General features: G+C 46.3%; 2 protein-coding genes and 1 pseudogene across 5 annotated transcripts; 1 reads left to right on the top strand and 2 right to left on the bottom strand.

Annotated features, from left to right (window-relative positions):
- Positions 1-16,815: 16,815 nt before the first annotated feature.
- Positions 16,816-28,131, top strand: LOC120837978 (protein RRNAD1). Of its 3 annotated transcripts, none has more exons than XM_040207663.3 (9): positions 16,816-16,996; positions 17,501-17,566; positions 19,010-19,234; positions 22,077-22,179; positions 22,353-22,502; positions 23,068-23,190; positions 24,465-24,668; positions 26,403-26,510; positions 27,117-28,131. In XM_040207663.3, exons 1-9 carry the CDS (start codon positions 16,886-16,888, stop codon positions 27,131-27,133), a joined length of 1,107 nt encoding a protein of 368 aa, XP_040063597.1. In that variant the 5' UTR covers positions 16,816-16,885; the 3' UTR covers positions 27,134-28,131. The 3 variants fall into 3 exon arrangements, with proteins under 3 accessions (XP_040063597.1, XP_042145126.1, XP_042145129.1); XM_042289192.1 differs by having other exon boundaries at positions 24,465-24,624; positions 27,117-27,202; XM_042289195.1 differs by lacking the exon at positions 19,010-19,234 and having other exon boundaries at positions 27,117-27,202.
- On the bottom strand, positions 26,736-49,719 carry LOC121837081 (annotated as a pseudogene). Its single transcript, XR_006078104.1, has 8 exons — positions 49,686-49,719; positions 42,185-42,337; positions 39,066-39,156; positions 37,494-37,725; positions 36,833-36,862; positions 33,599-33,737; positions 32,043-32,109; positions 26,736-27,900 (listed from the first exon to the last, which is right to left on the bottom strand). The product of XR_006078104.1 is annotated as a chromatin target of PRMT1 protein-like (transcript).
- On the bottom strand, positions 49,582-69,855 carry LOC8031791 (ribosomal RNA processing protein 1 homolog A). The gene is made up of 10 exons (XM_002407268.4): positions 69,656-69,855; positions 69,335-69,414; positions 69,054-69,197; positions 66,723-66,917; positions 65,944-66,008; positions 63,912-64,122; positions 62,361-62,458; positions 56,382-57,729; positions 56,207-56,300; positions 49,582-51,013 (listed from the first exon to the last, which is right to left on the bottom strand). Exons 1-10 carry the CDS (start codon positions 69,777-69,779, stop codon positions 50,859-50,861), a joined length of 2,514 nt encoding a protein of 837 aa, XP_002407312.3. The 5' UTR covers positions 69,780-69,855; the 3' UTR covers positions 49,582-50,858.
- Between the last annotated feature and the right edge of the window lie 1,643 nt (positions 69,856-71,498).

Below are 71,498 nucleotides of genomic sequence, written 5' to 3'. Positions count from 1 at the left end.
ATGTGCATCGGTGGCATATAATGGAGAGTTCTAGCAAACCGGAGAACCGGTCCCGGTTTGGTACCCGGTAGCCGACCGGTGCCACTGCGCGTGCGCAGAGGTGGAGATTAAAATCGGCTGGCTGCAAGTGCACCGACCAGGGCCGTACCCAGAAAAAAATTTCGGGGGGGGGCGGGGGGGCCAAACCCCCCCATGGTTACGGCCCTGTCCACCTTCAATGCCTTTCAGAGTCTGCCGGAAACTTGTGGAAATTCAATCCGCTGCTTTTCTTGTACACTTCGGTGCATTTAACGGCAACACAGCTTCGCGGCATGCTGAAATGCTATGACGCCCATGAGAAACGTGCGCGCTTTTGCCCACACCCCCCGGCTCCGGCGCGATCGCAGCGCCGCCGCAGCTCCGTGACGTCAAGCCCGCGTGTCGGTGTACCTACCGAAACGCGCGCGCGCTTCAGGATCTCGGAGGCCATGACTGGATGTGCTCAGATGAGGACGGTCATGGTGGTGTCATGCCTATTTTTTTTTTCAATTAAATTTTTAGATGAGGTAGCAAAAACTGTTCACACAACGGGACAGACCTTACTTGTGCAAGATACTCCCTTGTATTCGTGAGAAAAATCGCATTCCACATAAAATGAAACAACGATTTTCAACTGCGCGATGACGCACCTTTGAAAGCCGGAGGAATAAATAATGCATATTTCTACACCGTCATTTTTTTTACGACCAGATTTAGTGAAAGTTAACTTATATGAGCATATATTTCAAGCGAAATGAAATGCCAAACTTGACTTCTTGAGCAAATCTTACATAGTGAGGCATTTTTCGGCGAATTTTTAAGTCGCTTTATATTATATTCCAAAGCTGAAACTTTTTGTGTCGAGTGTTTCATGCTTTGTATATTTTTAGGAAATTAAATAGCGTTGAAAATGTTTTCTGCATTGCGTCCGAAAATTTCGTCAAAATCGAAAATTCAAAATTTTGCGATCTGTGTGCGGTAATTAAAAAAAAAAAATAAGCATTCTTGATTTCGTTTAACTCACGCGAGGAAATCGAGGGATTGGCGTTCAAAAATAATTAATGCTATGAAGATGTGTTGGACCACGGGGCAACCGCAGTTGTCCGTGGGAGAGGCTATGTGCGAAAGTCGAAAGAAAAAGGTGTGAGGAGGCCGCGGCCACCCCAAATCCAAATACTCGTAAAGTATTTGCCAAAGCGATCATTATTTTTGAGCGAAGTAGGCAAAACCACCGAGGGGATTTTGTCACCGGGTTCTTCATACTCCACTCTTTATACATTATTGCAATTTAAAAAAAAAAAGAAATGCTTTTGAAAACAGGTAAAAAAAAGTGAAAGCTGCTTAAAACTCCCTGTAACGCCGAATTAGAGCGCAGCTCTTGAGGAGTAGGAGGGAAGGGCACTGGGGGGGGGGTTAAACTAACCAGGGGGGGTCACATGACCTTGGGGGGTCACGTGACCTTGGGGGTCACGTGACCCCCAATGCCGATGATGTCATCACTGACGTCACTGATGACGTCATCAGTGACGCTGACGATGCGGGTACCGATGACGTCATTAGTGACGTCACTGATGACTTCACCAGTGATGATGACGATGACGATGCGAATGTCGGTGACGTCATCAGTGACGTCACTGATGACGTCATCAGTGATGATGACGAACACGATGCGGATGTCGGTAACGTCATCAGTGATGATGACGATGACGATGCGGATGCCGGTGACGTCATCAGTGATGATGACGATGACGATGTGGATGCCGGTGACGTCATCAGTGATGATGACGATGACGATGTGGATGCCGGTTACGACATCAGTGACGTCACTGATGACGTCATCAGTGATGATGACGATGACGATGCGGATGTCGGTAACGTCATCAGTGATGATGGCGATGACGATGCGGATGCCGGTGACGTCATCAGTGATGATGACGATGACGATGTGGATGCCGGTGACGTCATCAGTGATGATGACGATGACGATGTGGATGCCGGTGACGTCATCAGTGATGATGACGTCATCAGTGATGATGACGATGACGATGTGGATGCCGGTGACGTCATCAGTGACGATGACGTCATTGGGGGTCACGCGACATCGGCGGGGGTCACGTGACCTCGGGGGAGTCACGTGCCCCCCACGAGGTCACGTGACCCCGGTGGGGGGCTCGCGCGGTGCATTATGGGACATTTCCCATGATGCACCGGGGTCACGTGACCTCGGGGGATCACGTGCCCCCACGAGGTCACGTGACCCCGGTGGGGGGCTCGCGCGCTGCATTATGGGACATTTCCCATGATGCACCGCGCGGTTACGCCGACGCCGACGCCGACGCCAACGCCGACGCCGACGCCGCTCAAGCAGGAAACGGGCCCCTAAGAGCTGCGCTCTAAAAAGCCGTTTACAACTCCCTGTAACGCCGAATTAGAGCGCAGCTCTTGAGGAGGAGGAGGGAAGGGTACTGGGGGGTGGGTCAAGTGACCTCGGGGGGCGGGGGGGTCACGTGACCTTGGGGGTCACGTGACCTTGTGGGAGTCACGTGACCTTGGGGCGTCAAGTGACGTCGGGGGGTCACGTGACCTGGGGCCACGTGACGATACCGATGACGTCATCAGTAACGTCACTGATGACGTCATCAGTGATGATGATGACGATGCGGATGCCGGTGACGTCATCTGTGACGTCACTGATGACGTCATCAGTGATGATTACGATGACGATGCGGATGCCGGTGACGTCATCAGTGACGTCACTGATGACGTCATTAGTGTCTATGACGTCAACGGGGGTCACGTGACCTCGGGGGTATCCCCAGGTCACGTGACCCCAGGGGGGGTCACTTGACCTGGGTAACCATCGTGACCCTCGAGAGGGTAACCCTAGTAACCCTTGTGAGGGCAACTCTCGTGACCCTCGTGAGGGTAACTCTCGTGACCCTCGTCAGGGTAACTCTCGTGACCCTCGTCAGGGTAACTCTCGTGACCCTCGTGAGGGTAACTCTCATAACCCTCGTGACCCTCGTGAGGGTAACCCTCGTGAAGGTTACCCTCACGAGGGTTACTAACCTTCGTAACCCTCGTGAGGGTTACGAGGGTAAGTAACCCTCGTGAGGGTAACTCTCATAACCCTCGTGACCCTCGTGAGGGTAACCCTCGTGAAGGTTACCCTCGTAACCCTCAAAAGGGTTACCTTCACGAGGGTTACCCTCACGAGGGTTACTAACCCTCGTAACCCTCGCGAGGGTTACAAGGGTAAGTAACCCTCGTGAGGGTAACCTTCGTGAAGGTAACCCTTTTGAGGGTAACTAACCCTCGTAACCCTCGTGAGGGTTACGAGGGTAAGTAACCCTCGTGGCCCTCGTGATCCTCGTGAGGGTAACCCTCATGAGATTAACCCTCGTAACCCTCGTAACCCTCACGAGGGTTACGAGGGTTGCGGTTACGCCGACGCCGACGCCGACGGCGACGGCGACGCCAACGGCGACGGCGACGCCGACGGCGACGCCGACGCCGCTCAAGCCGGGAACGGGCCCCTAAGAGTTGCGCCCTAAAAGTGAAAGCCGTTTACAACTTCCTGTAACGCCGAATTAGAGCGCAGCTCTTGAGGAGGAGGAGGGAAGGGTACTGGGGGGGTCACGTGACGATGCCGATGACGTCATCAGTAACGATGACGATGCGGATACCGATGACGTCATCAGTGACGTCACTGATGACGTCATCAGTGATGATGACAATGACGATGCGGATGCCGGTGACGTCATCAATGATGATGACGATGCGGATGCCGGTGACGTCATCAGTGACGTCACTGATGACGTCATCAGCGATGATGACGATGACGATGTGGATGCCGGTGACGTCATCAGTGATGATGACGATGCGGATGCCGGTGACGTCATCAGTGACGTCACTGATGACTTCATTAGTGATTATGACAATGACGATGCGGATGCCGGTGACCTCATCAGTGATGATGACGATGCGGATGCCGGTGACGTCATAAGTGACGTCACTGATGACGTCATCGGGGGTCACGTGACCCCGGGGTTCACGTGACCCTGGGTGTCACGTGACCTTGGGGAGTCACGTGACCTTGGGGTCACGTGACCTTGGGTTGACCTTGGGGGTCAAGTGACCTTGGGATGACCTCGGTTACGCCGACGCCGACGGCGACGCCGCTCAAGCCGGGAACGGGCCCCTAAGAGCTGCGCTCTAAAAGAGCGGGCGATTGACGAGGGGCGTTTAAAGGGACAATGAAGGCAATTTCGGATGTCTTTTAGGCGATTGAACTGGTTTCCAGGCACGTCTCAGGCCACGTTGCCCAAATTTCAGCAGAAACCGGCGCTTGTGTGCAGCACAATTCAATTAAACAGTCGCGGTAAGAATCGTACCGGGATCGACTGGGGCGACGCCCCAAGAGTTGCGGGAGAAGCCAGGAGATGCGGAGCTCACGTGACCGATGCGGGGCCAAGGAGCGCGACGTCACAAGAGACGCGTCAGCGATTGGTTGCAACGAGAAACGTGCCCTCGGTCACGTTTTAGTTCGCGATTTTTAGAAATACTCTTCTAATTTCCACTTGAATAACCATCAAAAGTATAAATCGGATCGGAAATGATTACTAAACCGTAAATAAAGCAGCTTCATTGTTTTTTTTTTTCTTTGCTACGCTCGACGCGAAACCGGCAATGAGCAACTATGGGCCAACACAATAAAATTAAAAAAGAACACGGTACTCGAAAGATTTTGCAAAATGGTAGCTGTAGATGGCTGTTCTAACTAGGGGTGTCGCGAACTTTTGTCGAACCAGATTTTTTGGTCGAACTTCCGGGGTTCGACTGAGTCGAACCGGTTCGACGAACCTTCGAACTTTTCACCAGATTCGACCGGTTCGACTTTATGGACAGTGTGGCCAGACCTTATTACAAGCATCTCTAGGTTTGGAGAATTGTTTTTTTTTATGCAAGGGGTTATTTTATTTTGTGAACAGCTGCAATTAAAAGAAACTAATTCTAATCACTGAAGAAGTTAATAACTTAATATTTAGTACTGTATTGACTGAAATAGCCAATCAGCGCTGCACTTAATTCATCACTTAGCCATTACCATCCAATCCGAAGCCAACTGGCCAGCTTGTCGCGCATGCGCACACGAGTCGAACCTCAATACAAGGTTCGTCGAACTTTCCACTAAAAGTTCGAAAAAGTCGAACCTGGTCGAACTCGAACCGCGACCGGTTCGCGACACCCCTAGTTGTAACGGTCGACTGAAGACCAGTATTCGTTCCGGCGACGCTAGTTTTCACGTGTGGGTAGCTGTTCGTGTTCTTCGACGACAAAAAGGGGACGTCTGCGGAGGAACCGGATCCCCATAGAGATCATACATACTAACTCTAGAGGAAAAGGTCCGCCATTTTCCCATGCATTCTGGCTGCCGCAAGCGGCGGAGTATGCAGGCAGACCCTCGGGGTCCCACATGGTTACCAGCTGCCTTCGATTTCACAAATATATCATCAGAGCAGTGTCATGAACTTCAACAATCCACGAACTTACCGGTGGAAAGATATTCGCGTTCCTTTCGAAGCTTTCTTTTTGCATAGCGCGCACATGTACGGCCTCGAGTCAACGCTAAACTAAACCAGATACCCGGCTTCGCCGGTGGGGCGCGGGGGGGCGCGGTTGAGGAATACGAAACCGCGCAACCACCAGATTTCGGAGATTTTGACAGAAGGGAAGTTAATGCAGCGTAATGACTATATTGCTTTTTATAAACTTTAGAATAGCTCAGAATTTAGTTTACAACGTTAAATTATCACTGTCTATATAAAGCTGAGAGTTTTCAGTCTTCGCGTTTACCATTGCCACTGTCGTCCTTCAGCTGGCAACCTCGGTTTCTTTCTCTCGTGTTCTGTCGCTCTCTTTCGCGATCGTTCACTCGGGACCCAGGATGTCGGCGCACGGGATTTGCTAAAGAAAGCTTTCGACTCGGTCACCCACGAAGCAGTCATACGAGACCTAAAGGAGGCGTACCCGGGCAAGCGGATGCTGAATATTATTAAGAGCTTCCTCTGCAACCGAACCTTCGAAGTCCGCTCCGGGCGCGATGAACCGAAGCAGTTCTCAAGTTGCGTTGGAGTGCCACAGGGGGCCATCCTGTCCCCACTCCTTTTCAACGTAGTCATGACCGGAGTTGCCCGCAAGCTTGAACTCATCCATGGCGTACGGTTCACGCTGCACGCCGACGACATTACCATTTGGACAGAAGCAGACGATCACGAGGACACCGAATCGGCAGTCGCAGCACTCCAGGCGGCGCTGGCGGCGCTGCACGACTACTTGAAAGATACAGGAATGGAGATATCTGTGCAGAAGACGCAATACATTCTCCTGGGAGGCTCTTGGGCGGAACAAGCCAAGGTTGCTCTCACCATTGGAGGCGCGTCCCTGAAGCGATCAGACACAGGCTGGGTACGCATCCTTGGTATACCCATCTCCGAGCGTGGTGGTGCAGCCGAATGGTTAAAGCAATTGACGCCCACTTGGAAAAAGATAGTGCACATCATTAAACGAATTTCAACTAAATTTGGAGGCGCCACCTCCGAAATCGCGCGCACCCTCGTGTACGCAGTCCTTGTGTCTCGGGCCACGTACGGAGCTGTGTGCTTCCAACTGACAAAGACCCAAGTCGAAAAACTGGAGACCCTCTACCGAGCCGCCCTTCGGGTGATCACCGGCTTGCCTCGCCACACCCGAGTGGAAGAACTATATCGCTACGGAAGACTTCCACCCCTACGGTTCATTATACAAGATTGCCGCGAGGGAACCCAGGACCGCCGTCTCCTCACTCTTCAGGGGCAGCGCCTCCTTCTCTCAGACGACCCCACCATGGCTGCCATTTTAGACGAGGTTCCACCGCACGTGCCGCCGTGGATGGACTTCCCCGTCACGAACGGCAGACCACTCAGCCGGAAGACCAACGCCCAACGCTATGGGCCGCAGCGCGCCACTATCGCCCACGCACTCAACGAGCCCTCAACGGACCCCACGGAGATGCGGCTTTTTACGGACGCATCCTGGAATCCGAACACTCAGATCGCTGCCGTTGTGGCGAGAACCGAAGACGGCTATCATCGCCTACAAAATTACCACCTAAACGAGACACCCTCCACCACCGAAATGGAGCTCCGGGCGCTTCAAGTCGGTGTAAATTGGATTCTCACAGACCACCGAATTGTGAACGAGCAAACCGAGACGGTCACGATCTGCACTGACAGTTCCACAGCTATCCACGCCTTAATCGGTCCTCCCAGAGTCGGAGCCACGGAGTACGCCATAAAAAGCGGCTGCAACATAATAAAAGCACAAAAAGACGTCGCAGTGAAAATCCAGTGGGTGCCTGGGCACTCCGGTCAAGCGGACAACGAGGCCGCGCACGACCTGGCGAGCGAGGCTTGCACTTCTCGCCACTCGCAGGGAGTGCCGATCTACCGTCCATCGCTTGACCACAGCCCGGAGGAAGAACGACGACGACGGAAGCAAATTCGGAAAAACCGGTTGAAAGATCATGTACCACCCCTCGAGAATCCGTTGCCTAAAGGTCTACCTCGGGGGGCCCAAGTGCTTGTTGTTAAAGCGCGAACGGGCTTCGCTATCACAGAAGACATGGTGGCAAGGTGGCGGTACAACCAACTGTGCAATCAAGAAGGCGATCCCCCACCACCTCCAATCACACGTTGCAGCAGCTGCTCCGCAGATCAAGCACCGACCATCAGACATCTCATCTGGGAATGTGACGGACTAAAAGACGTCAGAGAGAAGCACCGACCACCAGGTGTGACCTCCTACGAGGGGTGGGTTACTCCGGTACAGGACCAAAAAACGACCTTGCTCGCACTGTGGAGCTTCGCTTGTGAAGCCTCCATAGTGCGCCGCACCTAACTCGTAACACCCCTTTAGCCCCTTCCCAAACAGGCCAAGTGCCACCCTTTTTCGGAATAAATTTGTTACTACTACTACTACTCCTCCTCACCCACCTTTACCCCCCTGCCGGATCCCGGAACGGCGGGATCGCTGCCGCTTTCCCCTCCGTGTCTCCCCCGCGTCCGTCCTTCGGCATGCGGGCCGCTCGTTGCCGGCTGGGCGGTCTCCGTCGGGTGATGGCAGTGGCCGCCACACACGTACTTCCGTTCCGTTGGTGTTCGGTCACTGAACGGAAGCTCGAACTCGCTCGCGAGAGCGGCATTCGTCCATCTTGACAGAGTCGGCGCAACGACCGCGCCACCGCGCTGCTATAACCCACCGCGGTAACCAGAGTCTCGATTTCCTAAATACTACCGATACCGACTATTCACACTTGACGTCACTCCCTACGTCCCCTCCGTTTTCGGAGGCCCAGAAACACTGATCTCTACACTAGGGGGCTGGATGGCGCATCGAGCACGCTGGCATGAAGCCACCGGAAGCGAGCAGCCTTGTCCCGGAAGTGAGTCGCGGTCTGCTCTTCGCGCGTGGTTTCTAGGCTGCTGGCGCTTGTAGTTTCCATCCTTTCCAACCTTTTAAAGACGCCAGCATGCCAGCATGCTCTGCGGTAAACTGCACGAGTAGGCCGGAGAAGACCTCAGGCAAGACGTTTCACCTGTAAGTATGTATTTCGTTGATCTCAGTGTTACGCGGCCAAGTGGCACGCAGTTTCAGTTCTAGCTCGGGTTGATCAAAGCAAGAACCGGCGCTGCCACATGGCTCCTTCATGCAGGTTTCCGCGCTGTCAGCCGAAACTGTACCAGCAATGGGTCGTAAACTTAAAAAGGGACAAGTGGAAACCATCTCCCGGCAGCAGACTTTGCAGCGACCACTTCGATGATTCGTGCTTCGACCGAACAGGAGCCAGAACCCGGCTGCGAAGCGGCGCAGTCCCGACGCTCTTCAACTTCCCAGAACACCTGCAAAAGGTAGGACTGCCTTTTTCAGGCGGTAAACGAGCAGTAGCGTGGATACCGTTCTAGTTGTGCCGTGCATGATGTACGCGCGATTGGGTGCAAGTTCAGGTCGTCGCATCTTGCTTGGGCGAGGCAGTTCGTATTGACGTTTGTCTTGCAAAACTACGTGCGTTTTAACTTTTCCCAACGCACAGGTGAAATTCTGTTCCTCAGCAAACAACTTCAAGGCTATAATTGATGACACACTGCTAATGTGCCTGCAGATGCCTTGTGGCTAAGTGCGCATAACAGCAGGACCAGCAGGCAGCGCATGTAGGAACTGAAAAGCGAACTGGCATTTTTGGGAAAAGGAACAACAGAAATTTTGATCAAGCAATAAGTTAAATTCACTGAACCAGTGGAAGTGACATAGCAGCAATAGTTCCGCCTTGATTGATGTAATGTATAATCACAAACTTTTCCGGTAATGTCTCAGCAAGTTCTCGAAGATGATAAGATCCAATATTGCTGGCTTATTAAAAGGCATATAAATATCTGGGACTATAGATGCCATTTGTAGCATGTGCTAATAGCTAATGATTAAATATTATATATATGCTAATATTTTTGCAATGTCTTGCATTTACAGTGAGGATTAATTTTTCTAACAGAACATGTTTATTACATGCTTATTTCAGAAAACTGCGACAAGGAAGCCACCAAAGCTGAGAACTCCGAACCTGGATGCGACACTACTTGACGGGGAAGCCAGCGGCTCGCCGAGTACACCACAAAAGGCCTCAAATGATGTAAGCTTACTTTTGAGCAAACTGCCTCAATGCAGAGACACCGTAAGTAGTAGACAAGAAAGGCTTTCATGCTGTATAGTTTTCTTTTGCTGCAAAGAGAGATTAAGCATCAAGGAGGAGTGGGGGAAGCAGCATTTAGATACCAAATCCTTTTGCTAACATTTTAAGTGGTTGCAATGCACAGTCCAGTTATGTATTACACTTGCATAATATTAATCTATCAAATGCATTGTTTTCAGGTTGCCGAGCACAACTATGCTGTCAAGGACACTCCAAAAACCCTGAAAAGGAAGCTTGATGCCTGTGCAACTGCTGCAACCAATGCCAAGAAAAAGCTCAAGCTCAGTCAGCAACGAGAACGTCGACTGAAGAGGAGAGTAGAAACATTTAGTGAAATTATCGAAGACCTAAGAAAGAAACAGCTAATTTCAGAAGATGCTAGTGCAATGCTTGAGAGATGTTTCTCAGGAGTCTCCCTAGCAGTGATGCAGCGTTTGCTCAAACAAACTCCGGTCGGAAGTGACAAGCTGGTTAAGCTAAACCGAGAGAAATACTCGCCTGCACTACGTATGTTTGCGCTCACGCTGCAGTTTTATTCAACTAAAGCGTACAACTATGTAAGAGAGACTTTTGAATGTGCCTTGCCACATCCATCAACGTTGACCAAGTGGTACAGTTCTCTAAATGGAGAACCTGGTTTTACAGGTGAAGCTATGGATGCCATCCGGGCAAAAGCCAACGAAGTGAAGCAGAAAAACAAGGAGCTTCTTTGCAACCTTGTCGTTGACGAGATGGCGATCAGAAAACACATAGAATGGGATGGAAAAAAGTGCAGGGGCTATGTTGACATTGGTAACGAGCTTGATGATGACAGCAATGATGTCGCTACTGAAGCCCTCGTTTTTATGCTTGTATCACTGGATGCGCACTGGAAGATCCCCTGCGGATATTTTCTGATCAATGGACTTTCAGGAAAGGAACGCACAAACATAGTCAAACTGTGTCTGACAAAATTGCATGATGCAGGAGCATGTGTAACATCGCTGACATGTGACGGACTCCGTTGTAACTTTACAATGCTCAAGAATTTGGGGGCTTCACTTGAAGACAGATCGAATATGGTGACATCATTCCATCACCCTGTCACAGACGGGAGGGTATACTGTTTCCTGGATGCATGTCACATGATAAAGCTGGTGCGGAATGCTCTCTCTTCACTGAAGTGGCTCAGAGATTCAACCGGCTCATTGGTAGAATGGAACTACATCCGACAACTGTATGAGCTCCAGGAGAAAGAAGGTCTGCATGCTGCAACGAAGCTCCGTGCTGCACACATTGACTGGCAGAAGCAAAAAATGAAGGTTAATCTTGCTGCCCAGACCTTGAGCTCTAGTGTTGCAGATGCCATAGAGTTCTGCCGGGAAGATCTGAAACTCCCACAATTCAAGGGTTTGGAAGCAACTGTGAAATTCATCCGGCTCTTTGATCGACTCTTTGATTGCTTAAACTCGCGTAACCCCCTCGCTAAGGGATTCAAGGCTCCTCTCCGACCTGGCAGCAGAGGCACTTGGATTTCTTTTCTTGAGAAAGCCAAGGATTACATAAGAGCACTCACTGATGCTGCAGAAAGACCTATCTTCGACACACCAAGGCAAACTGCTTTTCTTGGTTTCCTGATCACCATTGAAAGCACAATCGGCCTTGCATCCTCCCTCCTTTTTGGTGAAACCCCACCACTGCGCTACCTCCTGACCTACAAGCTTTCGCAGGACCACATTGAGCTTTTCTTTGGTGCCGTTCGTTCCAAGGGAGGCTGGAACAATAACCCTACGGTGCGTCAGTTCATAGCAGCGTACAAGCGACTGGTTGTCCACAATGAGGTAAAAGGTGGCGTGGGAAACTGTGCTTTACTAGATAAAACACGGATTTTGTATGTGAGCAGTCAGTTCTGCGCTCCTGATGAACTGGACATGACTACAGCAAAGCAAAATGATACAGAAGACCTTGTGCAAAGCGTAGACCTCCCTGACGAGAGTGAAATGGAAGGTGAACTTGAAAATCTTCCTCTGCTGTCACCCTACTTGGGAGATGTTGTAGGCTACATCGCAGGGTTTGTTGGCCGAATGGTTGAAAAAAAGATACCTTGCTCAACGTGTCGCTCAGCATCTAAGGCTGAGGCGTGCTCGTCAGCACTTCTGAACAGAAAAAATTCTGGTGGCCTGACCAAGCCATCGCCTCCCACAACATACATCTGTCAGCTGGCGGAACGGGTAGTTCGACAGCAGGAGAAGGTGGATGGTGGCAGTTTTCCCAAGAAAGGGATGACTGCCGACACTCTGACAGCCAGAGTTATGAGGGAGCTTTCGGGGCAATTAAACATGCTCTATCCAGAGCTACATGAGCACATGTTCCAATCCGCAGTCGATTCAAATCATTTTGTTCGCCTCGTGAAATGTGTCATTGGACGCTACATAAAGATAAGGATGCACCATGCTGCAGAAAGAGCAACTATGAAGATCGCTGGTCCGAACATGCGTAAGCGCTTGACCAAACTGATTCTTTTCAACCACCAGTAAAAACCAAGCTGTCTGAAACTTGCTGACAAGCGTGTCAGTTCTGCACAAAATAAAGTTTTTTTTTTTTTTTTTTTTTTTTTTTAAACCAGAATTTTATTTATTTTTACATTTAGCATGCCCCCAGGGCCAGCAACCAGGTAATGGCCTTTGATGGGGCTCTTATATGGTGTCATTTCTAGTAATAGTATTATGGCCAGAGAATGCTAAACCTAAATCAACATTTATTTTTACAGTACTAAGGAAATCAGTTAAAATGATTGAGAAAGCTATTATACTTTATAATAATTGCAGGCTGCAGCATATGCTGCTCCCCACGCGAGGTTGCAGACTGGTTCCCTGTCTCTAAAAGCAGTTAAAGCTACTGGATACCGCGCAGACCACTTTACTGACAAAGTTGTTTTCTACGTTACGGGTGCGTGCAGCGACTTACGCCCGCGACTTGCCCGGACATTCCTACGAGTAGCTGGCACGCGGCGTACGAAGCCCAGATACCTCGGTTGCATATCTACGCAACTGTCAGGTCCGAGCCAGCCCTTAGAGCCTTTAGGTATAGGCCCTGCTCATGAATGTAATCGTGCATGGCATTTCCTTCTAGCACATCTAAGAACATCACTTCATGGTGACTATACTTCGCGCGCGCACATTCAGTTACTGACATTACAGTTACTGACGTTACGGGTTAGCCGTAAACCCGATATAGAAGGGCGGAACCCGTATAGTCTGATGTTACTAGCTGAGGAGCGGTCAATTCTTCTCTACTCTCCGGAGGCCAAAAAAGGCTGCGCAACACTGCCCCATTACGCTACCGTATACCGTACCCTCTGTCGACAGCCAAAAAAACAGCGGTGACAATAGACCCTTTCCGAAATTCAGTCTGGCCACTTTGATCACTATCATCATCTGTGGAACGGCATCTGTGCCCTACGAATGGCGGCCTTCTAGTGACTGATAAAAGAAGACGTTGAAGATGCTCCTAAGCGGATATTGCGAGGCCTGTACGTTCGGGGGTCAGTACGAAGCGAAGTAGGGCTGGAACACAAGAGCTACGTAAGCGTTTATTTCTAATTGCTCAGATTCAGTCAATCTGTCGTGGCACACAATCGGCTTTAAAGCACTTTGGTGTATAGAATTTTCTCGAGGCATCTCAGTGGGTTGGAGCTTTGTTCTCAATGCACGTTCTTGGTCACCATCGACCTGAAAGTGATCGAGAAAGAACTCACACTGAACAATTCCTCGTGTGCCGTCGACTTGCGAAAGTGACGGTGCCGATACAAGTTCATTTCCGCCATTGATAGGGCAAAACCTAAACTGCTTTACGAACCACCAGATGGCACTGAATTTCTGAAAGGGTCTATTGTTTAAAATCATGGTAGCGCTTTTAGACCAGGACGAAGAAGAGACAAGACACACACGAGCGCTCGTGTGTGTCTTGTCTCTTATTCGTCTTCGTCTAAAAGCGCTACCATGATTTTGACATCCCAATACCAACTAGCCCAGCGTTCAGCTTTGACAATAGACTACTTCCATAAAGCCCTGCATGCAACACGGCGCGCGTTGCACTCTGGGAACTAGTTGGCCAGGGAAGAGGGTGGCATGGTTTCGGTTTCGATTGACACGTATACAAGAGATGGTTTTCTGGTCCCGAGAGCGTCATTTGTGGTCTCTAAACTAATTTAAATGGCCAGGCCTCGAAGCTTTAGCACAAGCCTGAGACGTATAGCTTGTCTTAACACATGCTTGTTGTATTTTTGTACTTGAGCCTTCCTGTTAGCGTTCCAATCGAGGTATGTGGACGAGCCTGTGCTGGGAATCTCGACGCTGCGAAGCTCGGGGATCTTGCTTGTATACAAATCAGCAAGCTGTAGCAACCAATAAGTATGCATATATCGAGCTCGCGCCTTTACATTAGTGTTGTTGATCAGGAAGTTTGTTTGTTTCGTGCGTCCATAGACGAAATATTACTTTTTGCAATTACTGTATTTCTTAATATGCCTGAGTGTGCGAGGTAAAACTCGGAGGCGCCATTGAAAAGCTCAATTTTGACACACTTCTTATCTCTTATCTGTACTGACCCGCGGCACTGCACGAAGTGAAGTCCCCACCCGCTTGCATTCCATTAATATTCAACATGCGTATGCACATAAAGTTATCCTGCAATCATATAGGCAAATTCGCACACACAGACCGTTTTGAAAAAGCGAAAGTCGAGCACTTGTGTGAAGAATGTCGCACCGTTCCACAGAAGTGCGTCGGACGGGCATGAACCCCCATGCGCACCGCATAGGGGTTCATGCCCGTCCGGCGCACGGTGCGACATTCTTCACACAAGTGCTCGAACGAATTCAAAGCGCGTTTGACGGTTGCTAATAGACATAATATTTGTTCTGTGTTTGTTTTTTTCCTGCCTGAGTATGCCGAGATAATTTCAGACACACCGTTCAGGCGCAGATCTTGGGCGTCAGTAAAAGCTCGTCCAAAAAGGCTTAGCGAGGAGTAGGGGACGCTTGTTAGGGCCTGCGTCGTAGCTAGCCGATCTCAGCGTTTGCGAGAAATAAATCTTCTACCAGCGTAAAATTCGAGTGGGAGATATATGATGACACGAGGAAGACATCATAGTAACTTTTGTGCAGTAGTGAGGTCGAATTTATTGCGTTTCCTTAAAAGCTCATGCGTAAGCGCTGGGCGCAACTTTGATACCCCGTGAGGATGCGGCTTTCTTTTCGCCCGATGAAGTAACAAGAAACGGACGTTTGGCAAACAAAATATGTATAAGGCTCCTGATGAACAAATTTCAGTTCTAGTTCAGTGGTACTAGACGGGATTATTGAAATTGAGCTCAAACATGCACTCGTAGGGTGAGGTGACTAAGCCACGTCTTACTACGTTCGCATACGCACGCACAATATCCGGTGTTTCGGGAACCAAGGAAAGTGCCCCGGTCTTCGTCTTGTATCGCTCGAGAAGGAGTCTATTGTACGTTCGTGAAAAGTCAGATAATCGAAAACGCAAGCAGCGCGTTCGGTCGCGGAGTGATAGCATGAGGTGAAGCTGCTCAGTCGAAACCGAAACTGAGTGGCCAACTAGTTCCCAGAGCGCACTGCGTGGTATTTCGCCGCGATGGGGCGCGTCGGTTTTGGAAGTAGTCCATTGTTTCTTTGCAATTATTCAAACTTTCCTTCATTAGATTTAGATATTTTACATTCAAGTGTCCTATTCTAACAGTACGATGCTAAAAATCACAATTAGACCTCAAGAAATCGCGGGCAAAAACAGCGACTTCATATGTTCAGAAGCTCAGAGAAGTGTAGCAGACGCTCGACTTCCGGGACAAGTACCAGAACTTCCGGTGGCTTCATGCGCGCCCGGCTCGAAGAGCGGCTAAGCGCCATCCAGCCCCCTATAATAGAGATCAGTGCCCAGAAACGAGACTGGAGATGGTTCAGTTTCGGTTTCTTTGCTTCTTTCGTCGGCACATAAATATGCATCATAAATGTCTACAAAAAATTGGGCGGCATGCCATGTTCCCAAGAAGCATTAAAACACCATTCAAAAAAATTAAATAAAATCGTCTTCATTGTCCCTTTAACGCGCGGAGCATGGCACGGGGCATTTGACACGGGGCTTTTGACATCGTGTTTCGTGCACCACCCCTTTTGATTACCTTCCAGCTCCCAAACTCCAAACTTCGGCGAGTTTGTGGCGGCAAACTAGGCGAGAGACGTCAGAATAGTACAACGAATATTTCTTTTTCAGGCATTGAGGCATTCAGGACGTTAAAATAAAAGCTCAATTAATTTGACACTGGCCGTCAAAATAGTTACTGCCAACTTCCGGAAGCTTTGGCTGCGGCCAGGGGGGTAAAGGTGGGTGAGGAGTGGCAGATCCCGTGCGCCGACACCCGGGGTCCCGATTGAAAGGTCACGAAAGAGAGCGACAGAACACGAGAGAAAGAAAGCAACGTTGCCAGCTAAAGGACGACAGTCGCAATGGTAAACGCGAAGACTGAAAACTCTCAGCAATATAAACAGTGATAATTTAACGTTGTAAACTAAATTCTGAGCCATTCTAACGCTTATAAAACGCAATATAGTCATTACGCTGCATTAACTTCCCTTTTATTGAAATCTCGGAAATCTGGTGGTTGCAATGTTTCGTATTCCTCAACCGCGCCCACCCGCGCCCCACCGGCGGAGCCGGGTACCTGGTTTAGGTTAGCGTTGACGCGAGGCCGTACATCTGCGCGCTATGCAAAAAGAAAGCTTCGAAAGAAACACGAATATCTTTCTACCGGTAAGTTCGTGGATGGTTAAAGTTCATGAAACTGCTTTGATTGTATAATTATATTCGTGAAATCGAAGGCAGTTGGTAACCATGTGTGGGACCCCGAGGGTCTGCCTGCATGCTCCGCCGCTTGCGGCAGCCAGAATGCATGGGAAAATGTCGGACGTCGGCAAGTGGACGTCGGACCTTTTCCTCTAGAGTGGTTAGTATGTATGATCTCTATGGCTGCGGCGGCTGCAGCAGATCGTGAGCGCGCGAATAATGTTTAAACAGATGCACTGGCCAAATGGACAACCTTCGTGAATATGTGAAGTTTCTAGACAAGTTTTCATGGATCTACAATGTACACATGACACGGCTACTGTTGGATGGCACACTGGAAAGGATTCCTTTGGAGGTACGGTTGGCGTGGGATTTAAAAAGAGATTTAAAAATGTCCGCGTGCACATTGATGTGAATGGTTGGTATTCCCGTTGGTAGTACCAAATTTTGTAGTACGTTTGGTTGGTACCGTGTCCACTGCCTTTAGCCACTGATGACTGATCTGCAAAGAAAGCTCATTGATGCTAGCCTCACTACCACGCTGTGTAGCCCTGATCATGTTCCCTGTTGAAACCACGACCGACTTAGTTGAAACGTATTCAGAATTTCAGATACGGACTTTCACTCGTCCAGCACGTAATTGCGTTTTTCTAGGATATTAAGCAATTCAAGAGTGACTTGCACCCGGGGAGGTCTCGCTCGGTTGTCTGCCTCTGCTATAAAGATGCATAACAGATTAAGTTGTTCTCGCCTCTGCCGCATATGCTGTCATAGCAAGCGACATATTTTGCGAAGTCACGCTTTACAAGATTACAGCAGCCTTGGCTGCGCCTTTATTTTTTATTATTTTTTCGTGCAGTGGATTCACCACATCAGTGCACTGTCCACGCAAGAGCTTGGAGAGGTTCCATATGGGCTCATAAAGGCAAGTTCTGCTACTGCGCATTTGCAATGAATTCAGCAAACCTAAATGTTTGGTAAGTTCACTACGGTACTGTATAAAATGAACGGCCTTGAAGGCTGGTTCACCTATTTGCATCTGACTGTGTTCAACGTTACCAGAATTAGGTTGGAAAACTGCCATAGAGCCTGCATTGAAAAAGTGGCTCCGATCCGTACTCGAGAGCCGAACTAAAGGCAATTGCAACACCGCCATTTCTCCTGCGGCGGCGGCTACCACTCCGGGAACTGCGTGGCTGCACGCATTGGTTCAGGTCGAGTCACGCATGCTCTGGTGGCGCCATCTCAAACTGCCATTTTACAGTACCTATATAAATCAACTTTCATGTTTTGACTCATCGCTATATAAAGGGTGGTGCTGTTGTCGTATCCAGTTCGGTCTCTGTGGACGCGAGCGGTTTGGGCTAGAAGGGCGAGTTTCCCAACTGAGTGTTCTAGTAAAATTGACTTTGTTTGAGTGTGGTGCATTCTCTCATAACTGCTGAAAACTGAAGCCCTTAGATAAAATTCATGTCTTGCATTTCTTACAAGTACCAACAACCATTGTTATGCCAACACGCGAGAAACGTGCCACAAGCGAGTACAATGCCACCCGTTGCTTCCAAGGGCTGCACGGGGCACGCGCCTCAAGCTCTGGTGCACGCGTCACTATACTTGTAGAACAAATACAAACACATCAATGGGCTTTACCTCAACGAAAGAACACACGGTACGGGCTACCCCACCATCTGTGGGGTAGCCCTGAAATTGCATATAACTAGCCCGGAGGTTTCGGAGTACTTGCGAGATCCAATCTGCCCACCATCTGTGAGAAATGGTCAGTTATAACATTGTCAGAATTATTTCAAGTGCACAGCGCATGCGCACTGGGTGTGTGTAGAACTTTTGCACAGGCGAAGTTCGATGCCTCAAGCTGCTCGGGGGACCCAAAGCGTTGGGGCCCCCTATTCTAGAACTCTCTAATGATGCGTAAAAGGTTAAAAAAATATTGACACCAATCGAAAGAATTCTAGAGTGTGTGCCAGCAAGTTGGGCAGTTGAAAGGAAATGTGACGCACTTGAGTACAACCGCAGAGGCAGGAAACTTCTGGAGGTGACTGAGGCCACCAGAGGTGAAGCCAAAAGTGTGGAGGGACATGCCCCCAGTGATGACCAAAACCAAGAGAGGCTAGAGTGCCAAGTGAGCACCTCTCCTTTTCATCCAATGGCGTTTCTTGGTTTTGCTCTTCGTTGGGGGCGTGTCCCTCCAAACTAATGGCTTCGCCTCTGATGGCCTCATGTTGCCTCCAGAGGCATTCTACCTCCATGGGTACAACAAAAAAGCTCAAACGTGTGCACCTGCCCTTAGCCTTACAGCGTCTGCTGCCCCAAACAATGTTTTGCCCAAACTGCCACCCTGCCCATGCAGGAAGACTGGCCGACCACACTGCGCGAGTTTGTGCGCCAGGCGGTGGAGCTGGGTGAGGTGCGATTTCGACCACTGGGGCCGTCTGTACCCATGGAACTACCGGGGTTGCTGAGCAGGGGCATGACCCCGCAGAAGCAGCGGGAGGTGCCGGGACTGGCTGCCCTGGTGGCGGACGTCTGCAGGCAGGCACGGTGCACCAGCGTGCTGGACGTCGGTTCTGGCCTAGTGCGTGGCATTGGCACAGTCGCACGTGCAGTTGGTTTTCTGGCATTTGTAAGATTGAGTCAAATTCGTACGGCAGAAGCTTCGCACCCTGACGCCCGAGAGAGACAGGGAGTCCGCCCTTGTTCGAAAGTCTCAACGTGGTTCATTGTTTGAGGAGTGCACGTTACCGCAATATACCAAGCGAGCACTTATGCCAAAGTTGTAGGCAGTCGGAATGAATAGGGTTGGGCACTCATTAGGCCCAAGAGCAGCAAAGCGAAAGCGTGTGGTAGCGCAGGCCCTCGTTTGATCCAATGGAACTGTATAGGAGTGGGATAGAGGCACTGTGGAACCCCTCATTTATAAAGCGGCCGTACCACTCTTACTAAGCATTCTTTGGACCAGCGCTCTAGCGTCAAGCTTCGCTGCTTTGTGCTGGAGCACGCACATAACGCCTCACCACTTTGCGTCGGCTTCTTGGAGATGCAGGTGACACAAAGAAGCATCCCGGTTAACTCGGCGGGCTTGGAAGTTTGCTGGGGTGGGTGCTCGATATGTGCTTTGCCTATATTTCAGATGTTTCAAAAGTAGGGTCCCAGCACTTGTTGCGACATAGGCGTATGCTTGGTATCTTGCGGTATGTGTAAAATGTAATTGCATAAAAAAAACATCATTACGTGAAAAATAAAAAAAAATTGCATGAAATACATATAGTTATAGATCATAAAAAGAATTATATGAAGTACACAATATGCATGGAAAATAATTTTATGAAATGGGCATTGAACAGGAAAATAATTGCATCAAGTACACATTACCATAAAAACTCGAGCAAGTGCCCGCTCAAAATTTGGAGATAATCACGTAAAACTGGGGGATGGGCGCTCCTTAGGTCAACAATATGTAAAGATATGTCCTTTGTGTATTTCCCCAATGTTACAGAATTGAGGGTTTGGCACTTATTGTAGGATGGGCGGCTGCTCGGTATTTTATGGTATAGTGCAGGGGTGGCCAGGTTAACCCGACCTAAGAGCCGCAAACAAAACCACAAAACTTCCAAGAGCCGCAAACTTTTGTTCAGAGAAATAACCGAAAATTGAACTAGTTTAAATCTGTCCAAGCCAAAAGCAGTCCAACTGTACGTAACACAGCAGTAGCACAAGACTACCAAACCGCAACATGTCTTTCAATTTAAAACGCATTTCATTTATCTTTTGGGGGAAGTGCGGGGGGTAGGGGAGGGAGCCGCGAGCCGCACTTTAACACACGAAGAGCCGCATGCGGCTCAGGAGCCGCAGCTTGGCCACCTCTGGTATAGTGCATAAAAAGACATTCCATGAAAATGCACTACAGTAGTAATGTGCCGGGCAAAGAACTATACACAAAGTTTTTCTGAAACTGAATGTGCTTTGATGATGTATGCGGTTGCCTATAGAGGACCACATCTTTGGCATGAGTGACAGAGTGAGTACCTATTAGACTAAACGAAGGTCGTTGTATGCCCTGTCACTGTGCCACATCTATAGTCTCATGGGGCCAAGTTCAGAGTCAAATTCTTAGCAGTTTTTTAGGGTTTCATTAGTGCTGTGGTTGTTAAAAATATACTAGATTATTTTTTTCCTAGTTTCTGACTTTTGAGGGAAAATATCACATAGCAATGTGCATGTACACTGTGACCACCCTGAGGACAGAGCTTGGTTTCGAAAACCACCATACTTAAGAGAGTGTGCCTGTCTCCTACCCAACCTGCTAATATACATATAGTGACACAGAATTAATCCAGTGGATCAGCATCATCAATTTTACAAAACAAATGGGGATCTCATCAAAGAAGCTGAAGATAGCAGTCAAATCTAGAAAAATATTTGACCTAAAAAAGAGTTATAGTATAAAATATAATCTTTAAAGAATGGCATGTTTTTGCTTAACTACAAAGGGCTATTACTAGTACATACTATTTTTTTTGTATCTGCCTTCCACTTTTTTTGTGATTCATCTGCACCAAACATACATTTTTTACTTGCTGTTGACAAAGCCAGCCTAATTTCTTACTCTTGGGTCGTGAAATTGACCAGATTGCATTAAGAGCATTTAGTATTTAGGAATGTCATATTTCCCTTATGCAGCCATGTCAGTAAGGTTCAGATTGAGCATGGTCAAAACCCTACCACATCATAAATCAAGTGAGGTTCAAGTCACACCAGGCAGAGCCCACGACATAACATAAATTACAAAGTAAGTACTCGACCAAAATTAGAAAATAATGAAATATTAACTTTTTAGCTCTGACAGCAGAAAAGCAGAAGAGGTAAATTGTAGGGTAGACCTTTATTTGATCTGACAGAACAGCATAGGGGTCTAGCAAAACCCCCAATCTTTAAAGCAGCCGGTGCACATGCATAATGCTTCACTGCCTTGCACCGTGACATCTTGGAGAAGCAGCTGACATGAAGGAATTCCTCTTGTTGGCTCGGCAGTTTCGAAAATATGCCGGGGGTGGGCATTTTATGTATACTTTGAGTATGGTATTTCAAGGTGAGCTTATTGCAACATGGGCACATGTTCGGTATTTTATGGCACGTTCTAAACAAGATGTCAGTCACCATGTGTGTATCATTTGACCAGTAGATATTTGTGGGCAGTTGGAAGCCCTCCATTTTTCATGGCTAATGTGCTGTCACTAAAATGAGCATCGTGCAGGTTTTTAGTTCTGTGGTCAATGCATCCACGTTTCTCTGAAAACTTTCTACAAAACAAGGGTTTGAGTTTTTCCGGCATACCAGGGTCCCATATATCTTGTATCGGCTTTCTTTTCAATTTCGTGTAAAGTGTTAGTCACAAACAGTGGCACTGTTTCTTTCAGGGTTACTTGGCTCAAGTTCTTCATCACAGTTACGGGTTCAGAGTTATTGGCTTGGACTGCGAGCCTTCCCACTTGGAGAAGGCCAACAACCGCTTGAAACTTTGTAAGTATACGTAAAAGCTCATGGCTACCCATTTGCTATGATGTGCTCAATTTTAAAATGTAATGTATTCATCTAAAAAAAATATTGAGCTTCCTAGGAAGGTTTTCTTTGAAGGATTTTGGAATTCTATCTTTAGCGTCCCTCTAAAATCATGCTTGGCATTTCTCCTCTAGCTGGCTGCAGCAAGAACATTCACTACCACACTCTGAAGATTGACGACAGTATGCAGTCAGTTGCCAGTGTTGGATCACTTCTGAAGAGTTGTCCCCCACACGTGGAGTGCAGCTGCGGACCGCAAGAGACAATGCACAGGAAGTTCAACGGTGCTCACATGTTCCTCTGAATTGCTGTGCTTTAGAAGGTGGTTCTTTTTTTGTGCATATTTTGGACCAGTACAAAGTGAAAAGAGAAGCTGTTGCAGTGGCAACGACATATCTTGACAGCAGTCTCGAATGACGGCTCATGGTTTGTAGGCACTCTATCACAAACTGTTTGGTGTAACACCGTCAGGTGCACAGTACACAAACATATACGATAGTCACCCAGTCTAAATATGAATTGTTTATTTTTGGGTTTATTTTGTTCAGTGAATTGTGTAGTAATTTGGGGCAGGCATCCGTCTCACCAGATGCTATTTTGTCTAATGTCGTTTGAGAAGCATCAATTTCTTCTTGGTGAGGAGAGATTTCTAAGCCACTGTTTTGTAGACAGTCTATGCAGTCCCTCTCGGGAGGTGGCACTACTGTACCAACAAGCGATAATAATAATCCCTTTCGCTGTGGTTAGACCGGTTACCTGAAAAGCCAATTTCCCTAAAAGTCTAGCATAGGGTATCTCCAAGCAACATTTATGCATATGCAATGAGCGGGTATGCCGACTTGTTTCCAGAGGGCCAGTTTGTCATGGTGGCACTTCATGCCTGTGGAAGATTGACACCCACCATGGTGTATCACTTCTGCCACCTGGAGCAGATCTGCGCCGTCGTCTGCATCGGCTGCTGCTATCACAAAGGTTGGCCCGTCCCTACTAGCTCCCTGTCGAATATTCCAACCTTGTCAACAAGTGTACTGTCTCGCATGTGCAAATAGGTGGGCAACATAGTTGGTTCTTGAACGCTTGATGACTACATGGAGTGTCAGCTGCGATTTTCTTCCTGATTTGGCAGAGTTTGGAAGTGCTGTATCAGTCCGTGCTCAAGGCCTTTAAGTTTCCCTAAACTTCAAAATGAACCAAATAACCACTGTTGTAGATTTGCAGGTAGCGAGGCGTTCGCCCCATTTGGTGGCCAAACCTGCCTCCACATGAACAGTGGTGCTTCTAAAAGTGTATTCTAAGATTGTCTTGTCATAGCAATAACTGTATATACAGGGTGTTTCACGAAAGTAGGACAAATTCTATACTGCAAAAACTACACGTCGTAAGAAAAAAGGCTTGTGTCGTTTGTGTCCTGGGCCAGGGGCCTATGTAGGAAAATTAGTAAAGTCCGGCATAATTAGGTTGTTAATTATTTTTGCGTAAATAACTTTTTTAATATTGCGTTTAAGGGCATGGTTTCAATTGACAGCGCAGAAGAGGTTGGTTGCACTATTTCTCCGTGGGGCGCGGTGTCGCCGGGGCCGAGATGCGCTCCAATAGCAAACCCAAACTTGAAAACCCGTCGAATTTGTGCGGTTTGTCAGAAAATCGAAAAATGCTCCGCGTGCCATTTTATCGTGCAATTTGCCGATTTAAGTGTTTTTTGATGATGCTGAGCAATTTTCTAATTGAAACCATGCCCTTATACCCAATATTAAAAAAGTTAATTATGCAAAAATAATTAATAATCTAATTATCTTAGACTTTAATAATTTTCCTAAATAGGCCCTTGGCCCAGGACCAAAATGACACAAGCCTTTTTTTTCTTGCGACACATGGTTTTCTCAATATCGAATTTGTCCACCTTTCGTGAAACACCCTGTATATGCCACAAGCATTCTAAAAACCCAAATAACAATCATGCTTGGCCTTTTTTCTTCCATTAAAAACTATACTCACCCCTTTTTTTCAAGGATACATTTTAGAAAAAGGGTGCGTCACTGTCTAGTTACACCTTTAATTGGGTAGAAAGGCCATGCATGATCACAATATTTTTCTTTCTGAGGACACCAAGGGCATAGGTTGAATTATCGCTATAAAAAGACCAACTCAAAGTCCACTTTCGTGCCCTTTCAAACACGAGGTCCTTCCTCCAGATTGACACCATTATGGACTCAGGTGTGGGATAACAAAGAGGAACGTCGATGCAGGTGCCCCTTGGTTTCCCCTGAGTACTGCACTGGGACAGCTGTTGAGTCAAGGGCAGCTGGGTGGTGTCCCAGGCAGACTGCAGGGGCTGCGCCTGGCCTGCCAGGGGACACGGCAGTCTTGGAGAGATCGCTCCGGCCCCCAGCGGCAGGCACAGTCCAGGCACGTCCTCTACAGGGCATTGCTCGAGCGCACATTGCAGAAAGGTCGGTGCAGCGGCAGACTTGATTGCAGCCGTCGCATGCACACAAGTGTATCTGTCCTTGCTTTTTTATTCGGACTGCCGTTGCGCCGATGTGCTGCGTCAAACGTTCAACCCGTCTTCACCTTATATTACCTACTCGTAATCCAAAAGCGGCACACCTATGCGGCAAGTTTCTATATTCACTTTGACAGCTATGTCTTCGTGTTTCAGAAGCAGTGTGCAGGACTTGGAAATAATTGTGTAAGCGTTTAGTGAACAAGATGTCGAATGTGCCTAACTACCACCTGCTTGTCACCGATACAACTGAGAAAGTAAGACCAGAAATAGGGTAGGTTTCTTTAGTGTGGTACAGTAACTCCTCCTCTCCCAGCTGCACAAAATGCGACACAGAATGAACAGGTGAAAGCTGCTTTTCACCCCTTGCCTCCTAGTAACAAGCGTCACTTGTGCCATCCTTTATGGAACATAAAGCCCGACCACGAGTGTGACTGGTGCGTCTGTTTTGGTGCTTATTTAGCACGCTCTCTGTCAGATGGCAAAACCATCCCTGCTGCTCCATGTACCTTGCACTGTTTGCTTTGCTGTTTGACAGAAAGAGAACGCTCTAGTTTGCCAAAAAAAGAAAAAGTAGTCGCTTGTAAGCGTTTGCGTTAAAACAAGTTGGCTTTGGTGCAGAGGTCCATTTAAGCCACCAAAAAAATGCAAAATCTTTTTTTTTTTTTTTTTAAGTGATATAATGCTTTGGGCATATGTGACAACGAAAATCCTTCATTCAGCCTTTCTGAATTTTTGTAATTGGACAATAATTTGATGGACAGTGACAAGAGTAATGAAAACGATATAAATCGTGCAAGTGTTCAATCAACTTCGGCGTCTGCACGTCTGGGGGACTTGGACCAGAAGTCCCGATTCAGAGCGAGATACCACACCTGGAAGTGGAGGAAATGTTTTCTGTCTTATTTCCAAGCAAATTGAGTTTAAAAAAAAAGTTTGCTGCATGTTCCTCAAAGGGAAAAAAAAAAAAAAGAGTGTGTAGGCAAGGGATTAAACAGGTTGACGGTCATAAATGGTGAGCTCTCATTATACGTGCAATGGAATGTGCTTGTCTGGGCCTCAAACTTGAACAGTAAAATTGCTGATTTGTTGCACTTTGAGTAGAACACAAAAAATTGTGCCAGTGTTTCGTGCGTACCGTAACAGTGTGCATTTTTATTTTAAAAATTTCGGCGGTCTATAAATAAATGGCAATATTTCCGCTTCCTTAAAATTGCACGAGGCATAAAAATTTTTTTTTTTTTTAGATTATTTGAGGCCACTGAATAGCTTTAGCTTTCCAATGCAGAAACAAAGTGTTCTGCAGACACCACCACTTAGCTTTTTAATCTGGTGCATTTTGGCTGTACACCTACCGTAAAATACCGGACAAGCGCCCACTCAAAATTGAGAGATAATCGAGAAAAAAAAACGGGGGATGGGCACAAGTCCGGTCATCAATTTTACATATCAGTCTACCGTGCATATTTTCTCAGATTTTAGAAATTTGGGAATGGGCGGATGTGCGGTGTCCTATGGTAGCCTTCGACCCACGTTTTGCAATTCCAGCCATCATTGTTCAAAAGTATGTTAACTTTTTGAGCAACGCTCCCATGTGCACATACGGGTCTCTCGTACGGCTGCTATTGTTCATCTGCAGCGCATCGCTAAAGCACACACCATTCGGCGTGTCACAATGCAGACGGGCTGCCATGGAGGAAGTCGAAGCGACACATGGCAAGGGACAGCCACACGGTCTCATTTGAAGCTTACGTGGATCACATCATGCAGGACGTTTCCTGCGAGTCGGGTATGTGCCACTGCGGCGAGACTATGAAATTATGGGGCTTCAAATCAAGGCTATGGTCACAGACCGGATGAGAACAACATGGAGGTCCTTCAGCCATCCTACCTCCAGCAAGAGCCTTCTACCTTGGACAAAACCATGCTCAATAAAGGCCGGGACCACAAGCTATAGGCAACTGTCAGCAGGTTGAACCAGTACTTAATCAACGAAGATTACAAAAGATCAGGATCATTTTCGCACAGATGGAGGATTTATTGTCTTATATTTATTTTTGTGCCTTTACTACAGCGTGTGTATCAGCACCTCACAATCTATTTCCACATTCCTACATATTCGTTATGTCCCATAAAGTGTCTTTGATGCTTAAATAAACATGACGGTGAATGAACAAGCTTACTCCACACACATTGCCTAATAATAACTTTCACAAAGCTATCTCACAAAAAAAGTGGTTCCCTGTGTCAAAAAAAAAAAAAAAAGGAACAAAAGAAAACGGCTACAACTGCCGAATTTCCCGAAGGCACAAAGTCCTAATGATGTCCCTGGGTCTTCCAGAGGGATGTGATAAAATTTATTTGTGAGACAACACTGAACCCGGTTCTTTTCCAGGGAATCAGTTGGGATGAGAAGGGGTTCCCCTCTGCCACGCTTGCAGAAGAGCAGCGCACGGGCTGGCGCAATCTCCTCGAGGGACTGCAGTCCGAGGCCAAGAAGCTGCTGCCAGCAGTGGGGACACACGCAGTGAGTTGCATGTCCTGAGTTGCACACCGTAAGCCACGTGCTTCCAGTCGCGCGCTTCAAGTCGGCGCCTCGAATCTTGCACCTCAAATCTCGAGTGGCCAAAGCCATGTGTTGCAGGTCGTGTCCAAGGTCTCGTGTTTGGAGTCGCACTACTTGAATCGCGTGGCACGATACTCGAGTCATGCGCCGTCAGTAACGCAACTAGTCATATGCCTCGAACCACATCTCCAGTGACGAGGCCAAGGTCGCATCCTGCATGGCCAAGGTCGTGCTTCTCTAAGACCGCGCTTCTTCAGGTCACATGTCCAGAAGCGCCGTCTGCAAGTGTCTCCCACTTCCAGCTGCTGCAGCAGCTCCTCCAGCCCGTCTGGGAGGAGCTTGTTGTGCGGGACCGCATGGCCTGGGCTGGGGAGCTGGGGCTCTCGTGTCGCGTGAGCCCCGCCTTCGTGGGCTCTCCCCGAGACCTGGCCCTGGTCATGCTGGGACCTAGGCCTCTGCCTGGGCCATGTAGGCCTCCAGCTCCGCATCCAGGTGACCTCGGGTGCGCGCCATGTACGCCTCCAGCTGCCAGTCCAGCTGCTGACGGTCCGGCTGTGCCCCACCGCGACGGCCCCCACCGCGTCGACGCTGGCGCCGGCCTTCCCCTTCTCGCCTGTGAATCAGAAGTGTTCGGGTCAACAGACCGAAGTTTAGACAAGACGTGCAGGTGACGGCCGAGGACACAGAACCCGACTGTACCCCTTCCGAGACAAAGGGTTACTTGCAGGGTTTCGGGTGGAAGACCACTGATGGCCGTACTGCGCCAAACGAAGTATGGTGTGTCCCCCAAAAAATATGTTTTTTTCACAGCAAAAATAAACTAATAATAATAATAATAACCTTCCCTTTGCTTCAGAAACAAATCTACTCAAGCTACAAATCTGCAGCTTGACAGCATGCCGAGCCTTTCGTTCGTTTTCATCCATGTCAGAAAGGGAATGCGTGGTATGGAACGTGGTTATATATACGCATTTGACCGCAGCGTGACATGGATGAAAACGAACGAAAGGCTCGGCGTGCTGCGGCTCAGCGTCTACGCAGACAAGCACCACCAGAGCTTCGCCCCAATCAACATCATTCACCACGTGGAGATGCTGTTTTTTTTGTTGTTTTTTTTGCCCTACACGGCACGGGAGCACGTGCTCACGAGCACGTGAGCTCACGATTAGGAGCACGTGCACCCGACGGCGGATGGCCATACAGACATGGCTAGCTCCTAAGGAGCTTCGCCCCTAAAAACAAAGATTATGAAGTAGCTTTTAGAGCCCATAGGAAGCTTTCGAAAGAGCGCAAGCACCACATGAAGACTTGTGCGCCAAACAGAAATCCACTGCGGCGGCGCGCCGGAATATTCTCTTCCGGCGTAGGCCTGGAGAAACGTGTTCAGTTGACAGCAGCGGGGACTTCAGTGGCAGGAATGGCTCCGGTATAACTTGCGGCGGCAGCGGCGTAGCACCAGGGTGCACAAGTCTACCACGTGACAAGTGGTGGCTCCTGCGGGCGCCAACTAGTACAAATATGTTCCGCGCCGGAAATATAGCTCTAAAAATGTTTTTGTTTGTTGTAAATTCAGTTCATGACATTCTTTTCCCATCCAGAATTTTTTTTTCTTCCTTTGCATATGTCTTATGTTAAGCAATTTGGACTTCCAGTGCAATGTTGGTGCAACTTTCTCAAATATTGGCAAAACTTAGCAGGGTACGCACTTTGGCATGGCAATCACATCACTGCATGTTGTGGCAAAGTGCAAAAACGAAGGAAGGCACAATTAGAAGAACTACCATAAAATCCCGTATGAACGCCCTCTCCCAAGAGATCACCCGTCCAGTTTTTCTAGCTACATATCCATAGCAGTGATGTGATTGGCCTAAGCCCTTTTGGAGCACCTTTTGGAGCAGCCAAAACAGTGTTTTGGAGCAGCAAAAGTGGCTGTTGGAGCAGCCAAAACAGCGTTTCGGAGCAACAGAAGTGGCTTTTGGAGCAGATATTCTTAGAAAAATAAAAATATTTGTTTTAATTGCTGGACAAACGAAGGGAACTTTGTGGTATGTTGTGACAGAACTCGCTGTTTGTGTTTTACTGCTGAGACATCCCACAAGTGCACAGTGTTATAGGCGTTGCCGAGCTATTCCAAAAAGAACACTTGCCACCGTTTTACTGGTTCCCGACGTGCCAGATTTTTGTCAAAAGTAAGCAAACGCAAAAATATGAATTGCAGGCGTCCCGGCTGGCGCCTCTGTCATGCAGTCATGTTCACACGCACGTGAGGGCAACTTCAGCAGGCTTGCAGTGGCACGTGCTTCGTTGCGTGGGCGGAGACAACGGCTGTTCAATCGAAACCGAAACAATGCCACACCCCTCCGTCGCCAACTGGTTCCCAAAATAGTGTGCAAAATGTAACTGTCCAGCATACAAAAAAAAAAAGCAGTCGAGCGGCCTGTGCTTGCCAGGCCGCCAGGCGATGTACAAGCTAAATACACAGGGGAAAAAAAAAAGCCTGAGCACATCGATGCATGACATCACGAGCCAGGGTCAAAAAGTTCTTGGAGCGCTTCGTGCAACGACCAAACTCGAAGCAAACAAGCGCACTATGTGAGTTCAACGTGCAGACATTGCCTTCTTTGTTTTAGCTCACTTCTCTTCACCAACTTTCTTTCGCGGCAGATTTTTCACGTACCAGGCTCCCTCTCAAAAGGAAGTCCACCGAGAGAAACCTAGGTAACCAATATTTCGACAAGCAGTTATTGAGTTAGAGTTTTTTTTGTAGTAGAGTATGATTTAAAGAAGGCCAGGAATGTCGATGAACAAGTTTAGAAAGCGCCATATCTGCAGCGACGTAGGGACGGCAATACCCGACGTCGTGCGACCACGGTGACTGGAAGGCAGGAACCGAACACAGTTTTCCCACGGCCGTTGCTTTCAAGACCGGGTGCTTCAGCTCACAAAGTACATCCCGCCGCGCGAAAATGTGGTTTTGTTTCACAGCATGACGGCATGGCTGGCACCAGGCGCACTAGCGTCGGAGCGTCCGCACACGCCCGCGTCTATCGTTGAAAAAATTAAAGAAAGACGCGAGACGAGATTTTCAAGACGACGAGGGACCAGGACACGAGCAACGCTGGGCACGACGGCGCGAAACACGATACGGCGGCAAGGAGGTTAGGACGGCGGGAAAAAAATATGCAAGACCGGGTGGACGATTGATGCAGGGTACTTTCTGTCAAGCGGCCGCTTGTGCCACCTAGCTGACGCATGCGCAGTCACGGTTCTCAGTTTAGTTTCGGTTTTGAAAGGCGACCGAAATTGCTTCTTTGGCGCGGGCTTGGTGCAGATTACCTACATTTTGGCAAAATGTAGCAGGATGTAGCAGGGTTTGCCCCTTGGCGCAGTTTGGCGCAATTAGCGCAGCAATCGCATCACTGCCATAGGCAAACAATTCTGAAACACCACCCACCCCCCCTTGATTCCCGCGGTTGATGTTACTCCTCTCGGACATCCCGCGATATCCGACAGGAATCGCATCGGCTCTGCAATTTGCGTTATCGGTACACATGACAAGTGAGCTGGCAGCGGGTTCCCACATGTTTGTAGTAGCACCGTGAATCCCTAATTTGTCATGTCCGTGATCTGCATATGCGATAATCATTCTCGTGACATGTAAATTCGTAGTGGGCTCCAGCGTGCTTATCGCACCGTGAAACATGAATCTGCTGCATACGCAACCTGGGACATCCATTCCCGTGATATGCGAGCTCGTAGCGGGTTTCCACGAGTTTTTGTTGCACCAGGGAACCAACTTGCCGTGTATGCAAAATCAGCTCCCACGTCATCTGGTTGATAGCGGGTGCTGTAGTGTTTACCGGTTATTTTTTTATAAACTTTTGCTGTTTCATTCCCAAAGATCGCCCACCCAATATCTTTCACCATTTATCTCTTCAAAACGTGTGGGCATTCATACGGAATTTTACGGTAGCAGTGTGTGAAAACAACAAACTACATAAAAGCAACACTGCCAGCAAAGCAGATTAAACTCCCAGAGGAAGCAGGACAATACATCCGCCGGTGCTGTGCGCTTTGTTTTCATATTTGATCTTTTTCCTGGCCATCTAACTCGTCAGGCTCGTCGTAGGACGCGGGACGAACGTAACCGCACGTCGTGAAATCCAAACTTCTAACACACTGCCTCTATGAAGAGTTCACTGAAACCACGCCAAATCGTCGTAAAATGTGCAACGTCGCATAATCTGAGGCTGTATAATCGAGGTTTTACGTAGTGCCCCTAGTCGTTCTTGTTCAAACTCGCTCGTCGACCACACTCACCACCGTCTGGGAGTTCAGACGATGATGCTGCCACCATTGAACATTGCAACCAGTGAGCTAGAAAGCTGCGAGAAGACACCTTGTAAAATGGTTGCGAGGCAGCTGCCGCAATGAAACAGGGCGAGAGTGCCTCACTCCTGGTAAAACTGGACAATTACTATGGCAATCGCATCTCCACACCGTGGCACTCGCACTGTGACACATTCTCATTTTTCTTCCCTGTTCTCATTTTTTACAGAAATGAAGCTATGCCATGAAAAAAAGTTAAAGCTCACCATGTGAAGGTGCCAGTTATTTGACAGTGAGCCCTTCAATTCATAACACAGTATGCTGTATAAAACTGACCATAAACACACATAGTTTAGTAAGAGGCACCGAAGCCACTCATAGTGAAGCTCACAGCCCAGAGTCAAAAGGATGCACCTTTGCACTCACCTAAACTGTCCCATAAAATTGCCGTTACTCCTGGGCTGTCTCTGGTAGCCCCTCTGCATCCCTCGACCTGAAAAAGGTGGGAGTCAAATTAAATCAAGGGATCAGTTAATTCATCCTCCGCAGACACCACAAACAGCTGTGACAGAATTAGATTCTCAAAAACTACCAGACATACAAGGGCCGCCTGGAAACCAAAATGACTAAAATTACCCTTAAGTAAAGAGGGATATAACAATACACAAAAATGTTTCTCAGCTTTCTAATCTCAACAAGAGAGATAAATATTTCGAGCGTGAATAAAACCTATTTCAGAAATAAAAACTTCAAATACAGCAGACACCTGATGCTAGTCCCCTTCTTTGAACAAAATTCTGGTCCCACTATATATAAAAGAAGAAAATTATAGTTTTTATACATTACAGGAGAATAATTGCAACTCCTTGCATACTTACATTGAAGTGATTCAGCAGTTAAAATTCCTCTGAAGTTAGTATGCCCCCATATCTGCTAAGGCCCAGCCCGAATCATGCTAGCTGAAATGTAGACCAGTCATTCCACAGTGCCATTTGATGATCAGGTAAGTTGCACTGTCATGTCTAGCCATTATTAGCGATGTGAGCGATCGAAAGCATCGCTGTGGTCAGCCCACCACAATTGGCCGAATGCTGACTATGACGTCAGCAAAGGATGTCTCATCGACAGAAATAAGAGGAATGTAAGAACTTCAATTTTGACGGTGTTGGCAGTGTTGCTTTGAAAGTGCTATGATTTCAGGCTTCCACCATGCCCATTACAAACACCATCGAACTTGTTGTTCCAAAGGTAATGACGTCACAAAAGGTAACCATACGAGGGCGCCACCGAAACATCTCGCCGCCAATAGTCCTAGACAGTGTGAGAACGACGGGGCATCTTTTTCCCATGTCGAGCCTCCAGCAGGTGCCTGAAGCTTCTAGCCATACTTTGGCTGCGCATGCACGTTCCAAGTCCACAAGACGCCTGAGGGTTATTGAAGGCAGGAAGTTTGTGCAGGAGACCGGACAACTGAAAAGCCTCCCTGCAGCTCTCATCATGTCGGTGGCTAGAACATTTCCATACGGGCATCGACATCTTGATGCGCAGAACTACCGGTATGGGACAATACATTGTTCTGTCTTGCCACGACAATATATAGTGTTGATGTTTTAAGTGCTTTTAACACTCATTCTGATGTTCCCTCTGGTATATCTTTTTACTTATTCTAATTTGTAAGCTTTTGCTTTTTTATTTTTTTTTTGTCCGTTACATTGTATATTTGTATTATACGGCTGAGGACGAGGGCCAACGAAAAAGGTCTAGTGTGGACTCATTCAATTTACCCACACCGGCCTTCACCGGTGCAGAAAAGTTAAGCACGGCGTAGAAAGGCACAGGCGGTGAACTTCTGGTACGCGTTTTGACATTGGCCACGCTCGCAAATCGAATGCACGCAGCCGACGCGGGTAAATGGAACGTGGCAAGCGCTGCTGCGTGCGCGTGCTGTGTCCAGTGGCGCTTGGTGTGGCTGCAGCACTCACCCCTGTTGGGCAGCCTCCCCATGGGCCTCATGCCCAGCCGCGCCCTGACGAGGGGCCAGCTGGTCGGGCCGGGGCCCAGCCGCAAGCCAAGCCGAGACTTTATGCTCCCCGTGGGACCCAGGCGCTGCTTCAGGCTCCTCTGCAATCCGCGGGTCGTCGCAGTCAGCGAGGCGCCCAGAACGCGCCTCCGACCGGTGGGCTTAAAGTCTTATTCTGCCCGTGCATCGAAAGTGGCCCCAAAGCAACAACAAACGAATCACAAAAGCCGGAGTGTCGTGCTGCCGGAGATTGCGATCCTGGTGGTTGGTGCCACAAGCCCCAGTAAAAAGTATGAGCAAACGCGAGTGTCGCCGCCGTCACGGCGTCCCAACTCCCGGCCGCCGAAGCTTCTGTGAACTGTCCAGCTGGAGAGCTACCTGCAGTGGAACGGGCGTGTGCCACGTTGACCACCGCTGCACCACCAGGATCGTGGCCGGCGACAGTGTGACGCTTCTTCGGACGCGGTAAACCCACCGGCCGGAAACGCGTTCCAGGCGCCACAGGGACCTTCCTGGTATAGTCAATGAAATAACAAACAAGAACGAGCAAACAGCACGGAAGTACCAGAAGCTCAGGCAAACGCATCCAAATGACGTAAATCGAGATTTTCGTACTGAGACGTTCACTGACATGACAATACGCGCCCCCCGAATTCCCTCGATACCGTAAAATACCGAGCAAGTGCCAACGCAAAAATGGGAATGGGCAGTTGTTAGGTCTCTGGGCAGAAAAGCCAAAAGGGCACACGAAACGCGAGGCCTTCCATTTGATCTGATGGAGCGGTATATACCTTTTCATCTTGGTAGTTACCTGACCGGTGGACAGAGGGCACTGACACACGCGGCGACATAAGGTGGCTTCAGTTCGGCTGGTTTCGGTTTCAGTGGGCCCGCGGCCGTGTTGGTGTGTTAAGTCTTTTTTGCTTAATTTTGCGATATAAATATATCTCTTGTGGTACGGAACCAACTATACAGTGGTAATGTGCCACCTTGAGAACTACAATCTAGCTAAGGGCCTAAATTTTGAACGTTTTTACGAACACCTTTGTTTGATCATGTTCCTCATTCGGCCAGGTTAGGCAGTGAAATGACTGAAATGATGCCGGGGAAGGATTACGGATGTCTACAGCCATACTGGACGTGCTTGCTGATACTAGTTTCCAGAAAATTAAACTAATTAAAAGACCAAAGCTTGAAGGCATAGTGAAAAGGCAGGTCGACGACCTGACTAACAATGTGCTGAATCGCGAAGAACAGACGAGCTCGCAAGTTTAGTGCTCACTGTTTGGTTTTCATGGACATCAACTTTGTGTGAAAATTGCCGACCAGGAAACCCCCGTTTAATGACGCATGGAATGAATAAAAGTAGCAATATTGTCTTCATCGGTAAGAAATTAGGTGCTCGAGAGATGTTTTGATGGTCCATAGTAGGCCGAGCAGGACATTTTTGCAACTATCTGACCTGCTAAAGTATTCATAAGCAGCCTTTCACAATGCCGACCTTAGGAAACTATATGTTATGCGGACATTTCCTTACAGCATATTGAAAAGGTGAGATAAGGGACAATCCCATCAATTGAAGTCTGACTTCCATATAATTTGCAAACAAAAATGGTGTAAAAGAATTCACCTTTAGCAAACTTGGCTCAAGTCAAATGCCAGGCACGACTTCATGAATTTGTGTAAACATACCTTTATTTCTTTCAACAGACACACTTTTTAGTTTCAGCGGCGTCAAGAGTAAATCCAGCATCGACCATGCTGCACTTGAGTGATTTCTATGCAGACGACTTCTTTTCAGCGTCGCATATTGCGTACGTGCCACAGGCACTTTGGTCAAGCACTCACAAGCTGTCTTTGACAGGTTTTTTCACCCGGCGAGCAAACCCTGTGTGTCTAAATATGGATATCTTAAGAAAATTGAATGACTGCAGACGTGAGACTGAGCCAGGCACGTAGCCAGTATTTTGGTTCGGGGGGGGGGGGGGGGGGGGGGGGGGGGGAGGGGGGAGAGGAGGTCCCAGCAAAATAAAAGATTTCGGAGGGGGCCCGGGCCCCATGGACCTCCCCCCTGGCTACGTGCCTGGACTGAGCACAATGTATTGTTTCTTTAAATTCATAAATAAACAGATCAAGCGAATGTTTAAACCACAAAAATTATTCCCCCATATAATCAAAAGCAACTGCTTTGAATTTGCTATGAAGGCAGAGCACGATGCTTTCAAGAACCACACATAGGGACTACCTGCGTTGATTATATTTGACTTCTTGAACATCATAAATGCGTGATCACAAATATACCTAGCGTTTCTTATTGCGCAACTAACACTTAGCCACTATCACTTAATTCAGCGAATTTCCACTGTCATAAATAATTGGCCTTTCAACCTTCGTCTGTCTTAGACATCTACATATTCAATGTGTGCCAGTGCTAACGCTAATTCCTTTCTTCACACGTATTCGGTACGCCAACACTGCAAATTGTCGTAACCTGTTATAAAATAAAGTGTATAAGTTGTGCACATAATGATGGCATGCAGTTAGGTGGTAAAAATAAGTATCAGGCGACACTTCACAAAGCAAAACAAAAAATTTGTGGTAAAATGCAACGAAAAGAACGAATACGCCTCTGCCAAGGCGCGGAGGGGAGAGAGGAGCAACAATCTGAAGCCACCTCATGGCAGCCGCGTCAGGTGATTCCAAGATGGCAGCGCCCATGCAAAGGAGGGTGAAAAGGTCTATAGGAGCAATACAGGAATCTGGTGAAACTCTTGATGTTTCAAAGCAGTTGGGCAGCTATTTCTAACTCTGCTTTGCGCCGGTGCTTTTTGCATCGAGCTTGATATGCCTTTAATGTACTTCGAGTGTTTTAAAAGTGGGCGGTGGACAGCTATTGCGACATGGGTACATGCTCGGTACTTTAAGGTGTTTCACCCTGCAACCAAATAGGACAATTACCAGCTTAGATGCTGAGCCATGCAAGATATGTGTTTTGTCAGAATGTAGCAAATATTCACTTTCACAGAAAAATTATGAAGCATACTATTTTGTTTTTGGTGCCATCAACATAGCAGTAACCTAGTGTGAAAATGCTATAGACTATGGATCGAAGTGCATTGGCAACTACAGGCTGGGCATGCCTCCACAACTTTCTAGCGCACAATGCCAGAACATTTAGTTGATTAATGCAGCTCACCCTCTTTTGGGCAGTTACAGGAGGTGAAGACTGAAATGTAAACAAATAGTACTATGTTAAATATATGTACCATATAAGAGGCAACAAAAGCTTGGCTGAGCTGTTACTTCCCAGACTTTTGGCAAGATTCCCTCATTCATTTGTTGGCTGAAAGATGCCTAGACCCATCAGAGACAACTACAATGGTCAAAGCACTCGACTGATTGGCAGGTTAATTTAATTGATCAACTGCCGAGGTCCAGCACCTACATGTGGTATAAACACCCCACAAAAGTGGAGTGGTCCTGGTGGGTCCAGATGGCTGGCAAACTTATAATGAATGCAAAGGAGCAGCAAAATAGTGCCTGCAAAGTCTGCATCTAGACTCTAGCTTAATTTTGTAAGAAAACACCCGCATCATGCACGGTACAAGGAAAAACGACAGCACACGAGAAAATTAACAACTTGAATGGACATGCCAAACTTTTTGTTTGTTCTCTTTTTCCGGTTTTCTCTCGCTTTCTTTCTTGTCCATTCTTTTGGGACCATTGACATGAGCGCTTACACTTTCCTGCACTCCACTCACACCTTTACCCCGCTGCTTCTCTGAATAAATGGATGGTATTGGCATACCCTTTGTACTGAGCAGTACCTTGCGCAATCTAGAAACCCTTTCACCCACCTTTTTGAGACGCAGGGCAGCCAGCACGCTAGGGCGGGTGGCCATTTGCTGGGCGAGTCGCAGGTTGCGCAGAGAAGCCGCCTGCTGCCGCTGCTGGTGCTGCTGCTGTTGTTGCTCCAGGGCCCCCAGGGCGGCCAGGCGTCCCATGGGGCCCAAGGGGCCAATGGCACTGATGGCCCCCAGGGCTCCCAGACCCCCCAGGGCCTCTGCCTGCTGCCGGTAGGCAGTGAACCTGCACACACCAGGGTGCATTTGACACCAAAGCTATGATTTTTTTCGCCTTACGGTGGACTCCTGCGGAAGTTAAGCACTATCCCAGCCAACCTAGCGCCCCAAATGTCTTCCGTGACCGTGTGCCCCTGCACGCAGTCACGCGCGCATTGCACTGGCTTCGATGGCTTGTAGTGTCTGAGGTCTGTCGTAACATGAAAAGGAGTTAGATCTGGCTCCTACGGCTGATCAGCCACAAGCATAAAAAATCGCAAATAAAAATGTCCTGGCAGTAGACCCTTTACAAAAAAAAAAAATAGTAGTCCTGTGTTAATCCACTGTAGTCACAGCGATAGCTGCGACTCGTCATGGCGAAGTTGTCGGGCATCGGCGTCGCGTTCACGCACTATAGTGTGCACAAAAGTGTTCAGGACAAAATAGACATATGTTTTGTTCCATTTTGTTCTAAATGCTTGTTGTTGTTTTTTGTTCTTTTTTGTTCCGGAGCACGTGAGAGCACATCTCCCAGGCACAAGCTCTAGGCACTGGAAGTGCTAGGATGCCAACTTGTTATAGGCTATTTTTTTTTTTTTTTTTCTTTTAAGAAAGCATGTGCAGTGGATGTCAGGTACTACAAAAACCCTAAGCACAGAGTGGGTTGTTAATGTTGTGGCAAAGCTCAGTGGTAACACCTCCGCCTCGCGGACCCAGGCTCGATTCCCGCAGGAGGCGGGAGAAATTTTTTTAAGGATTTGGCAACATGACAAAGGACGACTACATCACCAACTACAACATCAAGAATGACAACAACTACAACATTAACCACGGACATCATTTCCAGAGGTGGGAAGAGCCCAAAACAGCTGTCGCTGTAAAATATACGCCACCTAGAGGCTCTTGTACTAATTATTTGAGATTACCATATTTTGGGGCATGCACCCTGAGCACACATCAAACGAGAGCGCAGTATTTGCATTCGATGCAAACTTGGGTCTGATCACACATTTTGCCAGGGAAGCGATGCCCGAAAGATGGTAAGCAACAATATTGTTTGATACTGTTTCGTAGAGTGTAAAGCTTGAACATGGAAAAACATGACCACTTGGCATTTGTTTCATGGCACATATAATGATATCAAAGGCTGTGTACATTTCTTCTGCCACGATCCTGGTAAGAGCTCAATTAAGGTTAATATTTTCATGCAGCATCATAGTAGGTTTATTTTCGAAGGAACTTTTTTAATGGTATTCAGCTTGCAACCAGAACACAGTAAAAATAATTGTCCCTTTTTTGACTGCCCACATTTACTGGACTGCAAGAGGCAAGGCAAAGAATGAGCAAGAGTGCTCAACAGACACTCACCGCTCGTTGAGACTGAGCTTGGTGGTGTTCTTCAGGAGTACTCTGCTGGGGCCTGCCATGGCTTGGGATGGCACCCCTAGGGGCTGCGCACCTGAGGCAAACAGAATGTATTTGCAAGCTTTGTTCACTACTATTTGCTCAGTGAATGGTAAGTACAGATAATTTGACATTTGGTCCCAATCACTAGCAATACATATGAGCGGGTACTGAGCATTTAGCAATGAATAACTTATTTCAGCAGTGAGGCTTCTCCCAAACACAGGTACTTAAAATTTCACTTCTCAAGCCTCAAGTCCAAAAACTTCTCTTCAATATTTGGATTTTGTGAAGGCAAGAAATTCAAAGATGTTCAAAAAACATGCTGGATTACAACTATATGAATGCTTCAATGGCTGAATAGCTGGAAGCAGTGCATAATCAGAGTGTAGCAATTCCCAAACTGAACTCTGTTGGTTTAACATGTCTAATGGTAAGGATCCTACCAATCATTTTCTTTATTTCGTTTTACAAGTTGTTCCCCTTCCACACGGCTCTCTAGCAACTAGCAGAAACTACAAATGCATTCTAGTTGAAATCTTTTTTTACGGTTGCTCTATTACAAAAAAGGTAGTTGCAGTCGTTCCACAACATGACTACTTGCTTAACTGCCATAATTTAGAGTTAGTACAGACATTGTCTACAAGAATGTATGAGTACTCTCCTTACACCTGAAAAAAAGATACCCCCCTTTCTCACCCCATAAACTAGGCAAAGCACGGGGGTGGGGAGGGGGGGGGGGGGGGGGGGGGGGGGGCAACTTTTTGTGGCATTGCAATCAAAGGAACGGAAGCATGTGTGATCTTTGTCAATTAAAGCTGCTGTGTACGGGTGGTTATCATTTGAGCCTGTTCTCGTTTTGCCCTTTTCACTTAGCCGTTCTCAAAACAACCATTCTCAAAAAGACCTTGTCTCTTGGACCTGTCGCATTTGACCCTTTCCCGTTTCGTCCTTCGCATTTCAACCTTCCTCATTTGAGTCCGTTCTTGTTTCGCCCTTCTTACTTGGCTCTTCTCAAAACAACCATTCTCAAAAAGATCTCGTTTTGGCCCGTCGCATTTGGCCCTTTCCCGTTTCGTCTTCCGCATTCCAAGCCTCCTCATTTGAGCCCGTTCTCGCTTCGCCCTTCTCCCCTGGCCCATTTCAAAACAGCCAATCTCAAAAATATCTCGCTTTTTGACCCGTCGCCCTTGACTATTATCATACCAAAATTGTTTTCTAGGGTAATATTAATAAATATATTGATACATTTGGTGCATGTGTGTATGCACGCTACAGGCATACTTTCTCTGCTAAGGATTTTAGCAGTGCGTCGAGGTCGTCGTGAAAAGCTAATAGCTGACAATAAAACAGACACTATTTATCGCAGCCAGATCATATTCCGAAATGTCACGTTATTTGAGGTCTCTCGACTTGGGACAACGCCACCACTTCTATTATGCAGTGGTTTTCCAATGGGGGTCTGCGAAGGCATCCTAGGGGTCGGCGAAGCCCTGTTTCAACAGTCAAGCAAGGCAATATTAGTTGTCTTTCTTCACGTTGAAAAGAAACGTTCCAATTTTCGGGTGAGTACTCCGGAGTGTATGTCAATGAGATAAGTCTACTTCACACTAGCAATTAGTTATATTCATTTGTTAAATCATTATCATGATAACCTATACCTTTCTATTCCCTGCACCCCAAACAGGGTCCTCCATCATCTCCACCTTTCTACAAGGGGTCCGCGAAACATCAATGGTTGAGAACCACTGCTATTATGTATGCTATTTCTGTTTAAACAAAGTTTCCAAATTAAATGTTCACCTTTTTTTTTCTCGTTCGCTTAGAGGAAGGGAAGCAGGCGTCATTGTACGATTCTCAGTGTGTACCTCTACACATAACATATATATGATGGTATGTTGGGGGCCCAAGCAAGGTAAGGCTCATCAACAAAACCGCGAAGGCATAACGACGTGAGAAGCATGCCGAACTAGTGCCATTCGGTCATAGCGCGAACAGGCGAAATGAGAATGGGTCCAGTTGCGAAAAATACAATTTGGATCTTATGAGAAGGTTCAAACAAGGCGGACCAAATGAGAATGGGACGAAAAGCACACGGTCAAAATGCAAATGGGACGTTTTCAGATAACGGGCAAAATGAGAATGGGCCCAGTTGCAAAAAACACGATTCGGATCTTATGAGAAGGCTCAAACGAGAAGGACCAAATGAAAATGGGACGAAATGTGCAAGGTTTCAAATGCGAATGGGACGTTTTGAGATACCCCCACTGTGTACATACAAGGCAATCCTTGTTACAGGGTACGGCGGTCGAAGGTCCTGCGATTGTTGTCGGTCATTAAAAGGCCTGCTGGCGATATATTGACTCCCAAAAGGCACAGAGCTTGAAGCTGGCTCAACCGGTTAACATTTGACCGGCACATGTCGCAGATCAAGAGTCCAACCCCTGACCTGCCTCGAAAACGAAAGGCTGCTGCAGCACGTAGTAGCCGCTCCTCGCATAGCAACTGAGATGAATTGATCTTTTGACTATTTGTCTTTGCTACTGGTCCTCCTCGCGAGACATAGGAGAGCAGCAAAACGTTTCTTCCAACGATCTGGCTTCTCTCAACAATATTTAGAGGAGGCTTGGTGGAAAGGGCGACTGACCGGGAAGGGGTATCAACCGGTGATTAATTATAGTAGAAATACGGACTATCAGAACACCTTTCGTTTACAAAAATGACTTGTAAAACTGATTTCAGAGACGACAGGGCAGACGACAAACATTTCACTCCACTGAAAGGTACGAACTGAACGGATTTTGCTGCCGTGAGGCTACATTTTACGAGTGGCTCTACGGCAACGTTTTGTTCCTGGGCTAAATTAAGTTGCAATTGGAAGAATGAACGAAATTGTGGATCATGTTTTGGGTTACGAAAGTAGTGCTGGTGTCTCTAATAACGAAGCTACAGGGAGAGCCGAGAAGTTTAAGTTAGGCATAACGAGAAATGCGCCGCTAACATTGCTTCCGCGGTCAGGGACGAAAGTGTCGAGCATGACATTCGCTACAAAAACGTGAATGACGCTCAAGTTCTAGACTTACTATGATGTCTTGAAATCAAAGCAGGGAGTTTCACTCTCGTCGCAAAACCACAAACGTTCGCAGCACAACGGCGCTACAGCAGACACAGAAGCAAACAGACGAGAGACGTTGGACTGGTTGGGTGGTTGGGTCGCCCCAGACGATGCCAGATAACTTGAAAGCCAAAAGACAGCCGAGCCAAGATAAGTCGGATAAATAAATAAATGACATAGGCAAATACATTGAAGTCCTTGAATCAGGTGGCGACTTGCGCCACCTATGCATAACTTTTAGTCTTAACAAAGAATAATTAAGATTAATTTTAATATTGATATTTATTTTGGCTCAGGAGAGACGCGGCATTCCCAGAGCCGTATATGTAGAGAGTTTGGTCAATGGGAGGCGCGGGCAGTGTTGGGGCGTGCGGCAGAGTCGGAAAGAGGGCTTGGCATCAAGCTTGGCAAGCTCTCTTGAGTCTTGACCAACCAGAAGCCGAAAAGAATCCCCTAGCGTGTGTAGGTAGAGGTTCAACTGGCGCTAGTGTGCTGCTGCAAATTGAAGCAGACAACAACCAGTCGGAAATTGACTTCCGGTAATGCTTTTCTATGGGAAAAAACGAGTGCATTTTCTCGCTGCGCTCGATTACAAGAGCAAATATCACAAATATTTCGTACGTACTAGGCACATTGGAACATTTCTCAGTCACGCAGACGAAATAATTGGTCAGTTACGGCGTTTTTATTTGAAATTCGTGGCATGAAAAACGGTGCTAAAACCGTTTTGTACATGTATTTGTGTGCACTGCCGGACACTGTTAGCGCGAACACGGCGTCGGCGCTTTCCGCCATGGGGGATATGCGTGTCAAACGAACGAAGCTCATGTGGAAAACCAAGAGAGACGGCAAAAACTACGCAGTTACACTGGGTAATGAACTCCTGTGCTTGCAGACGATCAAAATATGTTGAAAGTCACGTAATATAGTCCGATTTGCAATAAATAAGTAGTGCTTTATTTTTTCTGCCCCTGAATATGTGCGAAAATGCATGTTCTGGGTTCAAATCATCAACAACACGCTCCAAACCTTTACAAATAGGGAAAAGTCAGAGAACAGGTGCCCGATAAAAACTGCCTGACATAGGAAATAATAAAAAGACACACCTTTCGTAGCCCACGTGCTTTTTTTTTTTTACATTCGAATGTTCTTTAACCGATCGTAAAGATGCACGACAGAATCATATTCATAGAGTGACAGGACAGGCATATCCGCAATATATAACCGGCACCCGAATGCTAGCGAACCTTGAACAAACTCTACATTCCTTTCGATCGTTAGTTAGCTCAGAATCGTCGCTCGTTTTTACATACCTGCCATGGAACAGAGGTTTGGGCCTGAAATATAGCGAAGCGTAACATCGTTCAATGGTAAAGAAAAATGCTGCAATTAAAGCAATTACACTTTTACAATATTAATAAAGGTACATACTATCCGGTACAACCGAAATAATAAAAGTTATTTATGTTATTTTCCGGCGAAAAGACAAAATTCGCGCGCGTTTTCCCATAGGAATGCACAGGAGCACCGCAAAAGTTGACTGGTTGCTGTCTGCTTCAATTTGCCTCCCGGAAGTAGCATAGACACTAGCGCCAGTTGAACCTCTAGCGTACATTATAATAACTCTATGGTAGTAACTAGGGGTGTCGCGAACTTTTGTCGGACCAGATTTTTAGGTCGAACTTTCGGGGTTTTACTGGGTCGAACCGTTTCGACGAACCTTCGAAACTTTTCACCAGATTCGACCGGTTCGACTTTGAGGACAGTGTGGCCAGACCTTGACACACGGATGTCTAGGTTTAGAGAATTTATTTTTATGCGAAGAGTTATTTTATTTTATGAACAGTTGCAATTAAAAGAAACCAATTTTAGTCACTGAAGACGTTAATAACTTAATTGTTTTGTACTGAATTAGCTGAAATAACCAACCAGCGGTGCCCTTAATTCATCCCTTAGCCATTACCATCCAATCCGAAGGCAACTGTCGAGCCTGTCGCGCATGCGCACACAAGTCGAACCTCAATACAAGGTTCGTCGAAATGTCCGCAAAAGGTTCGAAAAAGTCGAACCTGGTCGAACTCGAACCTCGGCCGGTTCGCGACACCCCTAGTAGTAACTAGGGGTGTCGCGAACTTTTGTCGAACCAGATTTTTTGGTCGAACTTTCGGGGTTCGACTGGGTCGAACCGGTTCGACGAACCTTCAAACTTTTCAACAGATTTGACCGGTTCGACTTTGTGGACAGTGAGGCCAGACCTTGATACAAGCATGTCTGGGTTTGGAAAAGTTTTTTTTTATGCAAAGGGTTATTTTATATTGTGAACAGTTGTAAATTAAAAGAAACTAATTCTAATCACTGAAGAAGTTAATAACTTAATTTTTAGTACTGTATTAACTGAAATAGTCAATCAGCGCTGCACTTAATTCATCTCTTAGCCATTATCATCCAATCCGAAGCCAACTGGCCAGCGTGTCGCGGGTGTCGCGCATGTGCACACGAGTCGAACCTCAATAGGAGGTTCGTCGAACTTTTCACTAAAAGTTCGAAAAAGTCGAACCTGGTCGAACTCGAACCGCGGCCGGTTCGCGACACCCCTAGTAGTAACTCTTGAAGTGTAGTAACTCTTTGCGGTTGAAAATAGGGTGCACGTGTTGTTTTGATCATGATCATGCAGAAAGATGTAAGAAACGAATGCGCCGCGCAACTCTGTTTTACGCAGACAGAGTGTGACCGTTCGGACGGCAGATTCCCGGCCCTGGGCGCTTGGCGTACGAATCATGTCGATCGTTCCGCTAGTCACACTCTTCCACCATCATTTTGGATTAACGTGATTGAAACATCACGTGTACCATATTTTCAGCCATTGAGAGTTACTCCAATGCAGTTATCAGGTTTGTTTCTCGCGACCACCGCCAGGGTATTATTTCCGGCTTCTGGTTGGTCACATTCAAATTTCTGAAGACGCCCTGGAACACGCCCAGCCCGCTTTCGGCCAATGGCGCCTCCTCATTTGTCCCCTATACTTCCCAACGAATGGCCAAACTCTCAACATTTACGGCTCTGGCCATTCCTGAGCAACTAGAAGTAGCGACGTCGCCAAGAATTTATTTTGTTGGGGGCTGACGCGCCTGATAAAACCCCGGCATAAAAAAATAATAATAAATAAATAAATAAATAAATATATATATAAGTCACCAGGCATGATCTAAAATGGACCATAAAAATCGACACCTGCACGTAGCAATATTAACTCTTCATCAAAGGTGTATTTCACAGGTCGGTTTATTCACGTAAAATTACAAAGCGTAGCTCCTTTTCTGTAAAAAATAGGACCAAGAAACTTGCCAGGGTCAACGGCGGGCTGCGACGCAGACGACCAAGTCGAGTTGCAGGGCATGTTTTGTGCACCTATTGATAGATGGCGTCGGGAGCAGCGTCAGAAAGTTTAGCCGACCGGCCTCGCTCATAGATGGCGGCAACCTTTTCAGCCTTTTCACTCTGGTTTTCACCTGAGTGGAAGGAATGAATTTCTTTAGGCGTTGTCCTAGAAGTCGTCCTAGTTGTCGTCCCTGAGGTCGTCCTAGACGTCGTCCTCGAAGTCGTGCTTGAGGCCGTCCCATCATAGTACAGCTTCGCTGGTCTTCCTTCACCAAAATAAAAAAAAACTAAAAGGGTTTTTCGTTTTTTGTTTAAACTTTTGTTTTTATTGTTTGCATTTATTTTTGAACTAAAGGTACATTACAAAAAGATTATATTCATTTTAATGAACCACGGTGGTCGCGAGCAGTCTCGATAAGGTTTGGGCTAGAGCACACTAAAGTTACTTTAGAGCACACCAGCTTGGAGCCCGCTGAGCGAAAGCTCGCACTGCAGAACCCAGGGATCCTGGGTTCAATCCCCACCCCTGTCCTTTCAATCTGGATGATCACTGTACCGGCCTACGGTTGCGCATCACTACTGCGTGGTTCACGCTAAAGACCCCAGGCTAGCGGTTGTACTGCACTCGCTAAATTGCTCATCTACAGCGAGCGACTCGTCGCAACTTTGAAATGGTTGACCAACTACACGCTATATAAATATCCACACAACCCCGATTATTCTCAATAAGGAGGTAGCGCCACCTACCAATACGAGCCTCAAACGTGCTTTGCCACTTTGCTTAGTCGTCTACATCGCTGCCCGCCGTTGACCCTGGCAAATTCCTCGGTTCTATTTTTTACAGAAAGCGAGCTACACTTTTAAATTTTACAAGAAAAAACCGACCTGTGAAATACACCTTTGATAAAAAGTTTAGATTGCTATGCGCCACCATAATCTTTACGGTCCATTTTAGATCGAGCCTGGCGACTTGGGACACCCTATATATAAACTTGGGAGTGTTTTTCTCCGTAATGCCTTTGTCCAAAATTTTTTTTTTTTTTTTGTGGAGAACAAGAACATAGTAAGAGTGAAATGGAAGCCCTTCTCAACTCTCTCCCCTTTGGCAAAGCAAACGCTGGAGGGGAGGCGACCTGATCTCCAGCATTTGCTCTACTGAAGTGAAAAGAGGTGGAAGAGAGAGAGAAATTCCTTTACTTTGGGTCAAACAAAGACCCTAGAGGTGCTCCTCTGCTAAGCGGACGAGAGCCAGCTGTTCGACGTGAGCCACCGAGGTTGGTTTTACTTCGGATATTATTTGCATAAGCACTTTGGAGACTGACCTCGCAACTGTGAACATTGTAACCAATGATTCGGGGGCCCCAATTCAGTACATATATGTTTCTAAGCCATTATAATTTCAACTCAATGTAAATAATTCACAATACCATGATGTTTGTACAATGTGAATGTGGTCGTATTAGCGCATGTAGATTTTACTTTTATATTAACACTTTTATATATTGTCACATTTTTATTTGCCTCACTAACTAAAGTCTGTCAACCCAATTTGTTTTTTAGCGATCTGGCGTCTTGAACATAGAGACTAATTTATTAATATTTATTACAAATATAAGAATGTAGTACTTCATTTCCCCAGACTGTCAAGTTCCATCATGAATTTAACAAAATTAATAAAAAGAAAGTGCAATACGTGAACATTGAAGTAAGGAATGAACAAATAAGTCATATGGCCCAAGTCGGATCGCTCAGAAACAAGTAATTGTAAAGTAATCTCCTTACATTTTAAAAGTAATTGGTAATTAATTAGTTTTCATGTTGAAGTAATTGTAATTAAACTACTTTTGAAGCAAAGTAATTGTAATTAAATGACATTTTGAAAGTAATTTACTCATGTATGGCGTGTATGGGTCAGTCAGGTGGGTTAACGTTTTTGAAATGAGCCGTCACTGCGAATGCTGACTGGCAGGTGGGTTAAAGCGCACCCGTGATACAAGCATGACGAAATTTCCCTACAGTGTGCGATTCGCGCAACGATTGTCGATGAAACGTTTGTCTCAATGAAATGTGTGTCCATAAAAAGTTGTCCACAAAACGATAGGGACCCGGTATTTTGGGGGAGCGGTGTAAGGGGAAATCAATAGATCGTATGGCAGCTTGTTGCAGGAGCCAGTGGCCCTGCGTAGAGCCAGACAGGGGGCCCAGGTGACGGTCCCTGTGAAGTCCGAGGAGAGTAGAAAGAGGGAGAAAGAGCCTTGTACCATAGAGTTTATTTGTAGATGCGTGTATAGGGAGGTGCAGAACTGCTCTATGTAGCGTATTAAGAGTGGACTGTATATGTTTCGTCCGTGTTTGCATAAGCACACAGTGAGAGAGAGTGTAGATCTTGTTTAAGGCGAAAGCTGCAACTAATTGGCCAGCTCTGCCCACACGGCGGACCAGGTGTATTACCTGATGGCAGGTGTTTATGGTTGGGAGAAGCCAGACTAAAACTCTCCTTGAGGTTGCTTTTTTATTTTAATGTCTCTTGCTCCGTTTTTTTTCAGTTCTCGGTACCGGGATGACGTTGTTGAGGTATTTGGGTCACAGGTGCAAGTCGAAAAGGAAAACGGGGGAGGGGGGGGGTATTTAGGGTTAAAATTTTATAGATATGCAGCTGCTTTATAACATTGGCCACGATGCCTTCAGTTACTGCACGAATGCAGTGTGAAATGCCTTACAACAGAGCTTGCCAGGATAGTATCACGAGCACAGCCAGACTTGGCAACCAGCTATTTCATCGGCCTGTGCTTATCACACAATACTTGACACTTAAAGGGGCCCTGCAATCATATTTAAGCGTCTACCTTTTTTGCGATATCCACGTCTCTTGGGGTTCGGGCAAGCCAGCGGGCACGGAGAGAGCAACTAAATATCAATGCGTCATACTTTAACCGGACGACACGGAAACCTCCTCGACCTACAAGGGCGACCCGCGTTGCCGAAAGCGCGCGATATGCGACGTCCTTGGTTCTGGGCTTACTACAGGTCAGAAGTGCTAAGAGCTTTTTTTAGTCGAGATACAAAATAAAAGTGTCGCGAACCGTTTCAATTATGTATGAAAGTAGTTTTTGTTCTGTATTTTAGATCAGAAAAGAAACAAATGCAGTTTATAAAGAACGGAAACAAGAAATGACCCGTCGACATACCTGCCACCAAGTGGCGGAAAAAACGGTGCATACTCGAAAGGGCTATTGCGATGAGGCGCCGACGAACGGCAAGCGTAGAGAGGTCCCGGATGTATGCGGCGGCCCTGCGGTCGTATACTGGCTCGAGGATTCGACGCGGGCTTGGCTGGCGATTTTGCCATTTGGCGGTATGGAAGCGTGAAGTGGCTCCTGTTCTGAACTGATATTTATTCCGTGTTTTGCTGCCATTTATGGCCAATGAAGTGTTATGCCGAATTAGTCTTTAATCGTGCAGCAAATGCAATGCGAGCTGCCCTGGCCACCCGCTTCATAGAGCCTATCCAACACGTGCTTTAGTGGCGCCCTCTCGAGCCGTCGACACGGTGTTTGGCAGCCGTAAGCGCTCGATGAGCTCACTACTCTTCCTCTAGTTCACGGCCACTCAAGCCAGGACCTACGACGTCATGAAGGAAGTTATTTTTTGCTTGTTTTTGTAATTCTAATTTGCCTATAACTTTTAAAATAAAGCAAAATTTGAGAAAAGCAAAGTTTCATCAAGTTACTATGTTCAGTGCGCTCAGGATCGGTGCAAAATAAAAACCAGTCAATAAGTTGTTGCAGGGCACTTTTAAGGGTAAAGGGTGGGTCAGAGGTGTGATGGTAACCCCTAACTAAATTTGTATGCATATGGTTGTATAGACATGATGGACTGCAGCCTTGAAAACATAAAAAAACAAAGCATGGGGAGAAAAGCATGCTGAATGACTGCCCCCAGAGGTGATCTCAAGCATTCAAATGTCAGGAAAAGAAACCATACAACTCGAAGACATTAAGCCAATATATTTTACATGTGCTCTGTACATGAGGATTCACACATCTCTATTACCTTAATCGCAAGTAAAAACCAAGGATGTTAGAATTCACATTCGCAATTTAAAGCCCGAACCATGCTTGTCATTGTCTAGCACAGGGGCCTCCAAATATCTTGGCTAAGGGGCCAGACTGGGGGTCAGTCGCAGTCTCAAGGGCTAAAATATAAATATAGAAATTTAAAGTATAAAAAAATGAATAAATAGTGCTCGTCGTTTCTGCATCTTCATGTGCGCAAGGATGCGCCGTTTTTTCATGCGAGTTTATTTTTGCTTCAGTAGCAGCAGGCTTGCTGCAAGCGGGCATTGGTAATGGTGTCTCTGGAAGGACCGCGGCCAGCTGAGGGCCGGTCAGAAGGGGCCGGGGTTTGGAGACCCCTGGTCTAGCAGGTGCAAGAGCACATGGCACAGTGAAGATTGATAACTCCAAATAGAGCATTTGCTATATTACCCAAGCAACAAGGAGAATGCAGGGATTGGTGTTCCACATGCCACACGCGCAAGCCTTCCCCGTGTAAAAGATTCAAAGCAAATAACCAAAAGAAAGCGTTGACGAACGCGCGTGCAAGATGCCATTTGTTTTAGGTATTTGCTTTAGAAAAGTTATTACTGCTGACGTCAGCACGTGCTGCGTGTGGAACACCAATCCCTGCATTCTCCTTGATGCTTGGGTAATATAGCAATAGGTCTATTGGATCAAATTTATGAGCTGGTAATGACAGAGGACAGCAGGACTTCATTTTCAATAGTGGCTCCAAGATTAAAGGGTCCCTTTAATTCCGAGTCAAATTATGTGCCAGTTAGTGGCAAACACAAGCATTTAAAGTCCATACTTGGTAATAGTATTGGTGAAGTGTGAAACATGGCGACCTCGGCATCCACATGCAGTGCTGGCTGAAAAAGTTAATGTGAACCCTTACTGATGTTTTAGAGCATGTGCTCTTCAGGCAAATATTAGTGAGATGCACCAGTAAAAAGGCCGGTCATTCACATCCTCAAAACTGAATGGAAAATTTGGGCATGTAGTGAGTGCATGGCCTTGTTATTCCTATTTCAATGGCACTAGCCACAAAGGGGAAAGGTGCTTGTTATTTTGAATCAGTTTCACACATATATATCAATGAACTCAAAATTTTCTTAATTCCTCTATTACTTCCTGCAGCTTCACATACTCATCTGTGTCAGTCATGGAAATTTAAAATTGTGAGAAACATAATGCAGGGGCACTTTAAAAGAAATCCGATGCTCTTGAGCGCTTTTGACTCTTGACTCCTGCTGGTGTCTGGGACATATTGGTCTTTAGTACGCCTTGGACAGGTTTTCTGGAGGCGTCAAACGGAATCTCAGGACTGTTCTTCAGGGTTTCAAAGTACTCTCTTGGATCTAGAAAAGAAGTTTAAAAAAATGGTGAGATACCGTTAAGCATGGCGTGAAGTCGAACATATTGTTATTCATTGACCGTAACTGAAAGCCGCAATAGCACAGAACAAGTTGCTACTTGACCACCCGCACTTTGAATTACCCAGAGTGTCGAACCGATATTTTTATCGGTTCGGTTCGGGTTCGGGTTCACGGCTTTCGGTTCAGTTCCGGTTCAGTTCCGGGGCGCAAAAAAAAGGGTTCAAACCGGTTCAAACCGGTTCGAACCGGTTTGAACCGCTAAATTGAGAATATATTTTCCGCGTTGTTCTGTCAATAGGCACTATTTAGGCCGTGAAACTAACTGCTGTAAACGATCTGATTTTTGCAAGGACCTATTTTTGAGAATTTCGCGATGAGCCTACGATTCGCGAAAAATGGGTCACGCGAACGATTTCGGTAAAATGTAAACACATTGAAATTTATATTGAGATTCCACCGCGTCGAGAAAATTACAACCCGCGAATTATTCCAAAACTTCAGCTTTGACCTAAATCGCGAAATATTGAGCCCACGAAAAATAAGTCGTTTACAGTATATAGTTTTCTTTTTTTTTCATCGTTTCTTCAATCCAGTTTTATTTTCAGGTACCAAAATTATAAAATTATGTTATTTATTCTTACACAAGAAAGGAAAATCTACATTAACATACAAAACGTCGTGTTTATACCACTCAACATCCCTTCGTTTACCAGAGTCACATACATTGTACCTGAAACGAAATGTTTTCGCGAAGTGAAGTAGGTTGCCTAAAATACCCGTGATTGGTACAACTTTGTATCGCAGTATTAGATGTTGAATCGTGGTTTTGACCTTGAACTAAGGAATTGATTACAGTGAATAAAATCATGAAATGGGCACCTCGTCGCCATATATACCATAAAATGCGTTTTACGGAATACGTTTCACAATATATGTATGATGACGAGACGACTGAGCTTAAGGCAATATAATTATCAAAATGTCACAAAAGTCACGGGACAAGTCCTTCCAGTCTATATTTTATAGAAATACTAAGCGACAATCGCAATGCTTGTTTTTCTAACTAGCATTGCTTACCCATGTGAACATTTTCTTATAGTGAATAAACTGGCATAGCCTGGATGTTGAGGATTGCTCTTGACAAAATGCCGGTCAATTTAATTTGCAAATAAGCATCACCCTCGCTAATTAATGATTTTTGTTAAATAGAACAAAGTGGTATTTCATGCTCTACTCAATTCGGAAGCTACTTAATTGGACACTTTCTGAGAGTTTAAGTGTGCAATCGTCATAGTTCCACCATTCGTTCCAGTAAACAAAGGCGATAATAAAAACACATAAAAAACGCGATAATAAACTTCTATATATTTGAGAAGTTATATATGCGTGAGGAACACATATAGTTATTTAAATTAGCTTCAAAATAAAAAAAAAACATTATTTAAAGCTTTTCCAAATCACTTATTACGTGTCTATAGAGGATAAAAGCGCCGAAAACGATTTGCAGAACATCTTTCAGATAATTTAAAGGTGCATTTACTTATATATCTTTGAGGTGAGGATCTTCTATTTATGCTGCCAAATCTTCAGACAGGAATTAAGTATATTTTTATTATCATCGATAAATTTGACTTTATGAAGTTCACATAATCGCCTGAAACCGACACGGAAGGACGATACTCGAAAATACGCCAGCTGTTGAGTCTTCGGCAACGTGCTTTTGTTAGCTGTTTTGCAGTGTAAAATACTGGGTTGCAGGGTATGCCAAAAAACACTGTGGTCACATGATATATCGGAAGGCGAATACACAATATGTGCAGATTTTTTGAATCCTAATATGAAGCACTTTTGGGCATCAGCTTGCCTCAGCTCGAAACGTCGCGAGATACTACCTCGGGAGGCTAATGTTATCTTAGGTTTTACGTGCACTTGTTTTGGGACCTTACTTCACGACTCTGTTCTTTATCAGTCATGTGCTCCAATATTTCATTAGGCTGCCGTATATCATCGCGAGACTGCTATAAATACTACACAACTTTACACCTTGGACGTCTACTGCTAGTGTTGTGAACGTCGCATTTCACCAGAAAGCTGAAGTGTTTAGCATGGTTTGCACGTGACGTAATCGCACTAGATATACTGGTTGTCATTGCGAGTTCTTGCTGAGAAAATCAAATCCGGTGGGGCAAAATGCACGCTGCAAAAGTTTCGCGCTCAGTGCAAGCTATGTATTTGAGGGGAGGCATTCACTTCATCGAATGACGTTTCAGCGAACGCCCACGTTTCACCGAATGACACTTCAGCGAATAGTCGGACGCCGCGAAGCGGCGTTTTTGGTTGGGCCAAATGGGTTCACATTTTTGTAATGAGCCGCCGCAGACTGTCGCCGCGAAGCGGCGTAAAGCGCAGCGCGGCGGATGGGTTAACGCGCGCCCCCGTTATTCGCTAAAACGTCCATTCGCTCAAACGTCGCTGTTCGCTAAAACGTCATTCGCTCATGCGATATGGACCCGTATTTGAGAGGCACACCTTTTTCTTGTTGGTGCATCGTCGTTAGGCACGGCGCGAGTATCTGGCGCGACGAAAACGTGCTTTCTGGCAAGAGCGTTTTTACAAATAAAAGTTGTACCAACTACCCATCTGTCACTATCGTTTCCAGGCCACGCTTTATAATCTGCGCCGAAAATGCGGGGCAGAGGAATCTTTATGGCTTTAAAACAATCTCCCTCCCCACTCCCTTTTTTTTTTAGTTGCTCCTCAAGATACTTTTTATTACTCAGGGATTGCCTGCTCCGTATTGAGTGGTGTCATAGCCTCCTCTATACGGAGGCTTTGGTGGTGTTCACTCGACAATTATATTTGTGTCACTTGTTAACTGTAATTCTTCCTTGCTTTTACATTGCACCAAACTGTGAAGGTTAAACAAAATACAGGGCGGTCGAAACTTGGAGAACGTGAGAACGACACTCCTGTGAGACTTAGAGCGGCTGCCAACGTTCGGCTGTCCCCGTGAGGCCACTAGGATCTTTCTTTTCAGGTATCCCTCCCGTACACAGTAATAGTTCCATGTAACGTCGGACTAATACATCACATTTAGACCCTTTAACACTTCTGTTCTCGGGACAACTTTCTGAGGCAGTTCAGCAATAACGAGAACATGTTTGGGAGCCTCAATAGTGTGCATACATGTAAAATGGGTCGTGCAGCATTTTTTTTTACCTTAAGTTCAATAAATACCGCTAAGAGGTAATCCCTGACGTTGATGACTTGCAAAAGCATCCATTAGTTTGCCCCTCCGCGATATGGCAGACAGTTGAAAGAAAGAAATGAAACAGCTTTCCCCTCCTCAACTCGCAATTAGAACTATCAGCCACGTGGTCTGATCCTAATATATACACCGTCAGCGTTTATCATAGTCATACGCAGGGTTGGCAAAGCAGAGAGTATGGGCTGATCTTCAGATATAGTTTTAGTTGGGCTATAATGCCCGAGCCCCACTAAAGCGACAAAAAGAAACAAACGACAGCGGCTAGCCTTAAACCAGAGTATTTCTCGATTTGACAGGCTTTGTAGAATAAAGAAGGCTATGCTGAAACACGAGTATCATGCACACGATGGTAGCATTTGCAGGCTTGTAAACGCTCGTGCTAACTTCGCGAGCACCGAACAACTCAAAGCCGTATAAAGGTACCATCGCGAACATGCTGCATGTGTGTGAGGCTTGTCACTGTCGTTTGTTTCTGTTTCTGACTCTAGTGGGACTCGGGCCCATCGTAATCTTTGAGTTGGACACGAGCCGTTACCCGAATGTTTGGCGATGCTGGTTGTCATGAGCCAGAGCATTCAACTCGGGATCATGACAATCGGGTACATCACGGTGTCACGTGACTCTCAGTGCGAAGTTGTGATGTCATGTTACGTAACGGTATCAACAACGTTAATAGATCTAGCGACGTCCTCAATTTGAATCGACTTAACGCGGTGAGTCACGTGACGTCACGGGGTCACGTGATGTGACATTACTTGACAGCATGTCTTGACATCATGACGTCACGTGACGATGTGACACATGGCTAATCATAGTGCCAATAAGAAAGCGCCGCAAAAAACCAGGATTTATTATACATTGCAATTCTGTATATGACGATTTGATCAATACGTAGACGAATACACGTGCCAATTTTTTTATTCCCAAATAATAAATTTGTAATACGAACAAAAAAAAATACCGTGAACCGTTTTGAACCGGTTACCGTTATATTTTTTTCCGGTTCAGTTCCGGTTCAGTTCCAAGATGGCGGCGAAGATTTCGGTTCGGTTCAGTTCCGGTTCGGCTAAAAATAACGGTTCTGTTCCGGTTTTCGGTTCGGTTCGGTTCCGGTTCGACACCCTGGAATTACCCTTTGCCAAGGTTGTCCCATGCTGCATGCTATTTTATATGTATTTATAAAACCTGGAAGCCTTATGAATTGCACTTCAAAAGGAACTACCTTTGACCTACTACAAACGTATGCAACATACAGTGAAACCCGTTTAGAACGAACCCACGTATAAAAAATTATTGTCGATATCGAACCCACCAAAAATTTTAATAAAAATGGATGAAAAAAGTACTTTTTATAGCGAACAACACATTGGCTATGCTATATCAAACTTTTTTTTCCCGGGAAGGCTTCCAAAAACGTGCAAACAATCGTCTTTTAGCCCCCCCCCCTCCCCTCCCCCCCCCCCCCCCCCCCCTCCCTCCCTCCCTCCCTCCCTCCCAAAAAAAAAGTAGGAAAAAATGAAAACTCCAAAAGCTGAAGCTGCAAACAAAATTGAGCGAAGAGAAGCAATTCAGAAGGGGAGAAAGCTAAAAAAAAAACACTCTGTGCAGTGCGCACATTAAAAACTTTTCATCCCAAAGCATGCATCTCTATTACCACGAAGAAAAGCGATTCAGAAGGGGAGATAAGCTAAAATAACAAAACCTGCACGCATGCAAAAAACAGATATTAAGAAAAATAATTACAGCGCGTTGTTCAAAGGCCGCGGCAAAGAGATGAGAAAGAAAGATAAGCTCCCGCCTTACAACAGAAGCATCGTGAAAGTTTGTTGTAAATGTTTTTGCTATATCGAACTGATCGTAGTGTTTCCTGCCGTTTCTTTATAAGGGGGTTTGACTGTAGTACTAACCTTGTGACTTGTTCCTTGAAAGGGCAAAGTTGACTTTCTTCTCTCCTTGAAAAGACAACGAAAACTTTTCTGTTGGTGCCATCCGTTTCATTCTCTGCAAAATACAAAGTAACCTCAGTCCCCGATACATGCCAAAAGGGGCACAAAAACAACAAAAAAGGAACAAACAACATACATATGGCTTCTCCGATTGCACTTTGCTGAGGCATTTGCGAAAGACGGCAGCAGTTGGGGTGCTCACTTGGAACTGCCCCCTTTCCGCCTCAGTGCTTTGTGTAGCCGCAGGTGACCCACTCTCGGGTTTGATTGAAAATATTGGTCCTTTAGCATCCAATCTTTTCGTGAGCGTGATCAAGGGAACCCGCTTTCTTTCAGCCGTCTCGGTTCCCGTCAAACCAACCACCTTGGGAGATTCTGTCTTCGGCTCGAAAGTGTCAGGAGTTCCGTTAGGCACCTGCTCCTGCTTTCTCTTTAGTGCCTCCTGCTTTCTCACCTTCCTACTTTTCTTTGGTCCCAGAGATACACCAGCATCCTTGCTTTCAACTTTGGCTGGCAAGGCAGAACCATTCTTTTTTGTCGCCTTCAAGTTGCAAACAACCGCAAAGCCTCCCTTGTTCTTCAGGATGGACTTCTTTCGAGGTGCCTTGCCTAGAACAAGTCTCTCCACCTTCTTGCCAATGTAAAGTTTCTGCTTCTTCCCAGGAAAACCCGAACCCATGCCATTTACCCCGGACTTCTTTGCAACTTTTTTCGAAATTCCTTCGCCGATGTCGTGCTCCGACGAGCCAGTTGCCTCGACCCCTTGACCACTGTCAGAAGTAGCCGGTTCTGCGCGGATTTTCCTCCTACGCTTTCTCGCCTTTTTCAAGCTTTCCGGTTTGTCGCTGCCCAAATCGTCACCCACTCGTTCCATGCTCCCGCCCCGTTTCCTCTTACTTTTTGACACTCTGTTCTCCAAGAGAGCGCCGATCTCCCTTTCGGCTTCGTCTTCGCGCGAGCATTCCTTCCCCTCCTGGCCAGTCTCGTCTAAACTCGAAGCCTCCGGTACAGCGAACTTCCGCAACCTCCTTCGTACTCGCTTCTTGGGTGAAGCCTTCTTGGCTTCCAAGGGTTCCTCGTCGGAACTGACGCCGCAGTTCTCTTCGTCAAGTGGAACAGCACGAGCCCCACGTTTCTTTCGCTTCTTTGCCTCAAGGGAGGACGATTTTGGTGCTTCCTCGTTGTCCTCCGTCGTGTCGTTGTCCGCGTCGGACTCGCTGCCAGATTCGCCGTCGTCGTCAGAACCTGCTCGTTGGTACTCGTACGCTCCGCTGGTCGAGTCGAACCCAAACTGGGCATCTGCTGCTTGCGAACGGCCTTCCTTCAGCTTCTGCAGCTCCTGCCTCTCCCTCTCCAGCTCCTCCAGCCGCTCCTGTTCCAGCCTTATCGCAGCGTCGTCTACCTCCTTCTCCGTGATGATGTCGCCCTGGTCGTCGTCCGGAGCGGGCGGCTTGAGGAGCCCCTCTTGGAGGATGCTCCGATACCTGAACAACAAAAGTCGCCCGACTTAGACATTCTGTCAAAGGCGAAGAAGGTGGGACAGTGGACAGTGTGTGGTTCCTACCCTACTACGCAGCCCTCACGTTTGTACGCAGCAGAGGAGAGCAAAGTGTTGGTGCATTGCTTACCTCTTGGCACGTGGTGCTCTACTCAACGGAGCATGGTTGCACCTGTGCTCCGTTGACGACACCCTCTCCGATAGTCGCTTAATGGTATGACCAACACTGACACCACAAACGAGGTTTGTGCAGGATTTCCATATAAAGCTATTGCCTCAAAATGCCAAATGATCCCTTGACATCACTGCAAGCTAATATTTTAACCAGGGCGTCAACCAGAACCGAACTGAATCGCTATTTTTAGCTGAACCGGAACTGAACCGAACCGAAATCTTCACCGCCATCTTGAAACTGAACCGGAACCAAACCAAACAAAAAAAATATAACGGTAACCGGTTCAAAACAGTTCAAGGTGTTTTTTTTTTCTTTTTTGCTAGTATCACAAAATTAATACACGGGAATAAAAAATTGGCAGCTGTATTTCTATCTTTTGATTAAATCGTCATATACAGAATTCCAATGTATGATAAATTGTGAGTTTTCGTGGCGCTTTTGTATTGGCACTATGATCAACCATGCGTCACATTGTCTCGTGACGTCATGGTGTCAATACATGCTGTCAAGTAATATCACGTGACCCCGCGACGTCACGTGACTCACTTCGTCAAGTCGATTTAATTTGAGGAAGTCGCTAGATGTATTAACTTTGTTGAAAACGTGACGCAACATGAAATCATGATTTCGCACCGAGACGTAAGCGATTTTCATAACCCTGAGTCTAGTGCTCGGGTTCATGACAATCAGCATCGCCAAACGTTCGGGTAAAGGCTCACGTTCAATTAAATATGGCAATACCCCAACTCTAACAATATCTGAAGCTCAGCCTAAGCTTTTGCTTTGCAAACCCTGGCTCCGATACCTATGACTATGACGAACACTGACGGTATATAACTAGCGTCAGATCACATGGCCGCTTGTTCCAATTGCGAGTTGAGGAGAAGATAGACAGCTGTCTCTTTCCTTTATTTTTTCTGCATCTGCTATTGCGCAGAGGGGAAACTAATAGATGTCTTTGCAAGCTATCAACATCAGGGGTTACTTCTTAACAGTATTTACTGAAAGTACAAAAAATGTTGCACAACCAATTTTACATTATTGAGGCACCAAAATATTTTTTCGTTCTTGCTGAACTGCCTCGGAAAAATGTCCTCCATGGGAACAGAAATATTTGAAATGACGAAATGTGACTATTGTCCTTCCGTGTCAGTCTCAAGCGGTTATGTAAACTTTATGAAGTAAAATTTATTGACCATTATAAAAATATATTTAATTATTAACTGAAGATTTGACAACATAAATAAAGGGTAAAAGCAATGCCTCCATCTCCCCCTTGCCCCAATTATCTGAAAGGTGCTCTGCAAACCTTTCCTGGCGTTTTTATCCCCGACAGGCACGTTGTAAGTGATTTGAGACAGCTTTACACACATTTCTGATTTTGAAGCTAACTTGCATAACTATGTGTTCCTCACACCTATTACTTCTCAAACATATAGGAGTCTATTATAAACTCTTTTATGTGGTGAACATTACTTTTATATGTCTGTGGGCTGTACAAAAGCGAAGTACACAGGGGCGCACGGTAGAACTATGACGGTTATGCACGCAAAAAGTCAGAAAGTGTCAAATTAAGTAGCTGCAATGTCGAGCAGGACATAAAATACTACTTCGTTTTACTAAACAAAACAATCTTGAGGAAGCTGAACCTTCGTCTTTAAAAAATAAATGCGATACATTAACGGGCCTCGTTCGCATCACCTTCGCATTCGCCGTACAAGCATGCCTCGCGTGGCCTATACTCTGTTTCACCTTATGATATACCGCAGGAAAGGCTACGAGCGCGAGCTCCATGCTCAGGGTACATCTCATCGGCACAAGCTCTCGCGCAATGATAGTAGCTGCAAATGCTATGAGCTCGCGCTTCTAGCCTTCGCTGCGGTACAACACAAGGTGAAACGGAGTATAGTCGGGAGCGTGTCTGACTCGCAACCGAAGGGTCGAGAGTTTGAATCCTGCATAAAGTTCTTAATTATTTTTTCCTTTAAGACAAAGGAATTACTTTGTATAAAGTGAAATCATTTTAGACATACGGCGACCTTTAATTAACATTGTAGGTCTTGTTTTAATCACTTTCATTCCACGCATGATGTAACGTTTCCTGTGAGCATTGTGGGTTGCTTGAAATTCCTGCACGAGGGCATGTTGCTGTGACGTCATGACCCTATCGACCAATCAGGATTTTCCAGTCACGCCACCGACATTGGCTTTTCTGCGACATGAGCTCCTTAATGCTATCGCATTAAAATCATAAATTAGCAAGGGCAATGCTCATTTGCAAATTAAATTGACCGACATCTTGTCAAGAACAAACCTCAACAGTCAGGCTATGCCAGCTTATCCTGTATAAAAAAAATGTTCACTTGTACAAGCACTATTTTAGGCCAGATTCGATCTGAGTGCGAGGTGCGTATAGATTAGAGTGAACAATTTCGATTACTCCTTTGTGCATGATAAGTCACATGAATCGCGGTGCTGAGTGTAAACAATGTTTGGTTAGAAAAACAAGCACTGTGATTGCCGCTCGGAGTTTCTATAAAAATAGACTGAAAGGGATTATCCTAAAACTTTCGTGACATTTTGAAAATTTCATTGCTTTTAACTCAGTTCTGTCGTCCTTATATACAGGGTGTTTCAGAGAACTCAGGCCAAATCGCTCCAGCAAAAACTACTCATCGCAAAGAAAAAAGGCTTGTGTCGTTTTGGTCCTGGGCCAGGGGCCCATTTAGGAAAATTATTAAAGTCTGAGATAATTAGGTTGTTAATTATTTTTGCGTAATTAACTTCTTTAATATTGTGTTTAACGGCATGGTTTAAATTAGAAAATTGCTCAGCATGGTCAAAAAACACTAAATCAACAAACTGCAGAACGAGGGAAGGCACACGAAGCATTTTACGGCTTTCTGAAAAACCGCACAAATTTGACGGGTTTTTAAGTTTCGGCTTGCTATCGGAGAGCATCTGGGCGCCGGCGGCACCGCGCCTGTGGAAAGATAGTGCAACCCGCCTCTGCTGCGTCGCGCGATGAGAGCACAGCAGAGGTACTTAAACGTTTTGATTCAAGTAAAATATATCTGACTGGTAAACAAAGGGATCTTGAGTCGTATGAACACGACGTCATGTATTTTAATGTAGATTTTTTTTTTTTACTGTTGCCTCGAAATTAAATAACTAAATTTCATATTTTTGGTATCTGAAAACAAAAGTGAATTGCACGGATGATACAAGAAACTATATAGTTAATAGCTTGGTGGCGTAAATAGTGTCTATTGCCAGAACAATGCGGAAAATATATTCCCAATTTAGCAATTCGAACCGGTTTGAAGCATTATGTTTTGCTCCCCGGAACTGAACTTGAACCGAAATCTGTAAACTCGAATCCGGACCGAACCGATAAAAATTTCGGTTCGACACTCTAATTTTAACCAAGTTCTTCTACTCTGATACTAAACTAGACATCTTCATTAAAAACCTCGGTGTAAGGTACATTTACCTACATTAGGACACACAACACTGCGAATGCTGTAACACAATTGACTAGACAAAGCCCCACTGGCACGCGTCCAAGTAGCCTCGGCCGACAGCACCTCCGCCATCCAAACAATGCTACAAAAAACAACAGAAGTATCTCATTTCCAAGGCATTTGGTCGTGCACCTTTTTTGCCTAGAGCGTCTGCTTCGACCTTGAGGGACGCTGGCTTGAACACCGCACCAGGGATCTCTTAGCTTCAACGCGGCCATAAAAATGCTATTGCTGCCGTTGAGGCCCCAAAACTAGAGTCAATGACGACACAGTGTGCAAGCAAAATGCGTGGCGCAAGTGCCAAGTTCTAAATGGCAAGGCGCACCCGGAAAACAACTTTTAAAAAAAGTGCTCCTCTCATAAAGCGTGGGAAACCCGGCCCGTGACAGGCTGCCATTGGCCACACATCGAGGAGCCATCTGACGGCACCGCTTTCCACCAAGGCGAGAAGAGGACTTCATCTGGAAGCTCCAACGTGCACAGCGTCCACACTTATATCTTACACCGTAATAAAAACAAACACAGTACCATAAAAAAAAAAAAATGTTTTTTTTTTTTTTGTTTTTTTTGCGTAAAAGAAGCCTCTAAGTTGGTTGTGGTTTTGAGGGAGACATATGTAAAGTGTGTCTCACTCGAAACCACAACCAACAAAAATGGAAGTTAAAGATGAGAGCCACATCCTTGGCTAAATAATGGTTCTGAAATGGCCACAGTGCGCTGCCACATCAGCCCAACGGTACCAAATGTGCGCAGAAAATTACATCAAAAGGCTGAGCGTACTGCAGCCTTTCGGTTTTCGTAAAATTCATTAGAAGGCCATGCTACCTTATGCATACCTCTTATGAGCACACCAAGATGGCACTGTTTTGACAGATGACCAAATCTATAAAGCATGAGCAGTGCCTGAAGTTTACTCACTTCTTGACAAGCCGCGTGATGACCAGACGGTTAGCCGGCTTGAGAGCATGCCGTTTGGTGCACTCGAACAGCTTGTTTGCTATCCTCTCGTAGTCAAACTGCAATGAGAAAGACGAACGAACATGAGAGGAAGAATGCTCCAACAATAGGGGATTCATTACGATGAATTGCCTAACAACGTAAAGAAAAATCTTCGCAACCTCAGCACTTGCAGTGTGTAGCAACGATACTCCACTGCCAACGTACCGAAATAAAAGTGCACCTGATGTCAAATCACCCACCTCGAAAGGAGGAAAATCATACTTCTGTCATAATACAGGCATACTTTTGCCAGATTCCAATGAAGTGTGGTTGTAAAAACAGCCAGGCAAACTCCTGGGAACAAACAGCCCAGTACTCACAACACCCTGTGCAGCTGCCAACAAAACATAGGATGACAAGAGATTAGCATGACAAGAGATTAGCATTCAAAGTACAGTCATGTCTCGCAAAATGACCAACCTGGGCTGAGAAAACAAGCTCTCAGGAGTAATATAATCAAAAAGGACTGGCCCTTTGTTCTTGAAGAGACGGAAGCAGAGGCAATGCTAGCTCAGAGAAACGGTTCTGACCCGGAATGCTTCCCTAGCTATCTGTGCCGCTTTCTTCGCCAATTCAAGACTAAGGGCAGTCCTTTTATGATTGTATTGCATTAATATGAATACCCTGATATGCAGACCGAATTTACCGAAATGAACTGGGTAAATACGGGCATTTGTGTCTCATTATTTCTATTGATTCATATTACGAATGGTTTTTAGGGGGAACGGAGATGGCGGTTTAACGAGAGGACTGTAATCTGACGAACAATGCGAATCCTCAAAACAAAGCAAGAGAGACGTGCCATGAATCACGGCTGGGCGGCAAGAGATCACTTACCCCTCAACCGTTTTGGAAGTGGTGACATCCCTCAAACCGTTCAGGACGAGCAATATGGGTAGAAACTGAGGGAGAGGATGAGATGAGAGTGTACGGAGATGTCAGAACACCGTGTTTTGTTTGGAATGATTAGTGGATAGGTGCATAAAGCCAGCTTCCATTGTCTCCACTCACTGTTCAAAAGTGACCGCCAAATGCCAGCGTTCGAAGGTGAATGAAGGGCGAGTAGAGACGAAGGCAGCCAACCTTGAGTGCCTACCCACTAATCATTCCAACCGGAGCCCGGTGCTCTGAAGTCCACGCGCGCTCTCCTCTCCTCCTCTCCCTCATTTTCTACCCACGTAGCTCATCTGCTCTCCCTGGTTTATGAGCTTGACCGTTTTGGACGGTGCAGGCTTACTCCTGGCTTAGTTTACGGCTCAACCTAAGGGCCACACCGACTTTTCTTTTTAAATTTTGCTTTTACTTTGTTAGTGCCTAGAAATTTGATTTTGAAAGCACCAACTTCGATGTTGAATACAACAATTATAAGCAGTTGAGGGTCACAAATACCCAAGAACTAGGAATGGGTAAGTAATGCGTCGCAAATTAGGAACTCTCAAGACGGCTCGCGAGAAGCGTGTTGGGACCCACGGGAATGGCGGGCAGGTCCTGCGACGACTCGCCCTTCTCCATGACTCGGCCGTGCTCGTCGTAGGTGTCCTCCTCCTCGTCGCTGTCCTTCTCCTCTCCCTCTTCGTCCAAGTTGGGGACCTCCCCCTCCTGCTCCAGCTCGGCAGCCTCCCGGTCCAGGTCGATCATCAGGAAGAACACGTTGTTCCTCACAAATTCCACCAGGGTGCCACTGTGCAGGGAAGAGTATGAATGGTCCCAACTCTGCAATCACAGACAGGCTGAGGACGGCAGGAAGGGATTTCGTATGTCCCGCCACCAGCCCGAGCGTACTGCCTTCGAAGATGCTTCGGCATTTCAAGAGCCCCGAGCGTGCACACGCAGCAAAAGCATGGCGGAAGGCAACGAGTATGTCCGAAAAAGATGCTCTGCCGGCCTCGCATTGTCAGAGACTATACACTAAAACCAGCGAAGATTTCACACTCGTAAGTCGGCAAAACTGCCAGCTATAGTAATCTGTGCTCGATAGCCAAAGGCGTCTACACTAAAATCATATAAAAAAAGGTGCTTTCGAAAAGTTCTTTAAAACTTTTCCTTGGCACTGACAGGTCACGCTGTGACCCTGTGACGTAGTGGCAAAGTCTCTAGAAACTTGCAAATATTAAAAATTTTCATAATTCAGAAATAGTTATTTGGTTTGCAGCATACTTGTACTGTTCAAAGTATTCGAGATTTTCCAATACTGTAAACGACTTAATATTCGCGAAGGCCTAATTTTCGCGAATTTCGTGAAAATTAGGCCTTCGCGATAGATAGGTCTTGCGAACAAAACCGGTAAAATGTAAACACATTGGAATCTATACTGAGGTCCTACCGCGTCGCGAAAAATAGAACTATGCGAGTTATTTGAAAAGTTCAGCTTTGGACTAAATCGCGAAATATTGAGCCCGCAAAAAATAGGTCATTTACAGTATTCAAAAAGTGTAAATAATGTTTTCAGACTCCTATGGTTTTTCACACCGAGCTTCACTGCTTTGCACCAGTGTGTTGGGTGAAACAAATGACAAGGCAGAGCAACTCAGCTGGCTCAATGGTCTCAGAAATTTTTGTTTTAATTATAAAACTGGAAGGTTTTTCGCGTCAAACCAACAAAGGCCGTCTAGCATGCCCCAGCTAAGGACTGGGGATTAATATCGACCACCTGGGGATCTTTTGACGTGCACCTGAAGTCTTGCAATAGCCCCAGTCAGATTGCAGGCACCTTAGTCGAGATTTAAATCCGCCGACTGGGGATTCGTACGGTTATAATTATAGCCCGACTCTTGTTCTTAAGATGCTGCAGGGAAAAAACCCTCAGGTTGTATTTAAATAAATAAAATAGTCATTGCTTACTTGCGATGTCATATTATGCTTTATCCAACCCATCTCATAAGGGCCTTATTGTTTCATACATGTAAAATGTTTTGCATGTAAAAAAACTGTTCTTTCTCATAGGTAGGCTTTCTAGAAAACATTTCCAGCTGAGATTTCTTACAGTACCCAAGCTCAATTTACAATAAATATAAAATATTAAAATTCAATTCACAGTAAAAAATTTGATCTCTTTTGAGGTGAACTGCAGTTATTCCCACTTCCTGACAAAGCTTATGCAACACCCAAATATTAAAATTCAATTCACAATAAAAAATTTGATCCGTCTTGAGGTGAACTGCAGTTATTCCCACTTCCAGACAAAGCTTATGCAACACCCAAAAGGAGCGATGTCCCAACATTTGTTACACACGCATCAGTCTGATTTGTCTCTCAAATTAAATATTGCACACATAGAACTCTCTAAACACTTGTCCCTTGCAGAGTCAAAAAAGGAAGTGGAATAATAAAAAAAAAAGGTCCACATACTTCCTCAACTCCACTTCAAAACTGTAAAAAAAAAGCATATTAACTTAGAGAGATTAAATGTGACTGAAGTATAAAGCGCATAAGTCGTACTATCAGACTATGGGACAGCAACTAAACCTTGGAAGTGATACAACTAAATTATGAGAGGACTTACGCCGGCGAGTCTGTAAGGATGTCGAAGAAGGGCTGCAGGAACAGTTCCGCCTGCTCCGAAGTCAACTGTAACAACGTAAGGCAACAAGAAGAGCTGATGCAGTTTGTGCCATAGATCAAGTGAGGTTTTTTAGTCAAACTCTTGCTTTGTCCACCCACATACAACACGAGAAATAACACTCAATTTGGTTTTTTGCTATGACTGCGGTCACCCCTCTCCCCATCACCTTTCAATCTGTCGAACAGTCTCGAGACTAAGACCTAAACTTTTAAGTTATAGCCTTAGTTTGGGCCAGAAAATCTTTTGAAGACTGGCCAGTGCGTTAAATGAGCATGGTGCAGTCCCCACTCGCATACTGTTTGCGATAGTACATTGTTGACCAGAATAATCTGGTCCTCACTTATACAGAACTTCCCGACTGTCCATTTCGATCTGGATGAGCATCGTAGCGGCGTGTGGCCGCGCATCTCTACTGCGTGATGCTCGTCGAAGACCCCAGGCTAGCAGTGGTACTGTACTGGCCAAATTTCTCATCTACAGCAGACACCAGATGTCCACTGGGGCTGGCTAACTTCCTGCTGTCTAAAGAAACAGCCAACACAATCACTTGGTATCTATACATACTATGAACTAATCCTACTTCCAGACAAAGAATAAGTTCTCTATTTTCTTCCTGGGTGTGGTATGCCTAGGGCACCCCCGAAATCTGCTTTTTACATTCTGTGCATACAGCAATGGAGAACAAGACTCTGGAATGAAAATGTTTGCCTTCCACTCACCTTTCCGCCGTGCACCCTGGACAGTTCCTGCAGGAAAATGTCCACGACGTGCATCTTCAGCCCCAACGGCACGTCTCTGCGGCTCGGATGGAGGGCTGTAGCCTTGAGGACATCGCAGAACTCCACAATGTTCTCATCGTTCCACTCTCCCGCATACGCCAACACCAGGCCTTGGCGAAAGAAGCGTCGCACCAACTGCGGGGACACCAGGCCACTTTGAGCCCGCAATGTCATAACTAACGTTCTGCTTCAAAGAGCACCCGCCAATGCTCGCCAGTTTAAGGTCGAAACAACGGGGTGGAGCTGGGTATGGGGTTTTTGTGAGTTTCAGAGAATTAACAAACACCAGCTCGCCATAATTAGTGGTCCTTAAACTTTTTTAACGCAGAATCCGTTATGTGACTGGCTCCTAACAGCTTTTTCGAACATGCCTCTATAACAAAAGAGCACTGTACGAAAACGGGTTAAATGAGAGCGCTGCCTTGGTGGTCAGTTGGAACTTGTGTCCTCACTGAACGTAGCCGAAAACTGACGCAGCACTTTGTGTCCCTTCTGTGTCACATGCTGGCCTCTGGTGGGCAACATAGAAAATCCAGCACAGGAGTCATTGAGTGAGTGTACTTGCACATACAGTGGGAGAGTCCAGTGAACAAGCATACGCTTCAAAGAAGGTGAGAGACACGAAATAGCAGGGTCGAAATCGGGGTGTGCAGCCGCACAAGACGCAAACTTTGAATTCCCCTCTCGTCGAAGCATTCTTTCAGAGACGCTAAGCCCGATCGTGTTTGCACCGTCAAGGCAAAAGTTGCGCACAAAGTTTGTCTGTGCAACATCCACCGTGAAGCAGCACGGAATATCCCGGGTTATCACTGAATTTGACACGACGCCCGAGTCAAAATTTGGTCTTCCAAACAAAGAGGTTTCGTATGCTCACATGACACAAACAATACACCAGAAGTAGTTAATAGTACATGCCCTGCAAGTAACGTTATGGCACCTTACCAGCCCCCATTGCTCCGTGCCATGCTCCTGTGCACCGAGAAGAACAAATTCGATGGTGCGAAATGTATGCTGCACGAGATAACAAGTGGAACTCGTGAAACGTACTTGGGAGCAGCAACGGGAGCAGCTGAAACAGCTGGTTTGGAGCAGGTTGGGAGCAGCTAAAACTACGTTCTGGAGCAGGCTAGGAGCAGCTCAGATCAGTTTTCATTGCACTTCAGCTTGTGTCTTAGACAAGCACGGGAGCAATTTCAGTCGTGCTTAGCAGCACAGATGAACATGAGTGGTTAGGAACCTAGGTAGATGGGATAGCAGTGTAACAAATGCGAAAACTTGAAACTTTATGAGCCTTAATGAGAATCAAAAAGCAATCAAGTACCCTATGTTTCTGAAGATAGCGCCTTTGATATTTTCCGAGTGGCTTTCAGCTGCTCAAAATGCAAGCCAGCACTGCTTATTGTACAACCCACTGTGCTCGACATAGTAATTATATGTGCGAACCACGTGACGTGCATAAGCAACGGACGTGCAATTGCACGGGGGAACAGGGAAACAAATTTCGAGTTTATCCTATTGAGCAACTCGATATTGAAGCAGCAGACTGCGATTAACGAAGTTATCGTATTTGAAGTGATAAGCAGGAGCAAGGTTAATGTACGCCGAGTAGATCTACCACTCACGTAAGAGCTGCTGGCCGGCAAGGTTTTGGATCGGACCGCGTTTCAGTTCTATCAAATCATGATTTATCTTGCGTTAATGCGGTTCCAACTTCTAACGGTGAAGTACTAAAAGGAACATTTTGCTCATTTGTTTTCAAATGGCTGACGTCCGGATCCCGGGCCGCAGAGCCTCAGGCAATCTGACGCTTAATGACTCGACCTCACCTCAGCCGACTTGCTTAACTGCTTATGGTTGAAGAATACAATCCAGTCGCAGGTGGTATAGTGTTTAGAATCCGAGTTTTTTCGCGCGCGTCCGACTCGGGATACACAGGGAGAATAAACAGAACAAAGGATTGCAAGGCCGACCAGGCTAAACGCGCTCATTGTTGCCAGTCGAGTCAATAAAACTGAAACCAAGACAAAATAAAAAGATTTTTGGCGCACGTTTTGCGATTTGGTGCATAATGGCACGAGGTATTGGCTTTGGCGCAGTTTCTGCAACATGGCGCAAAATGGCGCAGCCGTTCCACCCCTGGATACGGGCACAAGAGCATGGTACGGAGCAATGGCAGCTAACGTGGCGTCAATGCAAGCCATGTATATCGAGATTTGTTTTACTTTTTTTCTAATCAACAACAAAAACAACAAATTTAAGCGAATGACTCACCATCATGAACTTTTCGAGTCGGAACCTGTCAATGGCAAACCACTCATGGGCCATTGTCTTGAAAAATGTGTCAATGAACAGGAGGGCCTGGCTGCGTTGAGCGAAGCAGTGGATCAGACCGGCAATGTTGTTCGCCAGATCTTGCTGAAAACGACAGAACAGAGACTTGAAACATACAGAACATCATCCAGGGCCACGAACAATTCGTGTGAGCATAGTGATCTCTGCTAACCAATCCTGCGACCAGACAGTGATCTAATAAACCAAAATGGGGATCTTACTTGAACGAACGGTTTGTCTGACATCCACATACAGAAGAACAGTCCTTTCCATAGCTTCATCAGGGCTTCTTCCGTGAATTCTGCACATGAGAAGAAAAAGAGATCTGAACACAAAGCAGTTCTACTACAGCTCAGACAATATACGCAACGAAGATTCCCTAAAGATAAAATCAATTCGATTTATCAATATCTTATCACCCATCCAAATATAAACATCGAAATATATACTCGTGACTGCAAATAATGCTAGTCGATTCAATCCCGAAAACACGCGTGTTCGCAAAATCTCGAACTCGGGGGCCGAGAACGCCGCTTGCTTACCTGTGTCTTCTCGGGCAGACTTTGCTCGTATCCATCTTGTGAGCTTTCTCAGGGCTCTGTCCCTCGTTACCTTTTCATTTGCCGCTAGATGATGGGCGAAATGCACTTCTTGCGTTACTGTCATCCTGACATTTGCTCAGCCGCTCAGTACAGCATGTACAGCGAAGCCAAACGCGCACGCTGATCAATTGGCTTGGCTTGGCGTGGCTTGGTATTTTTGGAAAAGTTGGCTTGGTAACTTGGCCTAAGCTTTTTGGCTTTTCTACATGAACTATATATTTTAAAAAATTAATCAGGCATTATATAAGTTTTCCGCGTTGAACTTACTTTTCTTTTGAAGAATTGCTAGAAAAAGAAAGATATTTGCAATCACAGAACCCACAGAAGACCGGCGACTAGAGAAAACTTCGGCGCGCACTTTATTCGATGAAATTTGGTGACGTCACGACCAATAGGAGCACGGAAACAGACGCGGTCTCCTCAACGCCCGGAGCCCCGGAGAAACCGGAGAAACATCGGAAACATCGTGCCTGACGAACCGTCGTCGAACGAAAGGTGAGTGGTTTGAGTTTTCCTGTGATGTGATCTCTATGTGTGTTCGTTCCACGCGTCCGAGCTGTTTCTTCGTTTCAGATCTATTTGGCGCCGCTGCCTACATTGTTTGAGCCTGCGTTCACGATTAAAACAACAATCGCAGAAAGCTGAAAGCCCGCCGAAGAACGGCTGACTTGCGAGCTAAACCTAATTCAACAAAACCATTTGATCCGAATGAATAATGTGCTTGATCTTACATTTCATGTCAACAAAGAACTGCGCTGCCTGTCTTCGTCCCTACATGTTTTATTCTTTTCAAATCTTTACCAACCCGCGTCCAATCGAATGCCCCGATCACAACAAATAGTTGGTCGTGCTCCGATGGCCCTTATTATCAGCCGGTAAGGCAGTTACATTTTTCGTTTCTATATTTTGACCCAAGTAACGTCATATTCTCAAACTGAAATTCTATCACCACCTCTAGTTTCACATTCTGGTGCACCGTGCACTTGCAGCTTCCTGCACCCCTGCGAGGTTTCCTGCGATCGTACCCTGTATATTATGGATTTCTTGCCGCACGCGAGTGCTCTCGAAGGCGTGCTATACACTCTGTAGCATAGGTTGTGTGCAGAAAAGGCACAGGCCCGAGCACAAAAGCGCCCTTTTTGCACGAGCAGCCGTGCTAAATGAACATTCTGCGGAGCTACGCACTCGCACCCGTGCCTCTGCTGCACACAACTTATTAATAACCGAGCCGTTCTCGTTTTTGTTTTGCATATTACTGTGAAAGAAGTGTCATTGTTGTTTTCTTCTCAAACAAAACTCACGTGCTAGACAAAAGCAAACAGATAGGAGTCTGCACATTCACACCCTTTTCTCCCTTGTGCGACAGGTTATAGCTGGTCGCGATTCAACACCGTTTCTTTTGAAGCTGATGGGCACCACAAGGCGTGAAAGAGGTGACTTGCAGCTTTGCCAAGGCAGCAGCAAGACACTACAAGCCTTCGCATTAACTGGCTAGCCAGTGCCGCTCTGTTCTGAACAGCACTGCGTGCCGTGCAGAGGGTTTGTGCAAGCTCGCTGGGTGGCGACGCTAGCCACGGCAAGTGCATCCTATGCAGCTTTCTTTTAGAGATATATGTGGCTTGCAGGCCATGTCGTGCATGTGCCACCCGAGGGACAGCAGTGGCAAGGCTGTGCTGATGGTAATCACCACTGCACTGTGTTTTCATTCAATAACTACTGAAAAGGAACCAGGTACTTCCGAGAGAGTCTCGGTTGTGCTTTGATGAACTTCAGGTCGCTTATG

Source organism: Ixodes scapularis, unplaced genomic scaffold (assembly GCF_016920785.2).
Source record: "Ixodes scapularis isolate PalLabHiFi unplaced genomic scaffold, ASM1692078v2 PGA_scaffold0__279_contigs__length_252992795, whole genome shotgun sequence".
NCBI lineage: Eukaryota > Metazoa > Arthropoda > Arachnida > Ixodida > Ixodidae > Ixodes > Ixodes scapularis.
The sequence above is the reverse complement of the archived record's forward strand: the minus strand, read 5'-3'. Positions and strand labels throughout refer to the sequence as shown.

Bases quoted from the DNA above. Each gene is read 5' to 3' on its own strand.
- LOC120837978 (XM_040207663.3), top strand. From the start codon at position 16,886: ATGGACAACCTTCGTGAATATGTGAAGTTTCTAGACAAGTTTTCATGG. The intron at 22,180-22,352 runs GTAAGTATACGT...TTTCTCCTCTAG, and splicing joins CAACAACCGCTTGAAACTTT to CTGGCTGCAGCAAGAACATT. The intron at 22,503-23,067 runs GTGCTCACATGT...ACTTGTTTCCAG, and splicing joins AATGCACAGGAAGTTCAACG to AGGGCCAGTTTGTCATGGTG.
- LOC8031791 (XM_002407268.4), bottom strand. From the start codon at position 69,779: ATGACAGTAACGCAAGAAGTGCATTTCGCCCATCATCTAGCGGCAAAT. The intron at 66,009-66,722 runs GTGAGTGGAAGG...ACGTTGTTACAG, and splicing joins CCAGGGTGCACGGCGGAAAG to TTGACTTCGGAGCAGGCGGA. The intron at 56,301-56,381 runs GTATGTTGTTTG...TGTATTTTGCAG, and splicing joins TGCAATCGGAGAAGCCATAT to AGAATGAAACGGATGGCACC.